The 72089-nt window shown below is 44.6% G+C and overlaps 1 protein-coding gene across 1 annotated transcript; it reads left to right on the top strand.

Moving 5' to 3' along the window:
• The first annotated feature begins 41533 nt into the window (after positions 1 to 41533).
• LOC147693427 (olfactory receptor 56A4-like) lies at positions 41534 to 42496 on the top strand. The gene has a single exon (XM_086935985.1). The coding sequence runs from the start codon at positions 41543 to 41545 to the stop codon at positions 42494 to 42496; it is 954 nt and encodes a 317-aa protein (XP_086792111.1). The 5' UTR covers positions 41534 to 41542.
• Positions 42497 to 72089: the final 29593 nt, after the last annotated feature.

Genomic DNA, 72089 nt, shown 5'->3' with positions numbered 1-72089 from the left:
ACAATAAAAAGCCATCATTCAACAATTATTGTGCAAAATTCAGTTACCATTAAAAAACTTAAGAGTTTATCCTATGTAATGTGAGGGGAGCTCTGATAAAAATCATGTAGATCCCAAATGCGAATTGTGCCTTGTTTTTCACTTTCATTAGGGGTACAAACTCGTAAAAAGGGGGCAACATTGTTATTTTTAAATTTAATAAGTACCAAATCCCCAGCAATGCATTTGGGCAGCGTCCCTAACCATCCCACCCTCCTGACACTCACGATACCCCCGTCTAGCCCTGGCGGCAACGGTCTATTCTTATTTAGCCAATAGGTGGCCTTATTTAACAAATCCTGCTGGGATTCGCGTGTTCCCTGAGTGAGGGCAGGGACCCCAGAGAGGACAGAGACATACGGGGCGACCTCAGGGGGCAGGTTGATATGTGGCATTCTTGCCAATGCGGGTCTAGCCACTGTGTGGGTTTTTGGTGCAGGTTTAACAGATACTTTGGGGCCTATTTGAATAGGTGTGCGTAATGACTGTATTTGGATGGCCCCATTGCCAGATTTATACGTTTCGGGGGCGGTGGTAGGGTTAGGACAGACGGATGTGGCCATAATGGTAGCTGGAAGCGGGAGCTTTCTTATTGCTGACTCAATATTGGTCAGCCTTTCCCCTAAATCATTCATTTTAGTGACCAAGGGAGAGATAGTAGCAACCAGCAATTGCTCAATTTTGGCCAATAAAGTCGTGTTGGGAGACAAAAGAGGATCCTCTGGTATGTCCGCGGCCGGGTCCTCAATAAATGCTATTGGATTAGCAAGTGATGGTATACCTGTGCTGTTCCCAAAGTTAGTTTCGATGGCATGCTTCCATCTATTGTAGGAACCCAGGGGCACGGCATTTACTTGGCTATGAGGTTTGTCAGCGAGGCTATTAGCATTAAGACAAAAAGAATCCACAGTTGGGGAGGTTATAAGATCAGGGGCGTACTTAGTACCGCAAAGGGCGTTGAGTTCCTCCCATATGGGCATCGTGTTGGTAATAGACTAAAGGAATGCCAGACAAAACACCGAATAATATTTAGGCACGATACCTCACTCTGTGATGGCAACAAGCGGGGTGGCCCGTCCCGGCCTCCACAGGCCTCGGAGGGCCACAGAGGGCCCGCCCTTTGCCCGGGCTTAGCCCGGCGTCCCGCTCGCGTCCCGCGAGGGAGGGCTGACGGTAATTTTATGCGCCTCCTGGCGCTGTATTGTTGTCACGTGGTTCCCGTGGGCTCCGTGGGCTGCTGGTAATTGCAGTCCCCTAACCTGCACTCTGCACGGCTGTCTGCGCTTCCCCAGGTGGTAGCGGGAGCGGACAGCGGGAGGCAGGCGGCGACCCCAGCTGATGAAAGAAAACGGGCTGCAACTCTTCACCCAAGCACCCCAGTGACAGCTTGGAAGTCCGGTGAAAGTTCCCCCCGCTCGGCAGGGCTGACGGTAATTTTATGCGCCTCCTGGCGCTGTATTGTTGTCACGTGGTTCCCGTGGGCTCCGTGGGCTGCTGGTAATTGCAGTCCCCTAACCTGCACTCTGCACGGCTGTCTGCGCTTCCCCAGGTGGAAGCGGGAGCGGACAGCGGGAGGCAGGCGGCGACCCCAGCTGATGAAAGAAAACGGGCTGCAACTCTCCACCCAAGCACCCCAGTGACAGCTTGAAAGTCCGGTGAAAGTTCCCCCCGCTCGGCAGGGCTGACGGTAATTTTATGCGCCTCCTGGCGCTGTATTGTTGTCACGTGGTTCCCGTGGGCTCCGTGGGCTGCTGGTAATTGCAGTCCCCTAACCTGCACTCTGCACGGCTGTCTGCGCTTCCCCAGGTGGAAGCGGGAGCGGACAGCGGGAGGCAGGCGGCGACCCCAGCTGATGAAAGAAAACGGGCTGCAACTCTCCACCCAAGCACCCCAGTGACAGCTTGGAAGTCCGGTGAAAGTTCCCCCCGCTCGGCAGGGCTGACGGTAATTTTATGCGCCTCCTGGCGCTGTATTGTTGTCACGTGGTTCCCGTGGGCTCCGTGGGCTGCTGGTAATTGCAGTCCCCTAACCTGCACTCTGCACGGCTGTCTGCGCTTCCCCAGGTGGAAGCGGGAGCGGACAGCGGGAGGCAGGCGGCGACCCCAGCTGATGAAAGAAAACGGGCTGCAACTCTCCACCCAAGCACCCCAGTGACAGCTTGGAAGTCCGGTGAAAGTTCCCCCCGCTCGGCAGGGCTGACGGTAATTTTATGCGCCTCCTGGCGCTGTATTGTTGTCACGTGGTTCCCGTGGGCTCCGTGGGCTGCTGGTAATTGCAGTCCCCTAACCTGCACTCTGCACGGCTGTCTGCGCTTCCCCAGGTGGAAGCGGGAGCGGACAGCGGGAGGCAGGCGGCGACCCCAGCTGATGAAAGAAAACGGGCTGCAACTCTCCACCCAAGCACCCCAGTGACAGCTTGGAAGTCCGGTGAAAGTTCCGACAAAGGTCTGACATACAAATTGAAGAGCAAGGGGCTCAAGATGGAACCCTGCGGAACACCGTACGCCGATGTATAGGTTTGGGAAGCAGATGAGGAAGAGAAAACTTGGAAGGTGCGGTCCGATAGAAAGCTAACAAACCAGTTGAGGGCTGTGCCGGTGATGCCAGATGATCCAAGGGCATTGATAAGAATGGGGTGGGAAACCGTATCAAATGCGGCACTCAAGTCAAGCAGAATGAGTGCCACGGTTTCCCCCCTATCTACTCGGCATCTAATGTTTTCAGAGACCCCCAGCAGAGTAGATTCTGTCGAGAAACCTGATCTAAAACCGGATTGGGATGGATGTAAAATTCCCCTCTATTCAACATGGGTTGAAAGTTGAGAGTTGATGTGTTTTTCCATGATTTTTGAAAAAACCGTATGAAGTGAAATTGGACGGAAGTTAGATGGAATGCTAGGGTCAGCGTTAGCCTTTTTTAGCAAAGGCACTATCATCGCATGTTTCCATGCAGAGGGTACTTTTGCTTCTGTAAGGGAGGAGTTTAGAAGGTCCATAATGAGTTCGAGGGAAGAAATGTCCAACATTTTTAATATTTGGGGGGGAAGAGGATCCAGTGGGGAGCCGGATTTAATTTTACTGATAATATCAGAAAGAGTATTGATGTTAAGCGGATCCCATGTGTCGATCAACTGTAAGGTGGGAGGACAGGTATTCCGTGGGAACCTTGAATCACAGGAGGTCGTAAGATTAGGTGGTGTGGGGGGGGTCTGCTGAGCAGGGGTAAGGGACCTATCCTCTAAGGTCACTCGATCAGAAGATGAGATTGGGGCTGGTAGGTAGGGCAGAGAAGGGGGGGGCAGGTTTCTCAAAATCAGAATAAATGGTGTCAATTTTGGCGATAACAAATTCAGCCAATGAGTTGCACTGTGCAGTATCTAGACATGGTGGTTTGGGTTGACAAAAAGCGCCTGAGAGCTTTTGTACTACCTCAAAAAGTGCTTTAGGACGATTTTGTGCCTCAGGGATAGTTAAGTTGACATGTTCAACTTTTGCAATTTTTCATAAGGAATGGTATTTTGTTAAGGCAGCTTTGTAGATTTGCTTGGAGCATAGATCATATTTTATGCGCCATTTGCCCTCAAGGTTTTTGCAGATGGTTTTTTCTTTTTTTAAGGCAGCTGTAAACTAGAGCGCAGGCGGGTGGTGAAGGTTGTGCTTTTGCGTGCGCTGAGGTAGGCATGCATCGGCAGCCTGTGCGAGCCAGACATTTACAGCATCCGCTGCTTCAATACTAGTGACTTCCGTGAGAGGTCTAGAATTCTCAAGACAGGAGTTGAGTTTCTTAAAGTCCAGTTTATTCCAGTTTCTGGATAGTCTAGATTCTGTAGAGTTAGAGGGGGTGATCGGTTGACAACCAATGGTAACAATGAAAGTCACCATATAGTGGTCAGACCATACAATAGGTGAAGGAGCCTCACAGACAATGGCTTCTAAGTTAGAAAAAATGGGGTCCAAAAGGTTCCCTGCTTTATGAGTAGGACCAGAATTATGTAAAGTAATATTTAAAGCAGCCAAGTCCTGTAAAAGATTGCTGCTGGTGGAGCAAGATGGATCATTCAGGTGCAAATTCAGATCACCAATAATAGAGAAGTTAGTAGGATTCTGAGTTAGTGGTGCTATGTACTCAGGAAAAGTGGCGGCCCAGGAACTCGCTGGGCCGGGGGGACGATAAATGAGCATCCCGGAAAGAGTGAAGTTGGGAGACAGCGAAAGTTTAAAAAGACCTGCCTAGCTGTTTGGTAGTACAAAGTCTTCCCATTTGCAGGAGTACAGTCTATTGTAAACTATGGCTATCCCTCCACCATCTTTCATTACTCTGTTTTTACCAACATAAGTGTAATTGTCAGGGAGATCAGCAGCAATATCCGGTCCAGAGTAGTCTTTTAGCCATGTCTCGGTGAGGAATAGGGCTGCGGGTTCCTCCGAGACGAGTAGATCAAGGATTTCTCTCTTATGTTTAACTAGTGATCTACAGTTTAAGCTGATCAGCGTCCGAGTCTGAGGCAGGTCTGTAGCTGTAGGTTTAGGGCGTGAAGGAGGAAAGTCAGATGAGGCTATGTTGGTTATGGAGGGAAAGAATGTAAAGGGGGAAAAAGCAAACTGGGCAGGTGAAGGGGACACAGTGAGGATTCATAGTAGTACAGTGAGCACTGTGAGGCTAAGGAGAACTTCCCTGGAGTAAGTATGAGGTAGACCAGAGAGTGTAAGGCCAGGGGTCGTAGCCCCTAGTCCCGGCCCGTCACGGACGGGCGCAGACGGGCTTGCCTTAGGCCTGCCTTCGGCGCGCAAACGGCGCGCCCGCTGCTCTCGTCCGCTGCGCTTCCTGAAGTTACACATTTATATATGTGACAGAGGAAGGTTAGGGGGGCGTGGCCTTGAAATGGGCGTGGCCAGCAGCCTCGCCGGTGATGGCGGCGGGATGATCTAGGTGGGCGCAAGGTCCAGTGGCTGCCCGGTGACAGAATACATCCAATCAGGTAGGTTTGTTATTTAAAATACAGCAACACAAGTAAAGATGGAGATCGCAAACTGTGCCTACTCCCGGCTTTCCGCCTCAGGAGAAATGGTTTTAGGGAGCGCTCGTAGTCAGCGCTGTTTAAATACCAGGGGGCGGAGGGGGCGTGACCTTAAAATGGGCGTGGCCAGCAGCCTCGCCGGTGATGGCGGCGGGATGATCTAGGTGGGCGCAAGGTCCCGTGGCTGCCCGGTGACAGAATACATCCAATCAGGTAGGTTTGTTATTTAAAATACAGCAACACAAGTAAAAATGGAGATCGCAAACTGTGCCTACTCCCGGCTTTCCACCTCAGGAGAAATGGTTTTAGCTGCAGCATTGAAAAACAATGATTTTAGCTGTATATAATGTTCACCTGCATATCTTCCCATAGGAGCAAGATAGAAAATTAAAGTCTGGTATCCCTGAACTCAGAATTTAATAACACATCTTTTTGGAAGGATGGTTTTTAAATCCTGTGTTTGAAAACAGCACTTTTAGAAAGTGGCTGTGTTTTTGTCTGACCTTTCTACGTGCCTTGGCCTGTTTGTGAATTGACTGTCTGGTTTGTGAGTGACAGGGCCTGGGGGGGCTCCCAGAGGCTGAGTAAGTCAGCCCTAGGCTGAAAAGCTTCATCTGCATCTTGAGTTGTGGGAGGGGATAGCACCTGGGCCTGAATAGTGCTGTGCCTGCCTTCCACTATGCTGGCTCCACCTCCTGCTTGACTGCTGACGACCCTGCCCCTCTCTCTCAAAGGAAAGAAGGAGTCAGGTAAACACAGTGCTTTAGGACTGACCAGACTAGGTCAAGGCATCTCTGCCTCCAAAGAACAAAGAGAATATTGGTATAAAAAGGAATACCCAGACCCCAGAACATTAGATCATCCTGGAATCAAGAAGGAACCTCTGCTAAGAAGAAAGCTGGAAGACTGAAGAGCAAGAACTGCCCTGCTGTTTGTTAGTGGGCTGAATTGCAGTTGCTTTGCTGCCAAGGAGAGGGGAAGGTCTTTGCTTTTTGCTTTGTCCCCTTGATTGAAGAGATCCCCAAGGGCCTGAGAAGAGCTGGCCTCTTGTTAAGAAGTCCAAGGCACAAAAGGACTTCACCCCAGCTTACCCCTGAACTCTGCTGAGTTAGTTCCGCCCTTCCTAGAGTGATTGATCCAATTGTGGGGCCTCTGGAAATTGTGCCTGCTGTTTGGGGAGCTGGACAAGAAGAAAAAAAGAAGATCAGCAATTTTCACGCAATGCTCGCTTGCAGAGCGCATCGTCGACAGTGCGAGAAAATTCCTGTCGCCGTGAAGATCGTCGCAGCGCCTGTTGCCGCTGCAAGAACAGACGCATCATTCGCTTGTGGAGTGCATCGCCCCGGTAAGGGAAGATTCCTGTCGCTGCGAGTATCGTCACAGAGCCTGTAGTCGCGGGGTGAGATCGTCGCACCGCTTGCTTGTGGACCGCATCATGTGGCTGCGAACATCTTCGCTGAGCCATCGCATCGAGGGGCCATGAGAGGAGAAGATCGACGCTGTGCCACGAATCGCCGCCGCACCTAAGATCGTCGTCATCCCGAAGATCATCGCATCGGGCCTGTGCGAGACGCTTCCTACCGAACCTGCGCACTGGAATCCATACAAGGTATCGCATTCCTCCCCATACAGACCGGATTTGTCGTAACACACCCACTGCGTGCAGCGGGGCTGTCGCATCGCCTCCCCAGGGTCTCTGAAGTGACGCATTGCTTGTTTTTCAATGCTGCAGCTTCCACTTGGAACTTTTGTTGCATCTACAGGTACTTTGGGCTAAACGTGACGCAACTGTGGATTATTCTGACGCAAACCCTAGAACTCTTTTAAAATCATATTTTGAACTGTGTATGTTGGATTTGTGTCGTTTTGGTCTTGTGTAGTTTAGATAAAGATACTTTATTTCTCTGAACCGGTGTGGAGTCCATTTGTGGTGTTTTCACTGTGTTACTGTGAGTTTTGGTACAAATTATTTACACATTGCCTTTGATAAGGCTGTCTGCTTGTTCCAAGCTACCAAGGGGGTGAGCAGGGGTTATCCAAAGAGTGTATCCCCCTTACCCTGAGTATAAGCAAGGGTCCCTATTTGGACATTGGTACCCACCTCTGCCAACTAGAGACCCCCAGATCTAACAGTGCTCATATCATACATTTTACAGTCCTTCTCTCAAATGTTCTGCAGTTCCAATTTGGTGATCACATGAAATCTCTTTTGAAAAGGGGGCTTATAACGTATTGCATTACAAATGGAAGAAGAAAAAATGATTTGAAATGTTGACGTTTGTCAAATTTCCAGGCAACACATGAAGTTAACTAGTTTTTTCAAAATCTTTTTTTTTCTATCGATCACAATATATCTTATCCAGCTGCATTAGAATTATATAGAACTCTTTTTCATTGAAATGTTTGTGTGCTTCCGTCTATCACAGAGGACATTGCAAATATATAAGGTATCTTAATAGCATGTCTTATTGGGTTTCTTCAAGAAAGGCCTTCCTAAATCAGATTCCTTGAATGCTGAATTCAAACACAGAAATGACTGCTGTTTCACGAGGATTCCAAGGTGTTTAGATGGCGCACTAAAGCTTGCAATCTCTGACTAAAACAAACAAGCTAAATATTGTTTTTTTACATCCTTCTTGTTCTTCCACTAGGCATAATTACAGATGAAGTTTTCAGGTGAATGGAATCATGGCTGGTAAATAGTATGCATGAAAGCAAAGAATAGAATTTGAACAGAGAATCGGTGCATGTACCAAGGTACTGAGTGATAAAATAGGATCTATTAATGATTGACATCCTGTATACTTAGGGGCATTTTTGTCAAAGAGTATGCTTCTAAGTCTAAGTGGTGAGGCTATCGAGTGGAACCTGACAGCGGAGGCTCGGCGTTACCGAATAATAGTGCGCGACGATTTAAGACGGACAGACGGGACCCTTGGGGCTCATTGTAAAAACAATCGGAAAAGAGGGAGACATCGAACTTTGGTTCTGATGCAGACTGTTTCTTAATGAACCACAATTGAAAGAACAAACGTTGTTACAATCAAAAAGAAAAATATAAGGGACTCAGATACATTGAGCACGTCCTCTCCTCCCTCCGAGAAGCGCCGGCCGGTGGACAAGGAGAAATTAACTTACAAGCACAGCAAAACACCCCCCGCGTCGACAATAATGAAGACACTTCCAGCCTAAAATATAAAGACAATTAATAAAGCCCTGATGAGGGTTCGAGAACTGGTTCCTCGAACCTGAAACGCGTCGGCATACCAACAAGAGTTAATCATATCATCGAGTGATATAAAAATAATTATACACTATTTTTCTCTTGTGATCAAATGTCGTTTGTCTTTAATAAGAAATTGATTTGTAAATATGTATGTAAAAGGTTTTTTGTATGGGTATTTGTAATGTACAATGTTTAGTGTTAAATTGGATGCACTGTGGGGTATTTGTAATGTACAATGTTTAGTGTTAAATTGGATGCACTGTGGATTTTTTTGATTATGTCGAGTTTTTGTTAAATGTTCAGTTTTGTATTGTTATATTTGTCTTAAATGTACCATCTTTTTCGCCTATGAAAACTAAGATAAAAAAAAAGGATATAAATAATAATATGAATAATTGGTATAAATAAAAGTACCTGACCAGGTCTAAGTAATTCGTATTTGGTCTAATTCAAATAATTGTCTTGTTAAAATATAAGGTTTGGGCACCCCCTCCTTTTGTGTTCTAAGTTTATAAAGGCATGGGGAGGCTTTTTCATTTCACTAGTTCATTTGTTCAAATAAACTGAACAGGGACCAAGAAAATACATTTATGTGGTTTGAGTACTTTATAAAACAAATGTAGAGCATAGCTTTACTTGTAGAATGTATTTGTTGTCAAATGCACAATTTCATATTTACCTAGAATATCCAAGCTAAGTGTTGTTTTGTTCACTCTTATTTAAGGCCAATATGATTCCAGAACTAAGAACAAATTACTTCAGAACTTTGCCAGAATGGAATTAGAAAACCAGTTTGTACAAGAGAAATTCAACATCCTTTAATCCATTAAGCAAGTAAGTGAAAGAATGGAACTCGTAATCTCCACCTTTATCGTGAGTGTGGTAGTGTCATTATGGCACCTGAATAAGGAACAGCAGAACTGTTGTGAATGGTGAGAGGACGTGCACAATAGAAGTGAAGTAATTCTTTTCAGCCAGTGATAAAAGTCTTAGGAGTCTGTATAAAATTGGAAATCAGTATGTGTAATTTTAGTCAGGTGTAGACTACAGCTGGCAATGGAGATATGAGTCATTTATTTATGATTATATTTGATGTCACTGCAGAATTTTGCAGCACATGTAACTTGTTGAAAATTGTTTGGAAGTTTGCCATCAAAAGGGCAAAGCCATAATCCATTTGGAAACATCAATGGCAAAAACGTTTTTCAATAATAAAAAAAAATGTAACTTAACAAAAGAGAATGTAACTTATGCAACTCTTTAAGATAAGATAGTAACTAGAAAACGGGATGGCCAGGTAGACTTGGCTATTGGGAGCTGTTATTTAAGATACACCCCAATAATGATTGTTGGCAGAAATACTGAGGGTCCTTTATAACTTGATGTGCTGTCTGACATTCCTCAAAGTCAGTGAATGCAGCCTCAGCTGCCTTCACAGAGAGACATCCCCGTTTAAAAAGCACTCAAAGCTGAAGTGTTTGTCAATCAGACTCCCTATTTTTTATGCATGCTCTGCACATGTTTTGTTTCTTAAGAATACTCTCTAAAAGCAGGAGTTGGGCCAGTGAGTGATTTCCTTGCCTCAGGCCACCATGCCAGAGCAGGCAAATCTATCAACGACTGTCTGTCACTAAAACCAGAGATACAGTCAGAGAGTGAATCTCGGTGGGGCTGCTGGGCTCTGAGAGAAGGACTGGACTCTTTTACCGTTTTACAATGTACTTTAGCCTGCTGTGTCCAAAGTTTACGGGTTGTCCGTATGTGCATGGGGTTTTTTCAGCAATAGAAGACTGTGGCATTCCTTTATTGTGGGTATGATGTTGTCATATTTATTTAAGCTTTTAAAGAGGGCTAATTCACTTTATGTGGGGCAGAATATAGTGTGGGAGGCTGTGGGCAGGGACTTGTGAGAGTACGAGAGCCTGAACAGCAGCTTTCAAGATTTATGGGATCAAAATGTTTCTTTTGATGCAGTAGATTCAGTAGCAGGCAGCTGGTACAGAGGCATCTTGGTTTCTTTGGTGATGTCCTCTATAATTAAAAGACCTGTGTCAGGACTAAACCCAAATGAGTTGATGTTGGTCGAAAGTTGGGTTTTGAATCCATCCATGTTCATTTTGTTGAGCTAATTATAAAAATAATTGCTGCTTGTTGTTGTGTTTTGCACATAGAAAGAGTCCAATTCTGGTGGGGTTAATTTTCAGTTAAGGGCGAACCCTCCGGTCCTTGACGAGGTGCAGGTACTAGTTCAGATGAGTTTTATTCCTGATTTTTCACTTCTGTTTGCTGGTGATTTTGATGTCTACTTTATTTCCAAAATGTCCTTCATATTTGATTCTCTTCTACTTCAGCACCTGTAATCTCAAATGCTGCCTCTGCTGCTGTTTTTATGACTGAATTTAGTCTGGCATTTGTTCCTGGCATCTCTCTTCACTCTCTTGATTCCCCTTATTCTGAGTCTGAGCTTCCATCCTCTACCTTGGGCAGAATGATCTATGTCCTCTTCTTCAGACACTCTTCTGTCTATACTGGTTTTGCCTGTCTTTTCTCTTTTGGTACCTTACTTAGATTCTCAAGTCAATTTCTCGTTATCCAATGTAACCTTCCCATCACTGTTTCAATCAATCAATCAGTATTTGTTCAGGGTGACTACTTACCCACGAGGGTCTCAAGGCACTGGTAGACATCCTAACTTAGGGCATCATTAGGATGTGCCCGCCATCCTCACAGTAAAAGGGACCGCCCTCCATAAGGGTGGGGGTCCCGCGGGGGCAATTAGGATGCGCCCGCCCCAGTGGAGGGCGCATCCTGCATTCCTGGCATTGTGGCAGGTGGTGCACTCAGTACCGCCCACCACAATGCCAGGAAGGCATGTTGTGCACCTTCATGCACAACATGGCAGGCACCGCGCGGTGCCTGCCATGTTGTGCATGGAACTCAAGTGCACCCCCCAGAGTCCCCGGGGGCCCGCAGTTGATTCCTGCATGTCTTTCCGTGGCGGCAATGCCACCACGGAAAGGCATCTTTCTGCACCCATGTTAATATGGCTGGTGGTGTCTACCAGACACCGCCACCATATTAAACCCTTTTCCGCCCGGTCAACTCATTGACCGGGGGAAAAGCGGCGGACGGTCTTTCCATCCGTCGCGGTCCCCCCCGCCATAGTAATATAGTGGTGGGAAATGGGTGGTGGGTGAGGTCGGATCACGGGCGGAACGCTACCGCCATGCGGGCGATGGCGATCCGCCCGTGATCCTAATGGGCCCCTATGTGTTCTCATTTAAAAAGAAACTCCACCGGACTCCAGTAATTTATATAATTTAAGCATCATTTGATAGTTTCTGTATGCCTCAAACAATCTTCAACATTTTGCCTGTTTTCAACTTTACATTAACACAATATCTTAATTTCTTTAAAGAGTGACTTTCTCCCTGGTCACACAGACTGCTTTGATTTCTTTTCATACTTTTCTTCTCACTCAAAATATACTGAAAATTGTTTTGTTCACACTCTTAGACCTTTCTGCTGTAAACATCGGAAACAACCCTACTCTTCATTATTCTCTCTCTTATCTGGGAATTATTGACTCTGATATTTCTCAGTTCTCCTCTTACCTTTCTGGACATTTTTTTCAGTATCCTTGAAAGACACTTTTTTTCAACAAGGAAAAATGTTATTCAAATTCTCTTTTTTATGCTATTCCCACCCCAACCTGTCCTTGTTGATTTCACCTATTGCGTTCTGTCGATCTGTGCTTGCGCTTGCCTGTTGCCCTTCTTCCTTGTATGATCCAACTTCATCTTTTAATCAAATCTGCCTCCTCAGTTTCCACATTTAAAATTCTTCTAAAAAAACATGTATTGACTACTTGTTATCTGAATTAGTCTCATTGTTTCTATAGTTTCCTGTTCATTGATATCATATTGTTTTGAATGTTCAGGAGTTTTGGGTAAAAGACTGTAATAAATCAAATAAATAAATATCTGGAGCAATTATGCATGATTTCATGTAAAATTGCTGCTGTTATCATGGAGTCCCAATCAATTTAAATAAAAGGTTAAAGAAGAGGTGATCAATTGGATCAATGGCGGATGGCACCTGTGACTAAGAGCTCCCGGAGGAACCTGTGCGGAAATAACTTGTGTTGAATGGATGGTATTGCCAGTGAATCACTTTTCAATCACTTTTCCATTCGCATTTCAATCCTTCAGGTTGTGAATGTGATTGGGTTAGCCAATAATGTTGAAAATAGATGATAGATTGTTGTGTGTCAGAGTGGAAACGAGCTATACATTGAGAAGAACTGTTACGCTGTGACTCATAAAGAACCTTCTTACAAGTGGTCCAGGGTATTATATAGGCTCAGAAGTAGTATTATGTTTTGTCACAAATAGCAGTCTCATTTTATGACCAGTCTTTTTATGTCTAGAACTTATTTTGTTACCAAACCCATGCACTACTAGGTCGGTTTGCAAAATCACAAATAGGCGTAGTTCTAAATATGTTCTACCACATATTGATATTTAGTGTGGTCAGCAATTAAAATTCGCTCGGATTTCCCTCAATTATAAGAATGGTGGTCTGCAGGGTAGTAGACCATAATCCTTTGAGTATAAAAAATTAAAACATGTTTTTAAAGCTGACAAATTCCTTAAAGAAAACAGTGCTGTTTTTTTAATTTTTTTAATTACATTTTAAAAATCAATATTTGGACTACTACAGACTCCCCTTGAAACATGTCCCCCAATTCACCAAGGAGAAGTTGTTCAAAGGGTACTCCTTCTCTTTTGAGAATAAGTGATCTCCAGCGGGTGGGTGACAATAACTTTTCAATAGATTGTCGCCAGAATTCCATCACAAACTGCTGTGGAAACTGGTATTAAAATGCGATTGTAGGAAGGTGGATATCTGACTATGGTTACCCCCAAACTTTTTGCCTGGTGTTTAGCTGGTTTTTGACTTAGTTGGCCTGGGATCCTGCTATTCAGGGCCCCAGGCTGATTGCTCTCTCCTTAAAATGGACTCCATGTACCTTAGGTGCATAACACAATTGGAATTGGTTCACCTTATAGGCCCCTGTAACAGTGTACCATAGGTACCCAGGGCATAGGTGTAGCCAAGGCCTGCCAGGGGCTGCAGCATGTATTGTGCCACCCCTGGCCTGGCCTCCATATTTGACACAACTGGCTGATCACTCAGCTGGGGTAAGTTGGTGTAGTCACCTCTTACTTAGGTACAGTATGTCTGTGCCTAACCCTAAACTGGACACATATGTTCCTATCAGCCACTCCTATGGAAGGCCTCATCAATCCTGGAGGCAGAGTGCTTGGAAATATGTGAGATGGTGCTCTAGCATGAGCTGAGCCTGTCTGCAGCTGTCGGGAACCACTCCCTAAGCTGTTCCGGGATATTGCCATACCATATACTCTTAAGTGCATTATAATCCTCGCGGTTAAATGCTATCTTTGGTTTGGCTTTATCAAAACATGTCGAGTAAGGTGTCATACGAATTGGAATACTATCCCCTCGCCAGTTCTGGCGACGGGGATAGCATTCCACCCTTCTAGAGGGACACGACATGTGTGTAGCCTTAACCCTGGTTAAAGTTAAACAGAGCCTCAGCATCACAAAATGGATGCTGCCACCACAGACACATGTCTGACCTCCTGCTGCTGGGAGTCCTTCCAGTGAGGAGGGCCTGGACAAAGGGTTTCCTGCCTGGGGAGGTGCGAGCACCACCCCAGACAGGGTTTTGTGTATTGGGTAGGACAGGGCTGAATAGATTGAGACATGCCTGGGGCACACAAGGTGTCCCTGTGCATAAGCCAGCCCAAACCGGTTCTGGGGCTTTCCAGCCCCAGTCCTGGCGAGGAGCTGGACAAAGGAGAGGGGGTGTAACCACCCCCCTTCCTGGTCCCACCCATAGGGGAGGGACCTAGCAGGAGATCCACCCCTCAGATGGGAATAAGAGGGGGAGCAGTGCCATTGCACAGCAGATCATCCTGAAATCGACTTGCAACAAAGAAGAAGACTGGACTTCGACATTCTGCTGCTCAGAAGACTGAAGAGAATCTCCCTTGTGGCCTAGGAGTGGCCACCCTGTGAACACAGGCACCAACCAGCAACTCGACGTCTGCTTTGCCGCCGCCTCCCGCCGGAGCCCGAGCCCAGAGCCCGACAAGAACCAGATTCCCAGACCTCTCCGAGCCCGATCCACAGTCCCTGCGAAGAAGGGACCCGTGGAGGCACCGAGTGACGTGGGACCGGACCTCTTGGAAGACACTCGAAAAGCTGACTGCGCAGCTTCTGAGGTATCCTCGACGTTGTGCTTTGGGGACTGAGAACCCCCACCATCGAGCAGCCCTTGCACCGAAGAAGAGCCCTCCAGCATCTCCACGATCTGCGTGGGGCCCTTTTGCACTGAGCCACTCGACGCGCCATCCCGGCCACTTTCCACGTGGTCAGCGGCCATCTTGGCGACGAACCCGAAGATTTACACAGCAGGTCTGGTTGCTCCAGACCTACCCAAGCTCCTGTGAAAAGGAGCACCCGCTCTGACCTTGCTGGTCCGAGTGAACAGCATCTTTCAACTTCTGCGTGGCTTGCATTTGCCAAGGCCTGTTTGCTCCGATCAGGTCGCCGACACCGCCAACAGCGAGAAGCCTACGTGGGACAGCTCGTGACCGACTCCTGGACGTCCTCGACCCCGGGTATCCACGTGGCTGCAGAAAGAAGCTACCCGACAACGCCTGATTGCACCCGACATCGCCTGGTTCCAATCTGGTTCCACGGTAGTCACTGGCTAGTGACTTTGAACACTGTCCCCTCTGCTTTCAGGTCTTCACATCTTCAGATCCACCCTTGGATCCACCGGAACCCTTCTCATCGAGCCGCCTGCAGCATCTTCAGCTCCAAGCACCATCGACCAGCGTGACGAAACCCGACACAACTTCGACCCTGTGCACCCGCTTCCTGTGGGTGAGGTAACTCAGCTCCGCCGGTGCTCCTGCACTGGTACACATCCCAAGGGCCTGTGTTTTAAGTTTCAGCTCCGTAGGTCACTCGGAAGGTTCCTAACTTTCTAACTTTGTGCTTTTTACGCACCATAGACTTTGCATTGAGAAGTGCGTGCACTTTGAACACTGCACCCGAGTCCCGTGGGCCTTTCCCGACTTAGTTAACTCCAGTCTCGAATAGCTCCAGCGATTCCCAAGGCCCTAGGCCTCTTCACTTTCCTATTGGTATCTCTTATACCACTTTCTTAGTATATGGTTTAGGTGGCCCCTAGGGCTCATCCATATTGTGCAACTTTTGTGTATTTTAAACTGTCTTGTGATTTAACGCTTGTGCTTCTGTGCTCATAAAGAGTCCAGGGGATTTTAATAGTTAATAAATCAATATATATTTTCAATATATATCTGTGTGGTGTCCCTTTCATTTGGTATTCAAGGGGGTTGTGTATGGTATAACAGCTGGCTTCACATGCCTTTCAGAGTTTAGCCTAAGACTGCTTTGTCCACGTTACCACTAGGATAACTGGTCTACAAGGTTGAATTACAACCATCATCATAAGGGTTGCTTGGCATGGTACAAAGTGATCACTAAGAATTAGTGAGCATTATATACCAGGCCAACTTCTCACATTGGTGAGCAGCGGATTGGGATCTGAGCTTGCTGTTGTTTTACCATTACAATCTTTGAGATTATCATTTGAAAGATCATACAGGTACCTGCTAGGTACATATAAAACAAGACTAGTATACTTAAGTTCTACTGAACTTAGTTGTTGTAGAGCAAAGGGAGTAGCACACCCTAGCTACAACTACTAGATAGGTTTAGTAGGTAAACACCAGTGTAGGTAGATTGCAACACATCCACCCACACTAGAGCAATGTCTGGAGCAGAGGGGTCCAGTGGACTTACTCCTGTTGAGAGTGACCCTCCAAGGGCACCATCCAAATTTGCTATTTTTTCCTTTAAGGAATTAAGACAGCTTTGTGTCTTAAGGGGTCTGAAGACAGGGCCTTCCCCTACTACAGACCACCTAAGAGAGCTCTTAGACCAGTCTGAGGCTCTAAAGCCCTCTAAAGCAAACCCCACAGGGGATGCTGAAGGAGGCCATCCTTCAGAGGATGACACTGTAGACCCCCCTGCCCCTATCATCCTGGTAGATGAGGAAGCCTCCAACACTGGAGCTCCTCAGACAGATGTAGAGGAAGAAGATGAGGAGGAGGAGGTGGAAAGCAGTGGGTCAGATGATGACAGAGATAGTCAGGTGCTGGTCAGTAGACTGAACCAGGCTAACTTAAGTCAACTTGGGAATGAATCAGGTAACAACCCATTCAGACCCCCAGGTGGACTTAACCAGGGCCATAGGAGGAGGAGGCATCACTCAGGTGAATCCAATACCTCCCATGTCTCTAGAGGCTCTCATGGTCACTCCAGAAAGGAGATGACTAGCCCTCAGAGAAGGGAACATGAGGCCAAGATGAGAGAGGCTGAGCTTAGGATCCAGAGGCAAGAGTTAGAGGTTGCCCTGGCCAAGGAGAAACTTGCTAGAGCAAGACAGCCTAGAGAGAGTGGATTAGGATCCACTGGTGGCAGCAATATCCAGAAGGATAAAGACAGGTCCTTTGATACAAGAAACCTGAGTAAGATTGTGCCCCCCTACAAAGCTGGGGATGATATCCACAAATGGATGACTGCACTTGAGAGAGCCTGCATGGTACAGCAGATCCCTCAGGAGCAGTGGGCAGCAATCTTGTGGCTCTCCTTTGAAGGTAGAGGCAGAGACAGACTCCTCACAGTTAGTGATGAGGATTCTAGAAACTACATGGTCCTGAAGAGTGCTCTGATTGATGGGTTAGGCTTAACCACTGAACAGTACAGGTTAATGTTCAGAGACACCCAGAAGACACAGACTCAGGACTGGTCTGAATTTGTTGAGTGTGCCACTAAGGCTCTGGAGGGCTGGTTGCTGGGAAGTAAGGTTACTGACTATACAGGATTGTATAATTTAATTATGAGAGAGCAAATCTTAAGTAATTGTCAAAATCAGCTTCTACATCAGCACCTGGTTGACTCTGATCTGACCTCCCCACAAGAATTGGGTAGGAGGGCAGACAAATGGGTCAGAACCAGGATCAGGCCTAAGAACCAAGGTGGTGACCAAAAGAAAGAGACTACCAAGCCTCAAGAGAAGGGTGGGGATAAAAGTAAGGAAAAGACTTCCCCAGGGCCCCAAAACTCCAAGAATGGGGGTGGGTCCCAAGACACTTCTACATCCCAGAAAAAGCCGTATTGTCATACCTGTAAACAGGTGGGGCATTACAAAACAGATAGCTGTTGTCCCAAGAATGGCAATAAGGAGAACATACCTCTAGGTAAGGCTCCAACACCTCCTGTCACTGTTAGCAGTGGTCCCCCAGGTGGTGGGAGCACCCCCAAGAATTTGGGTGGGTTTACTTTTGGAGGACAGGTGGACTCTGGCCTATCCAGGTCCCCTAACTCAGATACTCTTGTCTATGAGACTGGCATGGGGTTTGCCAATTTCACAGCTTGCCCAAACACTTTGAGCAAGTATAGACAGGAGCCCCTCATCAATGGCTTGAAAGTTGAGGCCTTCAGAGACACAGGGGCTAGCATCACCATGGTGGCTGAATGTCTAGTCCCCTCAAGGCAACTTTTACCTGATGCCAGATATCAGGTGACAAACATTGATGGCATAGAAACCAATCATCCCATGGCAGTAGTCAATCTTAGCTGGGGAGGTGTCACTGGCCCAAAGAGAGTGGCAGTGTCAGCAAACTTGCCTGTAGATTGCCTACTGGGTAATGATTTGGAAATCTCAGCCTGGGCTGAGGTTGAACAGCAAACCCATTCTAGAATGGTAAATCTCCATGGAAAGGTTAGTGGGGCTGTAATGGCTACAGCCCCAATTCAAGATGTCCTTCCTGAAAAGGTTGGGAGGGCTGAGCAAACCTCAGCCCCATCTTTAGATAACTTCCCTCCTGGAAAGAGTAGCAGGGCTGTACTAGTAACAGCCCATACCCAAACTGAGTCTCCTCCTGAAAAGGTTGGTGGGGCTGTGATGGCCACAGCCCAAACTCAAACTGATACATGGGTAGTGAAGCCTGAAATGATGGATCACTCCACCCAAACAGAGAGCATTGAGGAGGAAGAGAAATCTCCCTCCCACCAGACTTTAGGAAAGGATCAGCCTCCTCAGGGAACTGATCTTACCCCTGATGAAGGAACTGTCCCAGAGGTTGTTAGGCCTGGCCTAACAGAGCCTCTGATGGCAGTGGACCCTTCTCAGGTGGGACCCAGTCTGGAGCAGGTAACCTGCCCCTCTCTACCTTGCCTTACTCAGCCCAGGGCTGCAGAGGACAAGAAGGACAGTGAGACCCAAATGGCCCCCTGTCAAATAAAGCACCCCCATCAACAGATTAGGGGCACCGAAACTAGTAGCCCTAGTGAGGTGCAAACTTTAAAAACTCCTGAGGGATCCCCCTTAAAAGTAGTTAGGGACCTCCCCCAGATGGATATTGTTGGGCACAGCCAAACCTGGGACCCTAAGGGCCCAAACCTGACCTGTCCCTCCAGTAAGCCAAACAGAGGGACCCAGCCTCCAGCTTTAGGTAGCCAGAGGTTGACCCTGAGAGCACAGTGCAACTCAGTCAGAGAAAGAAAGGCACACATGGTGGAGAGTGATTGGAGGAAGCTGAGCCCTACAGAGGAAACTCACTTCAGTACTCCATCTCAACACCAGCCTTTGACTTTGCAAAGACACACCACAGGTAGAGATTCCCTATGGTGGAGACCCTCAGATACCCTTAGGGTGAGGGATTGCTTAGTGGACCATGAGACAGGGGGTTACCAAGCCAGAGCTGGTACTTCCTTATATGGCCACTTAGGCAATATAGGCTTACCTGGTCAAGGATAGCCTTATCTCCTTTCGTTTGGGGGGGGGTTATGTAGGAAGGTGGATATCTGACTATAGTTACCCCCAAACTTTTTGCCTGGTGTTTAGCTGGTTTTTGACTTAGTTGGCCTGGGATCCTGCTATTCAGGGCCCCAGGCTGATTGCTCTCTCCTTAAAATGGACTCCATGTACCTTAGGTGCATAACACAATTGGAATTGGTTCACCTTATAGGCCCCTGTAACAGTGTACCATAGGTACCCAGGGCATAGGTGTAGCCAAGGCCTGCCAGGGGCTGCAGCATGTATTGTGCCACCCCTGGCCTGGCCTCCATATTTGACACAACTGGCTGATCACTCAGCTGGGGTAAGTTGGTGTAGTCACCTCTTACTTAGGTACAGTATGTCTGTGCCTAACCCTAAACTGGACACATATGTTCCTATCAGCCACTCCTATGGAAGGCCTCATCAATCCTGGAGGCAGAGTGCTTGGAAATATGTGAGATGGTGCTCTAGCATGAGCTGAGCCTGTCTGCAGCTGTCGGGAACCACTCCCTAAGCTGTTCCGGGATATTGCCATACCATATACTCTTAAGTGCATTATAATCCTCGCGGTTAAATGCTATCTTTGGTTTGGCTTTATCAAAACATGTCGAGTAAGGTGTCATACGAATTGGAATACTATCCCCTCGCCAGTTCTGGCGACGGGGATAGCATTCCACCCTTCTAGAGGGACACGACATGTGTGTAGCCTTAACCCTGGTTAAAGTTAAACAGAGCCTCAGCATCACAAAATGGATGCTGCCACCACAGACACATGTCTGACCTCCTGCTGCTGGGAGTCCTTCCAGTGAGGAGGGCCTGGACAAAGGGTTTCCTGCCTGGGGAGGTGCGAGCACCACCCCAGACAGGGTTTTGTGTATTGGGTAGGACAGGGCTGAATAGATTGAGACATGCCTGGGGCACACAAGGTGTCCCTGTGCATAAGCCAGCCCAAACCGGTTCTGGGGCTTTCCAGCCCCAGTCCTGGCGAGGAGCTGGACAAAGGAGAGGGGGTGTAACCACCCCCCTTCCTGGTCCCACCCATAGGGGAGGGACCTAGCAGGAGATCCACCCCTCAGATGGGAATAAGAGGGGGAGCAGTGCCATTGCACAGCAGATCATCCTGAAATCGACTTGCAACAAAGAAGAAGACTGGACTTCGACATTCTGCTGCTCAGAAGACTGAAGAGAATCTCCCTTGTGGCCTAGGAGTGGCCACCCTGTGAACACAGGCACCAACCAGCAACTCGACGTCTGCTTTGCCGCCGCCTCCCGCCGGAGCCCGAGCCCAGAGCCCGACAAGAACCAGATTCCCAGACCTCTCCGAGCCCGATCCACAGTCCCTGCGAAGAAGGGACCCGTGGAGGCACCGAGTGACGTGGGACCGGACCTCTTGGAAGACACTCGAAAAGCTGACTGCGCAGCTTCTGAGGTATCCTCGACGTTGTGCTTTGGGGACTGAGAACCCCCACCATCGAGCAGCCCTTGCACCGAAGAAGAGCCCTCCAGCATCTCCACGATCTGCGTGGGGCCCTTTTGCACTGAGCCACTCGACGCGCCATCCCGGCCACTTTCCACGTGGTCAGCGGCCATCTTGGCGACGAACCCGAAGATTTACACAGCAGGTCTGGTTGCTCCAGACCTACCCAAGCTCCTGTGAAAAGGAGCACCCGCTCTGACCTTGCTGGTCCGAGTGAACAGCATCTTTCAACTTCTGCGTGGCTTGCATTTGCCAAGGCCTGTTTGCTCCGATCAGGTCGCCGACACCGCCAACAGCGAGAAGCCTACGTGGGACAGCTCGTGACCGACTCCTGGACGTCCTCGACCCCGGGTATCCACGTGGCTGCAGAAAGAAGCTACCCGACAACGCCTGATTGCACCCGACATCGCCTGGTTCCAATCTGGTTCCACGGTAGTCACTGGCTAGTGACTTTGAACACTGTCCCCTCTGCTTTCAGGTCTTCACATCTTCAGATCCACCCTTGGATCCACCGGAACCCTTCTCATCGAGCCGCCTGCAGCATCTTCAGCTCCAAGCACCATCGACCAGCGTGACGAAACCCGACACAACTTCGACCCTGTGCACCCGCTTCCTGTGGGTGAGGTAACTCAGCTCCGCCGGTGCTCCTGCACTGGTACACATCCCAAGGGCCTGTGTTTTAAGTTTCAGCTCCGTAGGTCACTCGGAAGGTTCCTAACTTTCTAACTTTGTGCTTTTTACGCACCATAGACTTTGCATTGAGAAGTGCGTGCACTTTGAACACTGCACCCGAGTCCCGTGGGCCTTTCCCGACTTAGTTAACTCCAGTCTCGAATAGCTCCAGCGATTCCCAAGGCCCTAGGCCTCTTCACTTTCCTATTGGTATCTCTTATACCACTTTCTTAGTATATGGTTTAGGTGGCCCCTAGGGCTCATCCATATTGTGCAACTTTTGTGTATTTTAAACTGTCTTGTGATTTAACGCTTGTGCTTCTGTGCTCATAAAGAGTCCAGGGGATTTTAATAGTTAATAAATCAATATATATTTTCAATATATATCTGTGTGGTGTCCCTTTCATTTGGTATTCAAGGGGGTTGTGTATGGTATAACAGCTGGCTTCACATGCCTTTCAGAGTTTAGCCTAAGACTGCTTTGTCCACGTTACCACTAGGATAACTGGTCTACAAGGTTGAATTACAACCATCATCATAAGGGTTGCTTGGCATGGTACAAAGTGATCACTAAGAATTAGTGAGCATTATATACCAGGCCAACTTCTCACAGCGATTTGGAAGGAACACTCACATCATGCTACTTCCAAATTGTGATTCGGTACCCATTTTAGTAGTCAGTAATACTTTACCAACTTCTAAAGATGGATTTGGAACATAGACAAAACTTTTCGTGCATTCACAAACTTCAAATCCATTTTGTACTTCTCGCCCTAGACTTAAGAATCCTACCTGACACCTTATTTGTGTTAAGCAAGGGAGAGTACACCAGCTTTTGTGTTACTGATTAGACTCAATATTCACCTTTGACATTAATGGGGTCCTGTGATGTGAGAGGTGTACCTTTTACTCACAGTATTAAATGTGAAACTTCACTTTCCTAGTTAAGAGTCAATGATAGATACTGAAAGATGAGGCAGCCGGTTGGAATGTTTGACAGTGTATGGGATGACAGTTCCACTAGAATGCCACTCATCAATGACAGCAGAGTTATACATAAGAGATTATTATTATAGTTGTCTCACAGTGAACATTAAGCTTCAGGGGGGGATTGCTTACAGTGTAGTATGTCCATTCAAAAACAGTTTCTAATTTGTCCTCCTGGACACCAGGGCCCTAATAAGGAAAGGGTGCACTGTTCAGGTGTGTGCCAAGGTGCATCTTTGAACAGGTGCATCGGGCACAAAGAGGGACACTGCACCCTATTACAATTAATGTGCTGCTTCCAGGCTAGACATGAACTATTTCTGCCCTGTGGCAGCACCTTCAGTGAAAAATGGAGCAGATGTTTCAAAGCTGCTCTGTGTTTCACAGTGCACGTGGCATGCAACTTGCACTTTGAAGAAGTGATAGAGATCCCTTGCTTGTGGAAGTAGTGACTGACTGCACCCACCTGTAGGTGAATGTCTGGGGGTCTATGGGACCCCATTTCCCTCCTTCTGGAGGGCGGGCTTCCTTTATGGAGGTACAAGGACAGTGCACAACCTTTTTTGTGGTGCACCGTGAGTTCTGCTTCTAAGGGCCTGTATGCATCTGCCTATGTGTCTATAATTTAGGTGTAGAGACAAAGACATTCCCATGTCCCAAAGCAAATAATGGACCGCCTCTTATGATAGCACTGGTGCTACATGTGCTCCAGAGCTATCAGTATTACAGAAAGGGGTCTACAATCATGTGCAGCTCCTTCTGCAATTCCATTGTGACTCATGGAGCACACAAAGCAGATGCACATCACACTGTGTGTCCCCAGAAAACAATGTGTAATGCAGCCCTAAATATGCAATTTTCCATAGTTAATGCTAATATTTAGGGTAGCCCCTAATCCAGTAAGAATGTACATTGCTACTGCTAAGAGACCATACAGTGTGTGTTGCATGGTATGAGTGAAGTTTAAACCAGACCACCAATACATCTACTTTGCTTGTGCTAATAGAAAATGTGCATATTCATAGGGTGGATCACAGTGTTATCTAGAGTACTCTCTATCATTCAGTTCATTGGACTGTTTTGACACATCATTTGTCTCTCTCACACAGCTGAAGTGATTTTCCTCTGTCGGCAAGCTCTGGGATATTAAGAGACATTGACACTAGAATATTTTAGAATATGATGCAAAAATGAGTCAGGTTCTCTGCTGGATTTGATATTGTCAGGAGCGCTCTTTAAGAGAATCAAAAACATGACGTCTGAAATCAGAGACACTGTGTATCTCTTCATGAAAATTGTAAATAAATAAAAATACCATATAGTCAAGTAATTATGCAGATGTAATATTTAAGGGCACATTGACACTGCAAGTTTTGGTGTCATATGTTGTAAGTATTTAATAATAATTTGAGTTGATTTATCCTTTGCAGTTCAAGAAAGTGAAGTCAGAAAGTGGACATCTAGCTTTGTAGAAGAATGGTTTGTTATAAAGCATGTAGAGTTCAGGTGAGCTAAGTACAAAGATAGGGTAGTAGAATATATGTCTGGATTGTCTATGCTTTATTAATGGTGGTATCAATTTGGAATTCATGAGATTTTTGGTGGGATTGAGGATGTTGGTGTGTAATACTCCAGTTTACTTTTTTAAGCAGTTGAGGAAAGGAGAGGAACATTTTTCTATGTTTTACTCTGCTTTCATCTGACATTAGGGAATCATTATTTTTAAATGTCTTCTAGTTCACAGCTGTTCCAGTAGGAAGAACAGATTGATGTTGCTATTTAAGAGAGATTACTGTTGTTATTTTTTAGTTTAATTGTTGCCAATATGTTGATAATGGTAATATAGATTGTGTAGATTAGGTCATATCTATTCAGGATGTTATGATCACTGTCCCAGATATGGTTTGGTGCTATTGTTACAGATGTGTGATCAAATGTGGTATAGGATCACATAATCTTCGGAGTAGTCCGTCTTATGTTGTCCAGGACTTGTATAAGGTCAGGTTTAAGGAGCAAAGGATGGAACCTTTATCATGTATGGGTGTAATGTAGTGTTCGATCAGAATGTTAGTCTAGAGAGAAAAAGACAGTTTGGTTGTGGAGGAATTACATTTGTTATTCCATCTACAGTTGAAATCTCTTGGAAATCATACAATCTCTCAGAAATATGTGTTCAGCTGCTATAACTTATAATTGTTGAGTTCCTGCTGAGGGGCTAATAAGTGGTGATGAATATCTGCTTATTTGATTCTGAAGGGTGGTCTGTCTCCCCGATGAGTATTTTGATGGATAGTGAGGGGTTACTCAGGGATGTTCTAGCAAGGTATGCTTGTGTTATGTATAGGGAAATCCTGCCTTTATTTCAATGTATGGCCTACTGACAGTTTTAGCTGTCAGTCTACTGTAATAAAGACATATAACAATACAGACAATTGCATATGTGAGAAATTGGGTTCTTGGTTGACTAGGCTATGAGTCCTGGTCAAGCAACAGCCACAATCCCCTGCAGGATGAACCACAAAAAGTTACTAAATTCACCTGTGCTTAACCCTGAGTAGCTGGGCACACAAGCATTCAGACGCCCTAATTTACAGTAAATGTGTAAGTAATGTATGGAGCACACAAACAGTAATGAAGTAAATACACAACACAAGTAAAAACGTCCCAAACAAATTTAGAAAAATATATAATATTTTAATAAATAATTTTACACAAAAATGATAAAATTCAAATAGGTGAAACCAGAGATATTGATTTTTAACAATTTAAGTGAAAATAGCCCAAAAAACACATTGCTCCAACAAGGGATATTTGGTTGTGCCGGACCAGGAAAAAGACAGACGTTCAGGCCAATCATGATGGAATGTGGGCCTGCTTGGGGAAGCAGACTTTGCCCATTGAGCAAATGTACCTTAGTTCAGGATGCATTGATGTCCCTGTTGATGATGAAGATGCGGGTGCAGACGAGGTGATGCATTGGCTACGATCCATGCTGCAGCAATGTGTCAGTTCTGATGAATGCAAGGGCTGTAATGCAGAGTTATCAGCATTGTCATTGAGGCTGTCATCGACAGAGATGTGAAGACCTGACTGGGAAGCAGTGTCACACAGTGGTGGTTCTGAAGGCAATGTTTTGACTCAGATCCACTTAGTGGTAGCAATGTGCCAGTTCTGATCCATGTTACAGCTGCGATGCATCGGTGCTGATGCATGTATTGGTGTTGATGCATTAGTTCCAATCCATGCAACAGCAGAGATGTGCTGGCTCGAAAGAAGATACATGGATTTTGTTTCAGCAAGTACCTTAAATCCAAGACTGGGTGAGCACCTCTTCACAGGGCAGACTCACCGATGGCAAAGTCCAGGTGCAAAAGCAGGTGAGTTGCAAGTCTTTTATGTCCCTGAGACTTTATATCAGGAGGTCAGTCAACTAGCCCTTGGAGTCACTATGGGTTTTGGGGCAAGTTTTATAGTTCCGGTGCTTCTCAGCAAGGCAAGGAGTGCAGCAGTCCTTCTAGAGCAGCAGTCCAGCAGAGTGATAATTCTTCAGTGGCACAGCAGTCCTTCTCCCTGGAAAAGGGTTAACTGACAAAATATTGATACTAAAAGCATCAAGGTAAAACATATTGAAAAAAATATATATAGTTTGCAAAAATATCGACTCCCAATACTTAAACAGGTAAGTACAAAAATATTGAATCAAAAATATCGGTTACAAATATAGGTGTAAAAACGATTGATTTGAAAATATAAATCAAATCAAATAATATATTACATATATAAAATATTAATATTATTGTTAACAAAATAAATTAATTTTAACATGAATGTTAACTAAATATAAAAAATAAATGTAATACATATACATATATTAATCCTTAAAATGATTTATTAACTATCATATTTATGTAATTGTTAAACTTTTAAATTATATAAAAATAAAATATTTACATAAATTAAATTAAAATAAAACAACATCCTATAGTTAATTAAACTCGTAAAAAAAAAATTAAAACCTACATTTCACAATTCAATAAATACAATACTATAAATGTTGGATAGTAGAATGGTTAAATTTACTATTCCAACTCCAGTGAGTGCAACAGAAGGGAAAGTGTAAAATAGCTGAGGGGTAAAAATTACTATTCCCACTCCAGTGAGTGCAACAGTAGGGAAAGTGTTGGATAGCAGAGGGGCAAAAATTACTATTGCCACTCCAAAGAGTGCAACTGTCGGGAAAGTGTTAGATAGCCGGGAGTAAAAATTACTATTTCCACCCCTGTGAGTGCAACAGTAGAGAAAGTATGGGATAGCCGAGGGATAAACATGACTATTCCCACTCCAGTGAGTGCAACAGTAGGGAAAGTGCTGGATAGTGGAGGGGTAAGCATTACTATTCCCACTCCAATGACATTAACAGTAGGGAAAGTGTTGGATAGTGGAAGGGTACACATTACTATTCTCACTCCATCGACAGCAACAGTAGGGAAAGTGTTGGATAGCGGAGGGATACAAATGACGATTCCCACTCCAAGAAGTGCAAAAATAGGGAACATGTTGGATAGCGGAGCGGTATAATTTACTATTCCGACTCCGGTGAGTGCAAAAGAAGGGTAAATGTTGGATAGCAGAATAATTACATTTACTATTCCAACTCCAGTGAGTGCAACAGTAGGGAAAATGTTGCATAGAGGAGGGGTAAAAATTACTATTCCAACTCCAGTGAGTACAAAAGTAGGGGCTGTGTTGGATAGCAGAGGGGCAAAAATTACTAATCCCATTCCAGTGAGTGAAACAGTAGGAAAAGTGCTGGATAGCAGAGGGGTAACATTTACTATTCCCACTCCAGTGTGTGCAAAATAAGGGTAAATGTTGGATAGCTGAAGAATTACATTTAATATTCCAACTCCAGTGAGTGCAACAGTAGGGAAAGTGTTAGTAAGGGGAGGGGTAAAAATTACTATTCTCACTCCAGTGAGTGCAACAGTAGGGAAAGTATGGGATAGCAGAGGGGTAAACATTACTATTCCCACTCCACTGAGTGCAACAGTAGGGAAAGTGTTGGATAGCAGAGGGGCAGGAATTACTATTGCCACTCCAGTGGGTGCAAAATTAAAATTCCCACTCCAATAAGTGCAACAATAGGGAAAGTATGGGATAGTTGAGGGGTAAACATTACTATTCCCACTCCAGTGAGTGTAACAGTAGGGAACGAGCTAGATAGGGGAGGGGTAACCATTACTATTCTCACTGCAGTTCGTGCAACAGTAGGAAAAGTGTTGGATAGTGGAAGGGTACAAATTAATATTCCCACTCCAGTGAGAGCAACAGTAGGGAAATTGGTGGATAGCGGAGGGGTAAACATTACTATTCCCACGCCAGTGAGTACAACAGTAGGGACCGTGTTGGATAGCAGAGGGGCAAAAATTACAAATCCCACTCCAAAGTGTGCAACAGTAGGGAAAGTGTTAGATAGGCGAGGGGTAAAAATTACTATTCCCACTTCAGTGATTGCAATAGTAGGGAATGTGCTGGATAGCAAATGGGTAAACATTACTATTCCCACTCCAAAGAGTGCAACAGGAAGCGAAAGTATTAGACAGGGGAGGGGTAAAAACTACTATTCCCACTCCAGTGAGTGAAACAGTAGGGAAAGTGCTGGATAGCAGAGGGGTAACATTTACTATTCCCACTCCAGTGGGTGCAAAATAAGGGTAAACATTGGATAGCTGAAGAATTACATTTATTATTCCAATCCCAGTGTGCAACAGTAGGGAAAGTGTTAGTTAGGGGAGGAGTAAAAATTACTATGCTCACTCCAGTGAGTGCAACAGTAGGGTAAGTGTTGGATAGCAGAGGGGCAGGAATTACTATTGCCACTCCAGTGGGTGCAAAATTAAAATTCCCACTCCAGTGAGTGCAACAATAGGGAAAGTATGGGTTAGCGGAGGGGTAAACATTACTATTCCCTCTCCACAGAGTGCAACAGTAGGGAAAGTGTTGGATAGCAGAGGGGCAGGAATTACTATTGCCACTCCAGTGGGTGCAAATTTTAAATTCCCACTCCAATTAGTGCAACAATAGGGAAAGAATGGGATAACGGAGGGGTAAACATTACTATTCCCACTCCAGTGAGTGCAACAGTAGGGAACGAGCTGGATAGGGGAGGGGTAAACATTACTATTCCCACTGCAGTGAGTGCAACAGTAGGGAAAGTGCTGGATAGCGGAGGGGTAAAAATTACTATTCCCGCTCCAATGACAGCAACAGAAGGGAAAGTGTTAGATAGTGGAAGTGTACAAATTACTATTCCCACTCCAGTGAGAGCAACATAAGGAATTTGTTGCATAGCAGAGGGGTACAAATGACTATTACCACTCCAAAGAGTGCAACAGTAGGGACATTATTAGACAGGGAAGGGGTAAAAATTACTATTCACCTTCCAGTGAGTGAAACAGTAGGGAAAGTGCTGGATAGCAGAGGAGTAAAATTAACTATTCCCACACCAGCGGGTGCAAAATTAGGGTAAATGTTGGATAGCTGAAGAATTCCATTTACTATTCCAACTCCAGAGAATGCATCAGTAGGGAAAATGTTGGATAGCAGAAGGGTAAACATTTCTATTACCACTCCAGTGAGTTCAAAAGTAGGGAAAGTGTTGGATAGTGGAGGGACAAAAATTACGAATTCCACTCCAATGTGTGCAACAGTAGGGAAAGTGTAGGGGGAGGGGTAAAAATTACTATTCTCACTACAGTGAATGCAACAGTAGGGAAAGTGTTGGATAGCGGAGGGGTAAACATTTCTATTCCCACTCCAGAGAAAGCAACAGTAGGGAAAGTGTTGGATAGCAAAGAAATATCAATTACTATTACATTACATTTTAACACTTGAAACAAATTAAATAATCTTAAAAATAAATAAACAACTATACAATGAAATACATTAAAACATATAAAAACAACACATGTTATAATATTAGTTACATATAACAAAGAGGTGCAAATATTATATACTTTTTTAATAAATACATGTATAAAAAATATTTATTTGAAAGCAGAAAATATTAACAAACAAACAAATTATTTAAAACATAAATGTATTTTTTTTATTACCTACCCTATAACACCACACCAATTCAAAAATACTTCAACAATTTGATTTTAAATGTATTTCCATATTTAACATAATTAATCATTAATTTTATTCATAAAAAATAATATTAGATATTCATTCAATAGACATTCTTTAATACTATATTATCCACAACACACACCCCAAATTGATTACACAATTAAAATAATTAATTAATGATTAATGTATTTGAATTAACAACTAATTAATAATTCATCAATAAATAAAACTTCCCACCATTTACACCTATAAACTCCACAACACACACCTAAAATTAGTTACACAATTATCTTAATTAATTACTAAATAATTAATTTCAATGAATTACCAACTAATTCATAATTGATCAATAAAACATTAATTACTTCCCACCCTTCCTACCATTTACACCTATAAACACCACAACACACACCTAAAATTAATTACACAATTACCACAATTAATTACTAAATAATTAATTACTATTAATTAACAACTCATTATTTCATTTAATTTACACTTTTAACACTAGAACATTTCAAATAAACAAATATGAATAAATAAAAATATTCAATACATTGTATATACTTAAATTACTTCTCAACCTATTCCCCTATATACACACATCCCGCTATGAAATAATAACTACTACATTTTAACACGTATAAGAAAAATACAAACAATTTTTATACAAAAAACATACATCACACATATAAAATATATACTAAAATACATAACATTAAAATCGATATTTGTAACAACTATATTTTTTCAAACGATATTAAACACTTCAATATTTTTAAAACCAATGTTACTTACCTAAAATCGATATTCTTGACCACAAGAATGTGTCTATCGATATCCCTGACCCACAATATTTTGGACCCAATATTTGTGCAATTCGAAATTTTCTACTCAATCTATGCACCCTGGAAGACTATCTACAGGGTTATATGTGAACTGAAGTTGTGGAGTCCGTGGTCCAGTTCCTACACTGAGAGGTACCTTTGAAGTGGGGAAGTCTTCAAAGAAGGGCCTTTGAAGTGCACTAAGCAGTCGTTGTGTGTGAATATGAGTCACAAGTAAACGTCCATTGTATGTGGCTGTATAGGGGGAATACACAAAGTCCAGCTGTCACCCTCTCCAGACATGTATCAGAGGCAGGCTTCAGGCACACAGGACTGAGAGCAGTGCTATTTTCAAACTTGTGATGCCAAATCCGAATTTGCCATTAAAGAGGATTTATCATTGCAAGTCCATATGTACAATACATGACAGATCCACCTCCTCTCAATTGGGAATTACAGCTTATTAAATGTAATAAGGAATCTCCAATGTTATTCTATCCGAGTGGCAGGCCTCACAGTAGTAAAAAACACATTTGGGAACTTTCACAACCCGGACATGTACAACTTAAAAGTACATGTCCTACAGCTAACTTATATAGCAACCTTCCCTATGAGCTACCGAGGGCCTACCTTAACCCCTTCGATGCTCATGACGAGCTCAGCTCGTCATGCAGTACACTGCGCGTGTGCTCATGACGAGCTCAGCTCATCATGAACAATGGAAAAGAGAGGCCTGCAGCACAGAGGGGGAATTGCTGCAGCAGTGATGGTGTTAAGGGAGACTTATATGTAATAAAAGCAGAATTTAAGGCATGTCAAGGGGTTTTAAATGCCATGTCGACATGGTAGTGTGACACTGCATTCAGGCTTCAATGGCCGGCCTGGTATAAGTTTTAGAGTGATACTTAGATGGGTGGCACAATAAGTGCTGCAGGCTCAATGCTAGTATTTAAATTTCCTGCCCTGGGTATGTGGCACATCAGTCTACAAGGGACTTACATGGTATTTAAATATGCCAATAAGGTATAAGCCAGTATAACCATGTGGAGTACTTTAGCACTGTTTAGCAATTGTAAAGCTCACAGAGTCCCAAGGCCAAAAAAACGAATTCAGCAAAAAGGAGAAGAGAAAGGAAAACAGTTTGGAAAGTGTAGAAAGAGCCATTTCCGTCAGTGTCTTTTTGCTATCTTTCCAAATTAGTTTGGGAACTTTATTGTGGTGTTTTCTAGACTGTCATGTCTATCGGAGGTTCAGTAGATGTTTACTGAGAATAATTTTGAGACCTAACAAGTTACATTTATTTAGTTGTTAAACAAGCTTTCCTGCACTTAGAGTGGAGCAAGACTGTAGGTGTACACTACATTTGAATTGTAAGTCTTAATTGGCTGTAGAAGACAGATGGAATGATAATTGAAAGTTTGGGTAAATGAGTGGCCTGCATCACACAGATCACACTGCCCGGTGTTTCTGCGGCCTGAGCGGGACTCTAACTACCTGTCCCAGACTCCAACGAGGCAGGTGCCGCCTACGTCCATTTCTATCATCTAGAGGCGCTTTAAGAAGCAGGGCGGGCTCCCGCAGCACAGGGATCCTGTCTACACTGCCCTGTGTTTCTGCGGCCTGAGGGGGAATCCAATTACCTGTCCCAGACTCCAACACGGCAGGCACTGCATATATCCATTTCTAGTGCCCAGAGGCGCTTTAAGAAGCAGCGCGGGGTCCCGCAGCATGGGAAGCCTGTCTACCCTGCCCGTAGTTTCTGCATCCTGAGGGGGACTCCAACTACCTGTGCCAGACTCCAATGCGGCAGGCTGCATACTTCCATTTCTAGCCCCCGGAGGCATTTTAAGAAGCAGCGCGGGGTCTCGCAGGGCAGGAAGTCTGTCTGCACTGTACGGTGTTTCTGTGGCCTGAGGTGGGCTCCAACTACCTGTCCTGGACTCCAACACAGCACGCGCCACATACGTCCTTTTCTTGCACCCGGAGGGGCTTTAAAAAGCACCGCAGGCTCCCGCTGCACGGGAAGCCTGTTTACACTGCCCGGTGTTTCTGCATCCTGAGGGGGGCTCCAACTACCTGTGCCAGACTCCAATGTGGCAGGCTCTGCATACTTCCATTTCTAGCTCCCGGAGGCGTTTTAAGAAGCAGCGCGGGGTCCCGCAGGGCAGGAAGCCCGTCTACACTGTCCAGTGTTTCTGCAGCCTGAGGGGGAATCCAAATACCTGTCCCAGACTCCAACACGGCAGGCGCCGCATACGTCCATTTGTAGTGCCCAGAGGCACTTTAGGAAGTAGAGCAGGCTCCTGCAGCATGGGAAGCCTATCTACCCTGCCCGGTGTTTCTGCATCCTGATGGGGACTCCAACTACCTGTGCCAGACTCCAACGCGCAGGCACCGCATACTTCCATCTCTAGCGCCCGGAGACGTTTTAAGAAGCAGCGCGGGCTCCCGCAGCGCGGGAAGCCCGTCTACACTGTCCAGTGTTTCTGCGGCCTGAGGGGGACTCCAACTACCTGTCCAGGACTCCAACGTGGCAGGCGCCGCATACGTCCATTCCTAGCGCCCGGAGGTGCTTTAAGAAGCAGCACGGGCTCCCGCAGCATGGGACGCACATGTCCACGCGAAGCCCAGGCCTAGAGCGGGCCCGTCTGTGCCCGTCAGCAGCCGTCCGAGCCCGGAAGAGGCTGGGTCCCCGCTCTAATACTGGACCATCGGCATCTGTGTGCACCGCTTAGTCTCAAGGTACTGTCAAAGCTGATTTCATCCCTGTTATTAACCCCTGTGTTTCATCCTCTCTAGTATAATTTGGTCCTTGGGGTATTGTTTGTTGAAAAGTGTGGACTAACGGACTAATTATAAACCAACGCAAAGGAGTAACCGGTACATTAGACGCCTTCATCGTCAGGGCAGAGTTGTTGCTGACTCATGAAATTGAGATGACCGAGCAGCCACTTTCCTTAGACTGTCTATCACTCCCAAGACGCTCATCTTTAAGTCCTTCAAATCAGGGAGGCTCTACATTAACGTGTCTGCCTATCTCACCCTGTAACACCCTTACAACCCCCCTCTTTCTGAACCCGGATACACTTTTTATAGTTGTTCCCAATGGGCCAGGGATAGCCACCAGAACATTGGTTTCCAAACCTCTGGATGAGGCAACAGCTAAAGAGCCATCTGCCAAACGAAAACGGGTTGTTGGCACTCAAAAAACTAAAAGCAATAAGGGAGCCAAAACTATGTCATGTAGCTAACCATGTAGTACTTTTAACCACTTCTGTTGGCACACTGACGGATGACGCTATTCCTCCACCAGCACAAACTAGGGACAGTAGAGGGGACTCAAATCTTGCTTCTGCTGTGGAGAACGCCTTGGAAACTGTACTAGTCCAGTTCAAAGAATTAATGGATTGGAAATGTACCCTGTTGTTTGAGAAACTGGAACGGACTGATATTGTGAAGTGTAATCAAAGTAATCAAAGTGACGAGAACATAACTGTACAATCTGGTTCTACTGTAGAGGAGGGTAAAACATTGAGGAGAACTGGCGCACAGAATAAAAGTGGCAGTAGTTCCACTTCATACCCAGATGCTATTGCAGAGGAGGATATATCAACTAGGGGTTCTGCCATTCGGAATTTAAGAGGTGGTGACATGAGAAGGCAACCTGACTGAGTTACGGGCATGAATAACCAACCCAAGAGTCAGGGGAGACCCATGGTAGTAGGGTAGACTGTAAAATATATAGCAAATTTAGACTCAATCTCCCACCTGAGGCCATCCCTTTAGTCGCAGTGCTCACAGGAGTACCACCACTTAAAATGAACGAGATAGAAACCACTGAGGATCTCTTACCTAAAACCAGGTTTTGGTGCAAACAACACTCAGCAAATGGGGCACAGGCCTCTGCTCACATTAATATGTTGGTGGGGTAGGACAGATGATAAAAGAAGGCAAAGGCGACTGTATTGTTGTTAATTTTGATAAAATAGGGTTGGCAGGATTGTTGTTTAATTAGGGTCATAATGTGGGCCCAGGGGGCATGAGTGCTCTACAGTTGTCTTTTTTATCCACACTCAAAGAGTGATCAGGCCTTGGTTAGGACCTTGGGTAGGACTCCGTTGGGGATTTCATCACAGATGAAAAGAAGGATGACTCATCGTCGGGGCGGGGTGCGGGGATGAACCGGATTGATAACTTGACCCAACATAGAGGGCCTGATATTATGACTCAAAAAAGAGGTCCATTTACCCCCAAATCACTGTCTAATCCTGTAAATGAGAACACAATGATGAATGGCCTAGTGTGCTCTAACGGGTTTTCCCCACTGAGCTGCTTGGATGAAAACGATTGACTGCAGCCCCTTGTCTCATTGGGGGGGGGGGGGTGGAGGGAGGAGAAGGACCCCCTATGGAGAGGGGGAAGGAGAATTTGAATTGTATGATTTTAACTTGGAATGTTGCTGGACTTAGAACCAAAAGCAGAGAACCCAGGCGGATTAATTTTCTTAAAGCCTATGACTATTGTGTCTCTACAAGAGACATGGGAAAGAGAAGATAATTTCTGGTTGTATGGTTATAAATCATAATTTGTGTCAGCGCGGCCCTTAGCCTCGGGGAGAGCAAACGGGGGACTTTTGACCCTAATATCACTAAAGGTGACAGGAAAACAATGTACTGTGTATATCGGTTTTACCAAGTGCTTGGCTGTAGAAATTAATAATGTTAATTCTATGAAATTGTTAATACTAAATTTCTTAAACTCACCAGAGGTTGGATTTTTAAATTAATATTTAAGTAGCCTAAAAGGTTTTTAAATTGATTATAGACTCAAACAAACCCCTTCTTATTCTATTCTTATCTTAGGAGATTTTAGTGTTCACCCCTGTCTGAAGGATTGTTTCGTGGGAGACTATTTAGGCCCAGAGGATCCCCTTAGTTGCCACTGTGAGCATAGTACACAAGGAGACTGCCTAGAGGATCTCCTGGTGGCAGTTGATCTTTGCCAGCCAAACACAAACATTAAAGGGAGGAGGAGCCCTACTTTTTGGTCAAGGGGACAGGATTCTATAATTGATTATATTTTTATTTCTCTGGTATTATCACCCCAAGCCATTAAGTATGGTGTTATCTGGTCTGACTATAGTGACCATAATCCCGTAACACATATGTTTTTATTGGTATTATTTAATAGTGGTATGTGGTATATTTTGAGGAACCCAGATTGTACAAATATGTTTTTTCAGCAGTTTTCTTTTTATGTATTGTTCTTTGTGGTGGGTGTACTTTTATGGCTTTGTTTAGCTGAATAAAGTGGTTTGACTATGACTATGAAACATATACCCTTCCTACATAATAACCAGTTTCTAACAAGGGGTTTCTGCCAGTGTCATTCATATTTTTCATCAGCCCATGTTACAGCCATTTGGTGTTGAAATGCAATTGATGGCATTTTACATGTTCAGTGCAGCTTATTATTTGATTGTGAAGATGTCAAATTCTTAGTTATTGGTTTTGCCTATTCTTGTATTTTAAATGCATGTATTCTACATAACAAAAAGCTTCTTCAATTTTAGATAGCAATATTTAATAATTGAAATAAAAATAAGGAGGTCACCATGGTAACTGCACAAAAACGCTTGCCTCAACTAATGTTTGCTATTCACCAATAATTTTAAAACATCATAAAGTTGAAGGATTAAAAAATATTTGCAAACAAAACAGGTGATGGACCGAATGTGGATCAATGTCACACATTCAACCCAGTCCAAAGATCTGGGCCCAAATCCATCGTTTTTTTGCACTCCACACCACCCTGGGTTAGACAATGGCGATATGCAAATCAGCTCTGACCCTGTGCCCCATGGGAACAGTCCAGTCCGAACTACAAAAGCCATTTTGGATTAAAAAATATACCTTCAAACACGTATATGTGTAAATAGAGTTTAGATATTCTGAAATTACAAAATAAATGTCCTTTTCTATCTCTTGGGAATCTGTGTTCAAAGTATGTCTACCTGCAGTTCATGAACCAGCCCCTCCAGATGTCCTTCTATCATTAAACAGGAACTTTGAGACACTTAGGTGCCTGGTGGAGCAAACTACACAATACACAAATCATAAACACATACACATACATATCTACACTTACTCCTATTTACTAAGTTCTTCTTATGCACTAATGCCTATGCTTTCTCACATTTATTGGAGCTTCTACTATAGCCTTATAATCCAATACCAAGGGCTATACTGGTTGTTACAGGCCCTGAGTTCTAGGTCCGAGCCACAGGTGATGGACTATAATGATGGAGAGGGCCTTTAATGACTGGTATACCCCGAGGCACAAGGGCTAGAATTCTGCAGCTCCAGGCTTATACCAGACATTATACGCCTGGAACTACTCCATTGCATTCAACTGAGCTCTCAAAATCCCAATGTTCTAATCTTTCTTACACTGACTTACTGATTATTTTTCTTCTCATTATATCGACTTCTACTTATGCACTTTCTTACTCTTTTTTTTTAATATTCCTAGTTATTCATACACATATTTATGCTGAGCATTATAATTACTCTTACCTCTGTCTACTCATACATCTACTTTCTTTTTCTGCCATTCATTTATATTTACTTCTAACAACAATACTCCTCCCTTATCCCTACCCAAGCCTACTCCCTCTATTGCTCTTAATCCTAGCATTACCCTTACCTTCACATATCCATACTCATATATAATCCCTCTTCTTAAACTTGTGCTTGACTATTATTCTACCCATAATTCTTCACTCACTTCTAGTCATTACTATGCACTTTCATTGACTCTACATACTCCTACTTTTCTACTTACTCCTACTCAATCTTGCATCTATTAGTATGCCTATTTTTACATCTAATCACTCATACTACCTCTTACATATACGCCTATTTACACCTGCCCCTGCTCCTACTCATACTTCTAATTATTTAAAGTACCATACCACAGCTACCAAAGGTTGTAAACATGACAGGGCATACTGGTCAGGAAACAAAAAACAATAATAGCAAACTCAAACAATCTTTTAGATCTAGCAGTAATGCCAGAGCACATTGTTTTATCATGCTTCCATTGAGAAAACAGCAAAATAACATAATCTACCATCAAAACAAACAAAAAAGGCAAGAAAAAACCACAGTGTCAAATACCTGTCCCCCATCCTATAACCACCATGGCTTCCATTTAAATAAATGGTGGAATATCCTTGGTTCAATTTACTGTATGTATGTTACTATTCCTCTGTGCGTCTGGTCAGCTGGGTTCAAATAGACATGTACCATTTTCCCATAACAGCTCTACCATCCTGTCTGATTCTATCAACCACTTTCAGGTCGAACGCCCTCAGGAAGCTCCAGCAGCACCTGTGTCATTGTGCCCCAAGCAAGCAGGGCATCTTACGCTTTCTTGTCCCTTCTCATTCTCCTCATATGTGCCTCCTCTGCCCAAGCCCAGTCAAGCCGATCTTTCTCCCAGGTCTCACATGTTGGGGGATGAGCATCAGCCAATATATTGTGATACCCCTTTTCGCCACAGTGAGCCCTAATATTGTGAATCGCCTGCTTAATTTCTTTTTCGTGTCATCAAGGAGAAGTCCCAGCACACACTTGTTAATCTTGTGTGGGACATCCCATCCCATCCCATTGCACGTTTAAGCTGGGATAATATCTCAAGCCAGTATGAGACAATAACTGTGCAATCCCATGCCACATGCGGGAAATGGCACCAGTGGCTTATCTGCGTGCAATGCATGGTATAAGTGTGTTATAATCCTATGTCCTCCTGCCATTGCCAACCTTGCCAGTACTGTGTGTGTGTTGTTTAGGGAGTCTCATGGAATGTCAGCAAAAGTTGGCACGCAATGGTTGCAATATTGGTGTATTGGAAGAACTGGCTTGTTCTCAGGTCAAATGTCTCCATTGCTTTCTGCAGGTTGACAAATTGTCCTGCTGGGTAAAAATCAGGCGACATTATGTACCCCACTTCTTGCCAGCTACCGACCATCATTGGTCGTGCTCTTTTCTCAAAGGGGACACTATCCATACAGCTAGGTTCGGGGCATACAGTACTCACTTCATCACTCACTGAACTGCCTGCTCCCAAAGCCTGCCCATCAGATGAATCAGGTGTGGGAAATCATGAGACAATTGCCCTCCACACATCAGCAGTGCTCCAAACTGGTGGCAATCATGGGTGCCCTCCAGCAGGGACTGCTCGCAGTTGGTCTCCCTATCTAGCTAGTGAATAGCGTGTTGTAAGTGGGTCATATGATAGTATAGTTCCAAGTATGGAACCTCCATCCCCCCATTGTCCCATTCCCTCTTAAGAGAGCCAATACCTTTTCTGCATCTGTTTCCATTCCAGAGTAGCTCGACTAACAGGCAGTCCTGCTCCCAGAACACCTCCTGGGGATTCTCATTATTAGTACCCTGCAGTACATATAAAAACATTGGTAAAATTACCATTTTTATGAACTCTATTTTCATCATCAGAGATAGTTTTAAAGTGCTACAAAATTGGATTGTGGGGCACAGATTGTTGAGCACTGCCTGTAATTATAGTTATAGAACTGCTGCTCGCCATGCGTGCTCAGGATACCTACGTATTTGACTGCGTCCACTACCTCCGGGGCAAGACCGATTTACGGAAGCTGGTCCATGGGCAGTCCCATCAACTGACCCAGCGAGAACAGAATAGGCTTGGTCTTGGTGATCCAGAGCCTCAAGACACATAACATTGAGCAGATTCAGGCCAGACATGTTCGGTCTAAGCAAATAAATCATGGTATCATCTGTATACAGAAAAACTCCTGTATGCTCCATCCACTGAGAGTCTGCCTAAGCAGGAAAGCCGGACAATCCATCGCAAAAGCAAATAGCAGTGAGGAAAGTGGACATCCAAGTCGGGTACCCCACTGCAGGACATCTTGACTGAAACATAACGTTCACCCGCAGGTTGTTATAGAACAATTTAACTGAATTATTAAGCTCTGTATGTGTAACAAAACATACAATTCTAATGCTTCTAAGGAAAACCCCAGAACTTTAATGTGAGTGTAATGCTTTAAAGTTGTAAATCTTCAACAGAATATGACAGCAATGGCCCAATATTCCATATTAGATATGTGACAATTAATATTTGGTAATCAGTTATTTCTAAACAACTATTGTTCCTCCTTGCCTGTTGCTTTTATAACAAAATGTATTATATGTGTTCGAACATCAGGCACACGCAATGTGGGGAACTTGAAGTAGCTGTATTCTAGGAGGCAAGGCAACTTAAAAACACTCAGCTGGTCACTGACCAGCCCGTCAACGGACATTCACACAATACACCCATAGAATCCTCCCACAATATTCCGTATCACTCACTTCCCATTCTAAGAAGTACACTATACACCCTCCCCTTTCTAACAAATACAATAAAAAACCATACCCTTCACTTTCATGGCTACTTCTTAACTCATGTACTTTTCTTCACTTCCACAGCTTGCCCTTTCTTCACTGTTAGATCATCAAATTGTTCACCATAGTTTCTTATAATGCTAGCTGACACAGTACTGTGCCTCTAGAGTGTCTTGCAACCACCAACGTCAATTACAATGATACCTGACACATTTAACCAATTGCTCATATTACTGAAACTACCAATACATTTACTATCAATGTTACACCTACTTCGTCCACCCTGCCTACACAGTGCCAACCTTTTCTCCATCACCTTCTTACCTTCATCATACATGCCAACATACGTGTTTCCTTCACTCATTCAGTAGACCACTTTCTTTTTACCATGCTGCCTTTACACACTGAAATACATAGACAATTCCTTATTTTCCACCTTCCACTCTCACAGCTTTACTATAAATGTCATACTACCCTGTTTTACATTAACTATGTCATCAATTCTCAACTTAGACCTCATTGAGAGACGTTTGAAACAGCAAAACGCACAAGATGATGGACGGAATGTTGCCCAATGGCAAAAACATTCACCCCCAGTCACAGATCTGGGTTTAATCCATCGTTATTTTGCTCACCAAGCCACCCCAGTTCTGACATGGCCATATGCAAATCAATCTTGACTCTGTGCCTCATGGGAACAGTCCAACCGGAACTGCCAAGCCGTGTCTTTCCTGGACCGGAATCAAGCATCCTAGGACCGGTTTCTCGCTATCAGCCGTCTTCAGCCAGGATAGCTTGACTCCTGTGGCCTAGTGAACACAGGACCCACGTCTGGGCATGCCCTTCCCACATTGGGTGAACAGCAAAACACACAAGATGATGGACGGAATGTTGCACAATGGCAAAAACATTCACCCCCAGTCACAGATCTGGGTTTAATCCATCGTTATTTTGCTCACCAAGCCACCCCAGTTCAGACATGGCCACATGCAAATCAGTCTTGACCCTGTGCCTCATGGGAACAGTCCAGCCCAAACTGCCAAGCCATGTCTTTCCTGGACCGGAATCAAGCATCCTAGGACCGGTTTCTGGCTATCAGGATAGCTTGACTCCAGTGGCCTAGTGAGCACGGGACCCACATCTGGGCATACCCTTCCCACATAGGGTGAACAGCAAAACACACAGCCGCCTTCCTCCTTTGATCCATATGATCCAGATCTTCGCCATTTCAAGGTGAAATATCATGCACACGCAATGTAGGTAATTAGAAGTATCTTTATTCTAGGAGGCAAGGCAGCTTAACAATCACCCAGCTGGTCACCGACCAGCCCGTCAACCGTCCTTTGCAGAATCCACCTATAGAATCCTCCCACAACATTCCTTATTACACACTCCCCGCTCTAAGAAGAACACTACAATGTTTGTCATTGTCAGCAGTGTGTGGTATACCCACCTTCTTTCAAAAGAATTAGCGAATGTGAAATGAAAAATAATTACATTTGAACTAGACTATAATATAGTATATATGGTGATTGTGTTTGTAAAGTTATATCTTCTACGTATGAATCAAGGATATTTACTCATCTTTAGGTTTACCCGTAAGGAAACCATTCAGCATATTCAGCACAAAACTCCTATTAATGGGAGTGATATTTACAGCTATCTGTAAGATTATTTACATGCCACATAACCTAATGGATGTCATAGGATTTACAGATAACAAGTTTTGTATTTTATTTCAGGTTATGAACAAAACAGATCTTCAACATGGCCACTACACACAACAGATCCTCAAGTGTCTCTGAATTTGTGCTAATTGGCTTCCCAGGGCTTGAGAGCTGGCAGCATTGGCTGTCTATCCCCATCACCATTCTTTTCCTTCTAGTTCTTACAGCCAACTCTATTCTAATAATAACCATCTACTCATCGCCGAGCCTGCATCAACCCATCTACCAGCTCCTCTGTGTGCTTGCGATGGTCGACATGCTGACGAGTTTCTCAGTTTCACCAAAAACCTTGTCCATCCTCTGGTTTCATACGAATACAATAAGTTTACCTGCTTGCTTTTGCCAAATGTTTATCCTGTATTTCTGCATGGGAATGGACATATTCATCTTTGTGTTCCTGGCCTATGATCGTTATGTTGCAATATGTAGCCCACTGCATCATGCTTACATCATCACTAACCGGAAAACTAGACACACAGTTATAGTGCTAATAGCAAGTAGTTTTTTTATTTTTCTGCCATATCCCTTGCTGGCTTCTCGACTACACTTTTGTGCAAATAATATTGTACCACACTGCCTTTGCGAGAATCTACCAATTGCAAAGCTTGCCTGTGACAACGCAACGGTAAATGACGTATTTCACTTGGTCATCATCACCTCATTCCTGATGCTTCTTTCACTAACTTTTATCTTCTCCTATGGCATGATTCTCCACGCTGTCTTAAGGCTGGGCTCCTCCAGAGCGGCCCTCAAGGCCTTTAGCACCTGCACCTCTCACCTGATTTTGGTGTGCTTACTTTGTTGTACTGTTACAATGATTGCCATTTCGAACAGGGTGCCAACCTTTATACCCCGTTATGTCCATGTTATGCTAAGGCTCTGTGAACAGCTCGTCCTCCCAGCTTTGAATCCATTAGTGTATGGTATTAGAACTAATGAACTTCGCCAGGAGATTATAAAGTTATTCAGAAAGATTCAACACATAGTCATATGATTAGCACATTAAGTGCAAATGCTACAAATTAGAAGAGTTGTAGATGTAAAGTAAGATGTGTAATGCCACACAATGCACTCAGCAGCATACCTGTTCAATGAAGAAGAATGCCAGTTACTGGAAGGGGGTTCCTAGGTGGTATTCCCCACTGGAATGTGAACTCCTGGGTACTGTGCCCCAGATGGAAGTGTTCTCCTAGGTGGAGAAAACACCACCCCAGTGGGTGGTGTTTTCTTATGGGGTATCGGAAGGTGGTATCTGGCATAGTAAAAGTGCAAACAGGCCACCATTGGTCGACAGGATTTTTCTTGAAGCTCAGGCTTTTCATCTTTACATAATAAGATTTTATGGGGTAACATATGAATCAAATATGTAAATAGAATCAACAGGAAATCAACGGTAAATGTGTGTAAAGTAGTTTGGCTTATTCTGGTGATGTAGCAGTTGTTGCAGTTTCCAGGAAAGTAAATAGCATAGGGAACTGAATTGTGTATAACTGCTGTAATAGGTAATACATACAATGGAAATATATGTGGTAGGCCAACATAGATCACATGCAAGTGTTGTAAACATGCCCAGCAACATGTCCTCCTCCAGCAGAATGCCCCTTTGTTCAATAACTTCCAGCCATGCTATTGTGAGAATGGCCTCGCTGCCTGTCATGGCCTCAGGCCGACTCTGGAGACTCGGGGCCTGTTTACGAGTTCTTAGTAATATTCTGACCCTTGTGCAAACCTCTTTTTATGTCAAGCCTAGTGTTGCATCTCTTGCGCTGCTCACTTTGCAAGGCATGCAGTATTCAGTATAGCTTGGAAGCTTTGTGGAAGCTCTGCCCACTCTCTGCCCATCTTTTTGATAGCTTGTGTTATAAATGCTGCCTTCTGATTTGTTGTAGGCTTGTCTCTCCTTACGACAGCCATGTCGTCATTTGTGTCCTTCCATGGCTACTGGCCCCCTTTTTGCAGACTACTTTCTTCCTGTGGCACCCCCCTTCCCTATCTCCTCTCCCGCTGTATGATGCCTTCTCCCTCCTGTTCCACGCCTTGTCGCCTGCATGCATTCCCGTTTGCAATGCAATAGGTCTCGCGTAAATGCGAGCCTTATTGTATTGACAATGCTTTTTATTTTACCGCTGGCTACACCCCACTGGAGGTGGTTTCCTTCCATTTGCGCACACTCAGGGCTCTCATCCATCAATGGCAGTCTGTTTTGGGGATTGAGGCACTTTTGTATACTGTTTTGAGAACAGCTATTCAGTCAACGTAAACAATAGAACGCAGCGTTAGTAGGGATGGGCTTATCTCTTTCAAACATCTTCGTGGCGCGCGGACTCTCGGCAGACTGGGGTGGTGCCAACAGACAGTACGGCCCTGTCTCCAAAAGCAGAGGCAGCAGCGGGCTCTAGGGCCTCCTCTCACCCCTTCCGGCCATGAATGGCCCTCCCCCAGCTTTTGTTTCCCCTTACCTTCAGTTTTGCGGGCTCCACCATCTTACGACATTGTCGGAGACACCGGTCCGGGGCAAGGGGCAGCGAGGCTTCCCTCCCCTGACCAGTAGTGGGCAGGAAGGGGCTGTCGAGGCTCCGGACTCTGAGGACCACTCGCGAGAGCCAACAATGCCTGGGAGAGCTCAGACAGAGCAGGCGGAGAAAGGGGCGCGTGTCCCCTCCTCCCCCAGTGAGCCCATCTATACGGTTGAGGCCTGCTACTCTTTCCCACCCGAGAGTGAGTCATATACCCAAGGCTCCATACAGTTGTTTAGAAAACCTAGAGTGCCAAGGCTTAGAGAGAGAAAAAACACAAATATATTGCTCAGTATTCACATTATTCTTTAAAGAAAAAAAAACACTGACAGTTTCCTATGGCACAGCGGCATGAACAGAAGCTGTCATACAGGCATGTGTATAAAGGAGACTTTACAACTTGTCCTAAGCCTTACATATCAGAAACATATTATTGTGATCTAAAAGTAATGTAAATAGGGCTACAGGTTTCTAGTGGTGCTCGCCTCAGCACATATCAAACTTCTATCGCGTACCTATAACGAAATCTATATCCAAAAGCAGCAACATTTTGAAGGCCTATTTAAAGAGATAAATTCCACCGCAGTTCTCAGCAACGTTAATTAAAGTATATCGTCAAAATGTTCAAAACTTTTCTGTAAACATCATATAAGAATTCCAGCGTATACTACCTAGGTTCAGATTCACTGAAGGAGCAATTTCCATGAGGCTGTAAAAAACATCTCAAAGTTTATTAATCGTGATTTAGTTAATTAAAACCATTACATGATATAATAACATGGTAGTTAGCCAGTACAAATCTGTTAACGAGGATAAGGACGTTCTAAAACTAAGGCCACGTAAGTAAATGTCCTGATTAATTCAAATATAAATGTTGTAACTTGCTAGTGCATAAGTTATTTGCTATGTAACCTTACCAGAGTGACCTCTGACCCTGCTTGCAGGCCAGGTCACCCCCCTGCTGCCGAACACTCCACCAGTTGTTTGCCTGCTCCTGTTCCTGTGAGCGTGTTCGAGCCATCTGTCTGACGCTGTCCACCACCATGACCGGGTCAGACCTGTGCTTTATTATTGTCTTCTATACCTCGCCGTGCGCTCTGTATTTGCTTTGTGCCTTTCTCAGCCCCTTTTTTGCTTATTTGTGCCTTCCTCTTTGCCCCTTGCTAGCTCTTGTCACCCCCCCTTTGACTCCTGTTAAATCCTGCTCTTTCCCCGCCGCTGCCCCTGAGGCCACGCCCCCTGACCCCCCGCTCACGCTTCCCAGCTGCTCCTTCCTCCCTCCTTGCCTTAAATGGCGGTTGCCGCTCGATAGCAGAAGTGACCTCTGACCCTGCTTGCAGGCCAGGTCACCCCCCTGCTGCCGAACAGCTTCACCAGTTGTTTGCCTGCTCCTGTTCCTGTGCGCGTGTTCACACCATCTGTCTGCCGCTGCTCACCGCTGTGACTGGGTCAGACCTGTGCTTTATTATTGTCTCCTATACCTCGCCGTGCGCTCTGTATCTGCTTTGTGCCTTTCTCAGCACCTTTCTGCTTATTTGTGCCTTCCTCTTAGCCCCTTGCTAGCTCTTGTTACCCCCACCCCCCCTTTGACTCCTGTTAAATCCTGCTCTTTCCCCGCTGCTGCCCCTGAGGCCACGCCCCCCACCACCCAGCTGCTCCTCCCTCCCTCACGCCTTAAATGGCAGCCACTGCCTGGATGCGCGCAGAGGGCTAGCGGTTTGCGAAGTAAAGGCAAGCCCGTTTGCGCCCGTCCCCGCCTGGACCGCGCCCAGTGTCAAAACCCCTGGACCTCCGCAGACGCCACAACGCCAGACTCCGGTACAACACCAATACCCTCCACGCCCTCAACACCACTACTTCCAGGCCGCCCCGAAGCGCACTCACGTACCCTTCTCCTGCCACATCTGCAACTTCACATGTGACAGAACCACCAAACCTCCAAGAACCGGACCTAATCACTTCCGCTGCATACTCCTCAACACCCGCTCCGCATGCAAACACGCCGTCGAGCTCTGGGACCTGCTCGACACCGCCACACCAGACGTTGCCTTCCTGACCGAGACCTGGTGGAACGAATCCTCGGCACCCGACATCGCCATGGCTATCCCGGACGGCTACAAAATCTTCTGCAGAGATCGCACCAATGGAACTGGAGGGGGAATAGCCAACGCCCACAAATCCACCCTCCAGGTTCACACCTTCATAGACGACTCCCTCAACTCCCCCCAACACCTTCACTTCCAGATCCACACCAACCCCAATACCACCCTCAGAGGAACACTCATCTACAGACCTCCTGGACCCCGGGCCGCATTCAGCGACTCCATCCCCGACCTTGCCTGCACCCACGCACTCACCTCCACGGACTACATCCTCCTCGGGGACCTAAACTTCCACCTTGAGAACATCGACGCAAACTCCGCCACCCTGATCGCCAACATCAGCCTCCGACAACTCGTCATCGAACCCACCCACGCGACCGGCCACACGCTCGACCCTGTCTTCTCAACAAGCGCCCACATCACTTTCAACCACACCACTGAACTCCACTGGACCAACCACCGATGCATCCAGTTCACCTTCAAGAAACCAACCACGCACCACCGCACCCAACTACTGCCTCGCAGTTGCTGGAGCAAAATCACCGAAGACCAGCTGACCTCCACCCTCGCCCAGAACCCACCCACCGACCCCACCGAGACAGACGCTGCTGACAGTGGATCGAAGACTGTGCCAACACCCTTGCCCAGATCAAGAAACCCCCAAGCACCTACCCCAGCAAGAAAGCCGGCTGGTCCACCAAAGAACTCCAGACCTCCAAACGCACCTGCCGGAAGCTGGAGAAGAAATGGCTTCACGACCGCACACCTGACAGCCACGCAGCCCACGAAGACGCCATCGGCAGACATCACCACCCCATCAGAACAGCCAAGAGATCGTCCTTCAAAGCCCAACTGGACAACTATGCACACAACAGCAAAACACTTTTCGACATTGTGAAGGAACTCTCCAACCACAGCGCCAGCACCAATGACATCCCGCACTCGCAGGATCTGTGCGACTTTCTGACCACCTTCTTCCATCGCAAGATCGCCAACATCCACGACAGCTTCAACTCCCCTCCCGCCCCAACCGCAAAAGACCCCACCACAAACGACACCTGCACCAACCAGCTGACCTCCTGGTCCAACGTCAACGACGAAGAGACACGCAAGGGCATGATCTTCATCCACTCAGGATCTCCGTCAGACCCCTGCCCACACCACATATTCAACAAAGCTGCCGCAACCATCGCACCCAACTACGGAAGGTCATCAACATCTCCTTCAACACAGCCACATTCCTGGAAAGCTGGAAGTACGCTGAATTAAACGCCCTTCTCAAGAAGCCCAAGGCAGGCCCCAAAGACCTCAAGAACGTCCGGCCCAGAGAAAATCGCCAACATGCTGCTGACCTGCCATCTCGAGGACAACAACATCCTAGACTCATCCCAATCCAGATTGAGACGCAACCACAGCACAGATATTGCCCTCATTGCAGCCACAGACGACATCAGGCGCCAGCTAGACAATGGCGAAACCTCAGCCCTCATCCTCCTGGACCTGACAGCCGCTTTTGACACGGTCTGCCACCGCACACTAAAAACACGCCTCCAAGAAGCCGGAATCCAGCAGAAGGCCCTGGACTCGATCACGTCCTTCCTCTCCGGCAGAACCCAGAGAGTCTGCCTCCCACCCTTCCGATCCGAAGCCTCTGACATCATCTGCGGCATCCCCCAGGGTTCATCCCTCAGCCCGACCCTGTTCAACATCTACATGGACCCCCTCGCACTAGTGACCCACCAGCATGACCTGAACATCATCTCATATGCCGACGACACCCATTTCATCCTCTCCCTCACCAAGTACCTGCACACCGCCAAAACCAACCTCCATGAGGGAATGAAGGCCGTCCCCGAGTGGATGAGGAGCAGCCGTCTGAAACTGAACTCGGACAAGACGGAGGTCCTCATCATAGGTCCCACCCCATCTGGGTGGGATGATTCCTGGTGGCCGACCTCACTGGGAGCAGCTCCAACACACACGGACCACGCACGCAAACAAGGATTCATCCTCGACTTCTCCCTCTCCATGTCAAAGCAGGTCTATGCCATCTCCTCCTCCTACTACAACACCCTCTGCATGCTTCACAGGATTTTCTAGTGGATCCCGACCGAAACAAGAAGAAGAGTGACCCAAGCTCTCTCAGCAGCAGACTAGACTACGGCAATGGACTCTACGCAGGATCCCGGCCAAACACCTGCGACGACTACAGCGCATCCAAAACGCCTTTCGCCCGACTGATCCTCAACGTCCCCCACCACAGCCACACCACTTCCCACCTAAGAGACCAGCACTGGCTCCCCGTCAACAAGAGGATCACATTGAAGCTCCTCACCCACGCACACAAAGCACTCCACAACACCGGACCAGCCTACCTGAACAACAGACTCAACTTCTACACCCCTGCCTACCAGCTCCGCTCCACCAGCCTCGCCCTTGCCGCCGTCCCGCTCATCCAACGTACAACCTCGAGCGGCAGATCCTTCTCCTTCATCGCCGCCAAGACCTGGAATACCCTTCCCACCCATCTGCGGCAAACCCAAGGCCTGCTCACCTTCAGGAGGCTCCTCAAGACCTGGCTCTTCGAGCAAGAGCAGCACCCCGCCCCCCCCCTTAGCAACTCGAGACCCTCACAGGTAAGTAGCGCGCTTTACAAATTCTTTTTTTGATTGATTGATTGATTAGTAGTGCACTTTAAAATTTCTTGTGTAGTTATTTTTGCATATTTCATTATGGGTACAACAGTCAAGGTCTAGGGTAACTAGATACCAGTAACATTATTTCTAAAAGAAATCTCGGAATTTACCCCAGACATCCAGGAAATGAAGTTAATTAGGGTAAAATCACTTAAAAAACTACGGGCTGAAACCAACAAGGATAACACTCAAGGGAGGGTAGTGAAAGTGCAATCGTCAAAGATACTGGGCTAAGATGTAAGTGATAGTTAGACAGTGTTATGTAAAAAACAGGCTTGCTGTTAACCGTGCCATAAGGCTAGTTGTTTCTGGGTTTCTTGGTGCAATTATCAGTTATTCGTTTTAGAGAATGCTTGGCATGATGAGAGTTAATAGATGAACATTGAAGGTGAACTCTGAGGTCTTTGATAAATTTCCCTCATTTTGATAAAGATCTTACATCTGACTGGGAAAAACATATCAAAGATGTCCCCAAGTAAGTGTGGGGCCCCTTTATCAGAAAGGTACCCACAAACCTGCCCCCATGCCGCTTGTGCCCTAAATAATGGCCTCTCCCTGTGAGTAAGTTCTCCCTTTTACTCTTATTGTCAGTTGTTGGAAGCCCATTTGCTTCCGGGGCCTCTCAAGGGAAGATGCAGTGACTGTATGTGTCTGTTTTACGCCAAGATGCTTTTTGGGGAAAATAAAGTAACTCTCTTCCTTTGTAATGGAAAGAGGGTGTTGTTAGCTGTCATGCCCTCACCGCTTGTGCCCAAAGAGGCAACTTTATAAGATACAAATAATATAAAGCTCAGCTGCCCGAACATAAGCTGTGCGCTTTACAAAATTCTCATTCATTCATTCATCCATGTATCATGTAAAGTGAGAATGCAGAATCGATGGCTTTTCTAACAAACAATTGCAATGCCACAGGTCTCTCATTTACATGAGTTTGAGCTATTGGCATTGTAAATGACAATGTATTTTATTTATGTTTTGGTTTTTGAAACATAAATAAAATGCATTGTCATTCGCAATGCCAATAGCTTAAACTCGCGTAAATGTCAAACCTATTGCATTGCAAATGCTTGTTATCCATGGTTCAGATTTATGAGTTTGAATTCATTTAACACATTCAATAATTAAATGATAAATTAAATATCCTAACCTTCGTTAAATTTCGGCAGGTCAAACCTATCAATATTTAACAAGGGGTAAGAATACAGTAGTTACTGTATCATTTGGATTTTGGTACGTTAAACACCAAAATCCACATTTTATTCACCATGAGCTGGTAATGGTATTGTTATTTATCTGAGGCAATAAATAATTCCTTAGCTCATAATAAGGCCCTAAACATATCTTTTTGAATAGTTGACTGCAGTCCATGCATAAAAGTGCAAGCCGAACTGCCTGCTGAATCTTGGTAAATTATAGAATTATGAACCGTGAATAATTCCACACATTGAAATAAATGTCAAGGTGGTTAGTAGTGGTATGGATCCCTTGCTGCTGTGATGGTATGATGAATTTTCCATTTATCAAAAGGATCAATGCAAATTTATATCGGCCAGAGAATATCAAATAGGGAATCATATTTTAATTTCCTATGTAAAATTTGATATCTTTACCATTTGAATTGCCTTGTGTTCTGGCCAACTTAATTCCATTAATGAGGCGTCTCAACTTTATGACAGAAAGATTTTACACCTTTTCACCCCTTGTAACCAGTCTGTCTCATTCACCCCACAGCCCACATCTTTAAATACAGCACACACAATTGCTGATCAAGTTGTCACTGACTTTCCAGAATGGCAGAGGATATTACATCTACTATCAAGGCAGATTGCCATCCATCAAATTTAGAGATGATATCAGCCCAACGGCCATCTCTGTACATTGAAAGGACCTGCTGTCATGTCAGTTCCTTTCAATGTACATATGTTTAAAGGTGCTGCTTTCAGCAGTTTTTATCAAAGTGTTTTTTTTTCAGAAACACCCACCCACCTTAGGAGTTTGTTTCTCAAAAACAAAAAAATTGTACAGGCTGTTATCTCATGTTTATGACAGAAACCTGCCTGAAAAACAATAAGGGCCTTATTATGAGTTTGGTGGTCTTCCTGTAGGACCGCCATCACGGTGGTCCCAGGAAGACTCCCAAGCCATTGGTGAACCTTCATCCTGGATTCTGAGTTGGATCCAGGGTAGGTGGTTCGGCTGTGGTGTCTCGGTGGTGAATATATTCATGCTAATAGTAGAACTTATTCAGCATACCACCACTGTGGCAGCACCTACGGCACATAATTTGCCCCCTGCACTCACACCTAAGGGCAGATGTGCCAGGAGGCTCTGTTGGGGGCCTGTTTCCATGACTTTCATGTCAGGATCCCAGCCATGAAATGCTTGGTAGAAAGGCAGGTCAGAATCTTCACTGTGGGGCCCGCATCAGCACTGCTATGATTCCCACCTGCTTTCCACACCGCCACTGCTGTGGAATCCTGGATACTGGTGGTGGTCTTGTGGTGGTCCCACTGCTACCATTGTAATACGGTGGTCGGACTACCACTGAGAATACAGCGGCCCACAACCACTGCACTCATAATCAGGTCCTAAATCAGGCCGTTTGAAACCATTGTTAAAATCATTAATTTTGTTTTATTTTTCAATAATAAATTATCCGTAGAGGTAATGTGTCGATGTTCTCCAAATAGTGGCAGAGATGTGTTGGTTCCAAGTGGTGCTTCTGAAGGTGATACACTGGTTTTGAGGGCGATTTGCCACTCCTGTTTCTGCAACAGTATCAATTTTGTCGTCACAGCAGAGGATGCATTGGTTTCACTGGAGTATGCATTTTAGGCCCACTTTGAAAAGTCCAGGTGCAGGAACAGGGTGGTTGAAAGTTGTAGATGTACCTTGGACTTCAGATCAGGAGAGCAGTCAGCTAGGCCTTGGAGTCATTCTGGGTCATGTAAGCCTAATCTATAGTAAAAGCCAAGATACATTCGCAGGCAGAAGGGCAACACAGCAATGCAGCAATTATTCAAGAGCAACAGTCCAGCAGAGTGGCAGTCATTCAGCAAGGCAGTTATTTTTCCTTGCAGAGTGGTTACAGGTACAGAAGTGTCATAGGTCCAGTATTTATAAGTGTCCATAAAGTGCACAGAGATCCTCCCCTGGCTCTACACTCCCTATGAGGGAGTATCCAGCCTATTGTAGTGGGACAGAACACAACCTACTCAGATCTAATTGTGTGGCTGTGCCCAGCTCCTCCCTCATATTCTCCCAGGATGGCTCATCAAGTCACATCTAAGCTCCCCTTGTGTGTGGTTGTCTAGTGGGAATACACGAAGTTCAGCTGAATCATCTACCCCAGAAAAGTAACGAGAAATAGGCAGCAGGCACCTAATGGCCTAGAGCAGAAAAATGGCTGACTTTCTAAAAGTTGCACTTTCAAAATAGCAACAATAAATCCGACTTTGCTATCAAAGAGAATTTATCACTACCATTACGTAGACACTAAATATGACAGATCTAGGAATGACAGCTTATTAACCACATGGCTGCTGGCCGTTTTCCCGTCCTGTGCTGGAAATTGCCATTTTGCTGTTTCCATGACGAGCTCAGCTCGTCATCAGCACACGACACCCGTGGGTGATGACGAGCTGAGCTCGTCATCAGCATCGAAAGGGTTAAATGTGGTAAGGAATCCCTAATGTAATCCTATGAGAGGGGTATGCCTTACAGTAGTGAAAAACAGGTTTGGGAGTTTTTCACTCCCAGGACATTTAGAATTTAAAACACATCCACTACTTTTTATTTACATGGCACCCTGCTGTATGGGCTACCTAGGTCCAACAAGGGGTTTTAAATGCCAAGTCAACTTGGCAGCGTAACACTGCACTCAGGCTGCAATGACAGGCCTGGGACAAGTTTTAAAGGGCTACTAGTTAGATGGCTCAATCAGTGCTGCAGGTCCACTGGTAGCATTCAATTGACAGGTCCTGGAATAACACCACCCTTGAAACCTACTAATGTATGAACCCTATTAATCCTCAATCACCCACACATGCTGCTTATTCCTGACCTTTAAATGACCCTCATCACCTTCAAACTCCACTTATCCATGAACCCTTAAAGCCCATTTCCATTCCTGAACGACACCCATCACTGACCCCTAAATAAAACTCATGACCACCAAATAACACTGGTCCTTGGACCCAAAAAACCCTCACTACCACAAACTTCCACTCACAATTCATGTAATTCGGGATTTTTCTTTAAACTAGATTTCTTTTAAATGTTAATTTCTCTGAGAAAATGTGTTGCATTACTTAGCTTTCCATCAGGAACCTTTGCTTTGCTTCTCCAAGTTCTTGTTTTTATTATTCTTCAAAATACTAACCTTCCCATTTTTTCTGCTTATACTGCAGTCTTCATTGTCATAAACTGACTCTCAGACCTGAACTAATGTGAGTTAAACTTATTTGCTTAAGTATAACTAATGTGTGACTCTCCAGCATGCTACTCTGTCTCCTTCAGTTCCCAACCAAGGAAAGCCATATGACTTTTGTCTCGATCTTCTTTCACGTGTGCCCCGGTTTCCCTGGTGTCCTCTGCTCTAGTACTGTATCTGGTCAGTTCTAGGCACTTGGATACATGGGAGGCTGGGGATCAGCAGCTGCTCCTGTCGATACATACTTTAAACTGGTACCTGAAATTGAGGCACCCACAAGGCATGTCGTGTAATGTTTAAAACTGAAAGAGAACATTGTTCAGACATGTTTGTCCACCTTCGACAAAGCATGGATAAATAGAGCAGTAGATCATGGCCCACTCTGCAGGATCATGCCTAAATGTTTTGTCATTTTCCCTCTGTGTTTTACTGAAATTGATTTTGTTGTCATTAGGAATCTATGCACTTTACCACTGCTAACCTGTGGAAAAGTGCTTGTGCTCACTCCCCTAAACATGATTTGATTGGCACACACTCAATTGGCATATTTAATTTACTTATCAGTTTCTTGTAGAGTGGTATGCCATATACCCAGTGACTGTAAAGTAAATGCTACCAGTGGGTCTGTGGTACTTAATGCACCACCACTAATGAAGCCTTTTAACACACGTCTCAGGCCTGCCATTGTAGCCTCAGTGCAGTAGTAACCTGCCAATTTGACTTGGCAACATAATCCCCTTTCCAAGCCCTAAACTCCCTTTTCTTTGCATATAAGGCAACCGTTAGGAAGGTCCACGTAGCTATAAGAGGAGGGCATAAAGTATGGCTCCTGTGAGCTCCAATCTCTGTTACTCATTTAGCTTCACATCCATTATAAAAATATTGAGAGAGTGAATGTGGTGATAGATAATGTGTCAATTATTTAATATTTAACACCTCTGTATCAGACTACGAACGACGAGGAGCTGTTTAGTAGCAGTTCTTCGAGGAAGAGGTGTGCAAACACTGCAGCTAATCTTCTCATTTATAAAACATGGACTCCTCTTTGTTTGTGGAGCTGTGTGAGGTCTAGCGGCAGACTCTGAGTTTGTTTGCCAAACTCCGTACTCCTAGCGAAGTGCCAAGTTGTAAAAACTCTGCAAACTCTTCTGGCAGAGCAGAGTTCACTGCCCACCCCTATTTATGTGGTGGCATAGCCACCTGCTCCTAATTGGAAATTACAGCGTATTAACAGTAATGAGGAATTCCCAACATTATTCTATAGAAAGGAGTAAGCCGCATATTAGTAAAAATGAATTTATGATTTTTTCATTACCAGTGCATGCTAATCTTAAAATTACATGACCACCATTATAATTATGCAGCACCCTGCTCTATTGGCTTCTTGGGACCTACCTTAGGGTTGAATTGTATGTAATGAAATCGGAGTTTAAGGTGTGACCAGATATCCCTTGCTGGTGCTTTTTTCTTTGTGGGGCTATTTTCACTAAAACATTTGAAAATACATACACTCGTTTTAGATGTTGGATTTTTGTTGTTTTGGTGTAGAAAATGCATTACATTTACTCTAATCTATTTGTGCATAGCGTTTTGGTATTTTTCTTGTTCTGTGTTTACAATTTATGTCTGTTTGTGTGCTGCATACATACTTTACACATTTCCTTTAAGCCTGGCTGTTTTTTGTGCCAAGCTGCTCAGGGTTAACCCCTTCCATGCACCCATCAGCCAACGGCCGTCGCGAACACTAACTCCGTAGTGCTGCGCACGTCCGTTGGCCGACGCAGCCCCACTCACTAAGTAAAACCGCCGCACCGCGGCTGAATTGCTGCTGCGGTTAAGCGGTTAAACAGAAGTTAATTTTGGGATCTTTTGTGGTTCACCCTGCTAGGGGTCATGTCTGTTGCTTACCAAGGCTCACACCCTAGTCAACCAACAACCTAATTTCTAACAAAAGTTAATCAACCTTTAAATTAAAAGACAGCATGCCAACAAGGGAGACGTCAGGCAGCTAAACAAATATCACACACACACACATATCTCCTACAAAATTAGGGTCCGATTCCGATTCGGGAAAACCCGCTCCGAATAGCCGTTCCGAGCGTTTTTCCCATACGAATCGTACCCTGCAACGTCACCCGTACGTACGGCGAAGTACGATTCGTACCAGGAGCCGTACTCCGTCGAGTCGTACAGAGACCGTATGACTCTAATCTCCGTATGATTCTCCCTCGGAACCCGCTGTATGCGACATCTGTACGGTTCGCGGCTGGTTTTTACGACCCAGAAAGTACGATACGTGTCGGGAACGCACCACACGACCCTTTTTCTACGGCAGCTGAAAACAGCCGTAAAAGCAGAGTTCGCGCCAAAACAGGAAAGGAACGGCCCTCCCGGGTGCGGTGTGTACCCACCATGATCGCAGGTGTGCGCACCATATCCCTGCGATCATGGGGTGCACGAGCCGTACCCCATGTACGATGGGTGTACGAGCCGTACCCCATGTACGATGGGTGTATGAGCCGTACCCCATGTACGATGGATGTACGAGCCGTACCCCATGTACGATGGGTGTACGAGCCGTACCCCATGTACGATGGGTGTACGAGCCGTACCCCATGTACGATGGGTTTACCCATCGTAAATGGGGTACAGCTCATACACCCTTCGTACATGGGGTACGGCTCATACACCCATCGTACATGGATTGGATTGGATTGGATTGAATTGGATATGTAAATGTAAATGTGTGTGTCTTGTAAAGCGCACTGCTACCCGGAAGTGTCCTGGCGCTATGGACCGCTGGGGAACCCGTCCTGGCTTTCCCTGTGAGATTTTCCCTTCCTGGGTATCTCCAAGGTGAAGCCAGGCATCCCCGGCGTTTGTGGGGAGCCGTTGTGGAGATGAGGCAAGCTAATGCCCAGAGTTGCCGAGTGTGATCCCTGGTTGGAGTAGGCACCGAGGTGAGAATTATCGAGTCCGCTGACTCTGGTTCATGACCCTGCCGCGTCGGGGATTGAACCCTGGTCCTCTGCTTCTGGGTCTGCCGCCTCTAACCAGTGAGCCACACCACTCCACTGGTATGGTTTTTATATAGCACGATAGCTACCCGCAGGCATCCTAGCGCTTAGCCAAATACAGGTGTGTGGAGCGGGTCAATTTTATCTGCTGAAGAGAAAGGTTTTTAGTTTTTTTCGAAAGTGCAGAAGGTTGGGTTCTTAACGAATAGAGATTGGAAGGGAGTTCCAGAGCCTTGCCGCGTTTTTTAAGAACATTCTTCCTCCACTCCTTTCTCTTTTGAACCTGGTCTGATGACTTGAAAGGTATGAGTCGACCTAAGCTGTCTGTTGGGGTGGTAGGGGGTAATCAAGGTGTGGTTCAGGATTGCTCCTTTCCTCCAGTAGGCACGGTGGGCAATGCACATGCTTTTGAAATTGATCCCGTCTTTTACTGGCAGCCATTGGAGGGCTTTTAGTTCAGATTTCACTGATTGGCGGCGGGGAATGCGCAGAAGTGTGCGGGCAGCGCAGTTTTGAATCACTTGGAGTTTTTTCAAGGTTGATTCGGGGGCACCTAGATAAAGGGCGTTTCCGAAATCCAGCCGGGAGAGGATTAGGCCCTGGACCATGATCTGTCTGGCCTTGTAAGGGAGAAGCAGTAGGATTTTTCGGATGAGTCTTATAATGCCCATGCAGGTGGCAGATAATTTGGTTGCCTAGTGTCCGAAGGATAATGTCCTGTCTAGCCATATTCCTAAGCTTTTGATGGTGTTCCTGGCTGGGGGTGCTGGGCCTAGATCTGGTGGCCACAGAGACTCAATGGATTTTTGAGGGGAGTTACCCAGTACCATTAGCTCTGTTAGTCGCCGTTTAGTTTCAGGTAAGACTGGCTCATCCAGGTACTTACTGCTTCCATGCAAGATCATTAGGACATGAAGAGGGATGATTTAGGGTAACCACCAGTTGCGTGTCATCTGTGTAGGACACGACTTGGATGCCAAAAGGGTGAATTATTTCTGCGAGGGGGTGCATGTATATGTTAAACAGTGTGGGGCTCAGGGACGAACCCTGGGGAACCCCACAACTGAGTGGTTTACTGGGCGAGGTGGTATCGCCTTCGCAGACTCGGAATGAGCGCTCTGAAAGAAATGATCGTAGCCAGGCCGCCGCTGTAGATGTTATGCCTAGTTCTGAGATTCTGTGAAGCAAGATGTCATAATTCACAGTGTCGAAGGCGGCACTGAGGTCCAATAAGATAATGGCCGCAGTGCCGCCCTGATCCACGCTCATTCTTGCTTCTTCTGTTACAGCTAGTAAAGCGGTTTCTGTTCCGTGCATGGGGCGGAACCCAGTTTGAGATGAGTCCAGTAATTTATTTGCTTCAAGAAATTTTGTGAGGGATTGGTTAACGTGCTTTTGCGCGATTTTGGATATCCAAGGTAGCAGGGAGATTGGGCGGTAATTTCCCGGGTTCATCTGATCTAAATTGGGTTTTTTCAGGAGGGCCCTGACTGTTGCCTGCTTCCATTTTGGGGGACGAGTCCTGAGGAGAGTGAATTGTTAATTAAGTTCAGAATGGTGGGCAGGATGGTACAGGTGAGTGTTCTGAGAAACTGAGCTGGGGCTGGGTCACTGGGAGATCCGGACTTTACCTGGAGTATTATGGTTTCCAAGCTGGTAGACTCCAGTGGTGGAAAGTTTTCAAGGGTGGTAAGTGGGGGTGGACTGATGTCTTTCTGTTCTATTTTGGGGTGAGAGGGTAGGGGGAAGGATGAGTAGATTGTGGCTATTTTGTTGAAGAAGTAGTCTGCCTGTTCATTGCAGCGAGTTTGAGCAGTTAGAGGATCTGGTGGCTTATCGGGAAGTTTGAGCAGGCTCTTTGCGATTTGATATATTTCCTTCAGTTTAGATGCTGCTTCGTTTATTTTGCTTTCGGAGAAGGTAGCTTGAGCTTTTTTTATGTCATTCTTATAGATTTTTATGGCGGCCCGATATTCATTTTTTCTGGTTTGTGAATAATTGATGCGCCATTTCCGTTGCATACTTTTGAATTCTTTTTAAAGAGTGCGCAGGTCCTGTGAGTACCAAGGAGCATTTTTTGGTCTCTGTTTGGGTTTGATGTCCTTAAATGGGATAGTAAGATCTAAGGAGGTGGTGATCCAGTTGTTGAAGTTGTCATTATTGATAATCGGATCGGGGTTGTTTACTGGGACAGAGGCTTCCAGAGTGGTTGTCCACAGATTGGTGTTAAGTTGTGGCCATTTGCGGTTCCTGCAAGAGGCGGTGGAAGATTTGGGACTTGATCCGGATGGCGCCCAGATAAATGGGATCAAAAAATGGTCCGTCCATGGGAGGGGAATGGATGGACTAACTGTGAAATGGGTACAGTTAGTAAAGATTGGGTCCAGGAGGTGACCTTTATTGTGGGTGGGTTGCAGCACTCGCTGGGAGAGTTCTAGTGCCTCCAGATTGTTGCGTAGTTCGGTGGCAGCCGAGTCTAGGGGGTCGTCTAGGTGCACATTCAGGTCGCCTAATAGGGTGTAATTAGGTAAGGAGCAGACACAATTGGCTACCTCTGGTGCGAGTTGGTTTATAAAGTTAGTCGGAGTGCCCAGTGGCCGATTGATAAGAGTCCCTGAGAATGTGCATGTGGGGGAGAAGTCCAGCGAGAAAGTAAGGTGTTCACAGCTGGATAGGATGGTTGGAGAAGAGCGGCAGGTGTAGCAATTCTTGTAGATGATGGCTGTACGGCTCGTACACCCCATGATCGCAGGGGTACGCACCGTAGCCCTGCGATCATGGGGTGTACGGACCGTACGGTGTGTATGTGTTTGCGTGCTTTTCAGTACGACTCCCCCAATCCTGACGTGGACCGTACGAATCGCGTCCTCATACCCCGGTCCAGATCGTACTCGTCGGGTCTGACGGCATGTGTACGAGTCGTACGGCATATGTACAAGTCGTACGGTTCACAGTTTTAGCCTTGCAATACGTACGGATTGCGACGATTCGGACGGATTCACGGAATACGGAACGTACTACGCGACTCGGACAGACAGGTATGATTCGTACGGAGAGGGCTCCAGATTCAAATCGTACGGACGTTTTTTTTCCCGAATCGGAATCCACGCCCTTAGTGTTATTCCCTACAGTATTTACGGTGGCACCAGATCCAAGGATCCAAGATAATAATTTTCCAAATATAGATTTCATTTAAAAACTTATTTAAGGAAGTTCAAAATAGCAGAATTTTTACTATTTACTATTCAATATATATATATATATATATATATATATATATATATATATATATATATATATATATATATATATATATATATATATGTCCAGAAAAATGCTTTCAAAAGCAAAAACACGCACTCGGAAAGGTGCAGCAAACAAAGGGTTTATTCACGAGGTATCCGCCATGATCCTCTGGATCTATTTGCACTCTTTTACCATGATTGTACCTTTGGTTTACTTACGAGATTGACCCTTATGGAAGGACAGACATCTCAGAGACTCTATACTCAGCCTTTAATTAATCCCCCTCGGGCACTAGACCGAGTGAATATTTGTTTGTATATATGACCTCACAGGGGTATAACTCTGCTGCTTAAGACAGGACAATTCTACCTCATGGGCACCCTCGTGTAAGATATGCATTAAGCTATGCAATGACTGTATTGTTTACAAATTGTCCATGAAGGTATTACTAGCCATTGGGCTATCAGATCCGGACATGACATGCAATTTTAAGGTTGGGTCTTATGTTTAACAGTTCTACTCTAATTATGTGATATTAACATATATTAGTAATATAATTCATATATGAGTGAAGCATTTGTATGCCTTTCGAGAGATGACCTTTTACTGGTACTTTCCAGCTATCTTGTACATCAGAGCCTCGTAATGCAACTACTTTCTTTTCATTTTCAATCTAACAATACAGTAGGACATTGAAATTTGTGTTATAATTTCCCTCATTATTTCCCCGATATTATGGGAAAAAGATACGATTTTTAGAGGCACAGATTACCCCTGAATACATCTGTCATATACTATACAGGCACTATAGAATTCTTAATGCTTAAGTATAATGAGTTTATGTCTCCGTCTCACGATTCAGGTTGAAAGTCATTATTTCATGTTTATAACTCTATGATGCAATAGACATACAACGTGAAATGACTAGTTAATAATGGCCGACGCGACTCATGTATTGAATGTGTCCTTTTTCTATGTTTACCAAACATTTCGGTCATTCTTGTTTGTACATAATCTGGTCATGATTGGTTAAGGTCAAACGTGTGATCAAGGCACCCTTGTGCTGAAACGCGTAGCGTTACCTCGTGAATAAACCCTTTGTTTGCTGCAAAAAAAAAAAAAAAGCGTTACCTCGTGAATAAACCCTTTGTTTGCTGCACCTTTCCGAGTGCGTGTTTTTGCTTTTGAAAGCATTTTTCTGGACATGGTTAATACTCGGCGATGGGATTAGCCGAGCGTGACACGCCACCTGACTAAGGGATATGGATCCCGGTAAATAATCCTTTGCTCCTTGTTGAATATATATATATATATATATATATATATATATATATATATATATATATATATATATATATATATATATTACCTACTGGCGGTCGCCAGTAGGTATATATAGTTAGGATTTTTTCCCTATGGGATTTTTGAAAATTCTATGTCTAATAACTTTGGCGTTTGTGGACGGAATCGGCTGAAATTTTCAGGAAAATGGCACATTTTGTTTCTGAGCAGCTCCTGGAAATTTAGGGGGGGTTCGTCAAGGGGGGGCCGAGAAAAAAGGGGGGTCCCAAAACGCGTTTTTCCCATGTTAATTTCCATAGGGCGGTTGGCCTCACTTTTAGCCCGAACGGCTGAATGGATTTGCATGAAACTTGGCAAAATTGTAGGGACTGTTAGCCCGATGTGCCTTTGCTAGGTCTCAATATATGTGCTCCAGTGGATTTTGAGAAATTAACGTTTAAAACAAGATATATATCTGTAACAGCGCTCCGGGTAGCGCTCCGGTTCGCGAACTTTTCGCGTATCGGAACTTTGCGAAGCGAAGCTGAATGGCTCTCCGGTGTCTGTCAACATTCTAAACAGTCCAGAGCGGCCGCCATCTTGTCTCTCGGTAGGATCGAGAGACAAGAGGAGGCCAAAACAAAGGGGGAAATGTAGGAAAGGGGGCAAGGTAGACCTCTTCTGACCCCCTAGGATTGATGAGGGGGATATTATAGAGCCACGCGGGGCAAAAAAAAAAAAAAAAAAAAATCGATTTTTTCGCCGTAGAGACGCGTCTTGGTACGCGAATCGGGCAGCTAACCGGGCAGCTAACCGGGCAGCTAACCGGCAGCTAACCGGGCAGCTAACCGGGCAGCTAACCGGCAGCGTAACGGGAGTCTGAGGAGAAGCTGATTGGCTGTCAACATTGTAAACAGTCCGGAGCGGCCGCCATCTTGTCTTTCGGTAGGATTGAGAGACAAGAGGTGGAAAAAAAAGTGTAAATGAAGGAAAGGGGGTAAGGTAGACCCCTCCTGACCACCTAGGATTGATGAGGGGGCTATTAAAGTGCCCCGCGGGTCAAAAAATAAAAAATAAAAATTTCGCGATTTTTCGCGGTAGAGGCGCTTCCCGGTACGCGAACCGGGCAGCTAACCGGCAGCGTAACGGGAGTCCGCCATCTTGTGTTTTTGGAGCGTCCGGTTTGCGTACCGGGTAGCGTCCCGGTAAGCGTAACAAGGGGAAAACCGAGAGAAACAGTAAAAAGAAAATTAAGGGAATAGATTTCCAGCAAACTTGGCAAAATTGTAGGGATTGTTTGTTTGATGTGCCTTTGCAAGGCCTCAAGATATGTGCATGTGTGGATTTTGTCTAATTAAGGTTAAAAAATATATATATATCTGTAAGCGTGCTCCGGCGCGCTTACGTTACGGGTTTGGTTTGCGCTGCAGAGGCGACGCATCATGAGGCGTCTCACGTGGCTACGTGATACGTCACGTAATAAAGAATATATTTTACAGCTACAGATATTAGCTTTTAAAAAACCAATGAAATTCACTGAAAAAACCACAGGTTATAGACTATATATAGTTAGGAATTAGCATTTACAAAACCTTGAAAATTCACTGAAAAAACCATAGGTTATAGACCATATATAGTTAGGAATTAGCATTTACAAAACCTCATTTTACTCACACAAAACCATTGAAATTCCATATATAGTTAGTTGCACTAACTATATATCGCGCACCCGCAATCCACTGCTGATGATGTCACATATTAAATCATTCATGACATGGTCAGTGACATCACTGATGACATCACTGATGACAACTCAAATGACATCACTGACAACATCACTAATGACAAATAAAATGACATCACTGATGACATCATCCAGTGACTGTATGTTTCTGTAAAGGTAAAATATGTCTTCCATATTGAAGAATGAGTGGATGTATAAGTGTCTGGATGAAGGATTTAGTAGATGCATGACAGACTGTATGAGAGAGTGATTAAATGTGTCTCACTGAGTGCATGGGTTAGTGACTAAACTGTCTTAATTTGTGCATCATTATGTCTGTTGTTCTGTAAACTGCTGCATGTGTTGATCAGAAGCTATATGAGTAACTATATGGGTCATTGATTGGTTGCCCAAGTATTTGTATGGGAGAGTGAGTGTGTGTGTGTTGGTGGCTGGGAGGTGTGTGACTCTGTGCATAGATGTGTGAACAGTTGATTCACTAAATGTATGGCTTCAAAACTGCATGTGGAAACAGCTGTATGGGTGGTTGACTATGTGCATGAGTGTATTGGTGAGTAAATGATATCTCAGTGCTATATGTCAAAGTAAGTCCATATGTAAAACACAGTACATGTGAGAGTTGACATATATAAATTACTGTGTATAATAGCTAGTGAATGTGTAAGTGGCTGCATGGATCATTGAAAACTTGTATCAGTGATTGTATAAGAGAGTAAATATGTGTTAGAATAAGTTTCAATAAGTAAGATGTGTATAACTGTATAGTTGAGGAAATGGAGGTGTGATTGATTCTTTGCATGACTGACTAGGTGTATGAGTAACTCTATGGATGAGTGACAATCTGTTTACACTGAGTGTATCTAAGGTTATATTAGAGTCTGAACAGATTCATTGTATTATCACATGAATGACGTCATCAGTGATGTTGTCAGTGATGTCATTTGAGTTGTCATCAGTGATGTCATCAGTGATGTCACTGACCATGTCATGAATGATGTAATATGTGACATCATCAGCAGTGGATTGCGGGTCCGCGATATATAGTTAGTGCAACTAACTATATATGGAATTTCAATGGTTTTGTGTGAGTAAAATAAGGTTTTGTAAATGCTAATTCCTAACTATATATGGTCTATAACCTATGGTTTTTTCAGTGAATATATATATATGTATATATATATATATATATATATATTCACTAAAAAAAACATAGGTTTCACACCAGTTATAGTTAGGAATTAGCATATAAAAAACCTATTAAATTCACTGAAAAAAACCATAGGTTTCACACCAGTTATAGTTAGCTGGAAATTTTACTGACATAAAACCATTGAAATTCCACGTTATAGTTAGTTGGACTCACTATAACTTGCGCGTGCAATGCACTGCTGAGGACGTCACATATTACATCACTCATGACATGGTCAGTGACATCACTCATGACATCACTGATGGCACCATCCAGTGAATGTGTGTCCTTTAAAAAAAAATATGTGTTATTTATGTATATGTACAAGTTGATGGAAGAATAAATGTTTAAATAAGTGTTTACATGGATGCTTTTTAAAAAAAAAATTGATTGGTTAACTGGTTTATTGAGTGTTTTTTAGTGAATACATATATTAGAGAGTAATGTTTAAATATTTAAAAATATGTGTTAGTGTTTCACTTTGTGTATAAGTGGCTGCATGGGTTGGTGAGTAGCTACATGTGTAGGTATATGGGTTATTAGATGTTTTTCTTAGTATCAGTATGAGTGTTTATATGGTTTGGTGGGGGTATTACTTAGCACATAGATGCATGAATGACTGACTCTCTCTTTGTATGTGTTTTGAAGACTGCATATGTGCAGGACTGTATGGTTGAATAGTGTGTATATGTGTATGTTAGTGAGTGAATGACTCTCACTAGTGTCTTTAATAGTAACTACATATGTTTTAATGTAATATATGTGAATATTGATGTATATAAGTGAGTATATGTGAGACTAAGGGATTGTAAGAGTTCCTGTTTAAATAATTATGTGTTTCTATAAGTGATTGTTTAAGAGAGTAAGTATGTGTAAGGTTCCTTAGAAGTAAGGTGGTAGTGTGTGTATAGCTGTATATGCAAATAAATGGATGTTCAATAGTTTATTTGCATGTGTGAGTATGTGTGAGAGTATCTTTTGGATGACTGTCAGTGTGTAACAGGATATATATGTGTATCATTATATTTGATGAGTGAGTATACGTATGAGTGATTATGTAGAACTGTTGGTGAATGAGTGGATGTGTATATAGATGGTGGAATTATTGAATTGGTTGTTGTAACTGGTATGGGTATCTCCATTTTTTTGAAAATTTTAGTTTCTATTTTTGAATATGTGTTTTAAGGGTTACATTACAGTGAAAGGAGGTCTGTCACTGTATCACAAGGATGGTGTCATCAGTGATGTCATGAGTGATGTCACTGACCATGTCATGAGTGATGTAATATGTGACGTCATCAGCAGTGCATTGCACGCGCAAGTTATAGTGACTCCAACTACTATAACGTGGAATTTCAATGGTTTTATGTCAGTAAAATTTCCAGTTAACTATAACTGGTGTGAAACCTATGGTTTTTTCAGTGAATTTAATAGGTTTTTTATATGCTAATTCCTAACTATAACTGGTGTGAAACCTATCGTTTTTCAGTGAATTACATAGGTTTTTTAAATGCTAATTCCTAACTATATATAAGGCCCCAAACCTATGTTTTTTTTCTTTGAAGTTCAAAATGTGGTTAATAGCAAATGTCTATAGCTATGAAATGTAATATTTTTGAAAATGAATGAATCCTATATTTTATTTGTATTTTAAACAATTTTTATTATTTATTTATTTTTTTTTTTTTACCCTGGAGCGCTCCCGGGGCGCGCCCTGGTGAGCGCCCCGGAGAGCGTAGTCGTTTGAAGCGCCCCGGTGCGCGAACCGGGAAGCGTCCCGTTAGCGCCAATGTCGCGAACGAAAACATGATTGTGACGTATTGCGTAGCCGCATCCGCGTGATACGCACGGCGTAAGCGCACCCGGAAGCACTCGAGCGAATACGAACGTGCAACGTAAACTTCCGACGCGCTTACGCGACGCAACGCGACTGGGGGCGCGTACCTGGGCGCGCCCGTGGGCGCGTCGCGTAAACGCGTCGGTCATGTGACCTGAAAATAACACTTTTAATTGGTGCAGAACAGTTTTACTTTCATAATGATGAAATCCCTGGTCTTGTGACCTGAAAATAACACTTCTTATTGGTTCAGGCCTTTTTTTTCCAAATGATGAAAGACTTATTCTGACTTTGTCCTTTGACCGAGGAAGACCTGTTTGTACCTCTCTGTTCCTTTTTGATCTCTATAATGGCTTCAGTAGCAGCAGCAGCTGGTGCATCTGCACCACCACCACCACCACAACCACCAAGAGGACCACCACAAGATTTCATTGGTGGTCAACAAGAGGAGGAAGAGGAGGAGGAGGAGGAGGAGGAGGAGGAGGAGGAGGAGGAGGAGGGGAGGAGAAGATGGCTTGAAGAACACAATACCCCATACCAGCCAAGACCACACATTATCTGGGAGTTTTTTTCAATGCCAGAGGGGAAGAAAAAAGTAAATGCAGCCAAGGTGACTTGCCTAATCTGTGGCATGGAACTTTCTAGGGGGAACTCTAATAAAAAATATTCATTTGGAAACAACACAATGATACGCCACATGCAGCGCAAGCATCCAATAATCTATTCTGCTGCAGAGATGAGGGAACTGGCCAGAAACCCTCCCCAAAGTACAAGCACCACCTCTAAAAGAAAGCAACGCACTCCGTCGAGACAAGAGGCAAGAGAGACGATGCCTTCCATTCAGCCATGGTTTGCAGATTTCCGTATAAACTGCAGACATTGTGGGAAGACCATCTCCTACCGAGAACAGAGCGTAAAGCTCATCGTCCTTGCTGGGGACAACCACAAATGCCCCAATAAACCCTAATTATTTATTTTCTTTTTTTTTTTTGCTCCAGTTGAGCCATTTTCAATTCCCTGTTTTTTCATTTCTCCCCATGAAAAATACAAAAAAATATAAAACTCTTAAGAAAACCCCAAAAAAGTAAAACATTTTCAAAAAACAATAAAAAAATATAAAACAACAAAAAGAAGAAAAAAAACAGTTCTTTTTAGAACTACCTCCAATTTATGAAAAAAGGCTTCATTTTTGAAAACTCTGTCATTCTTTTTTCCCCATGGTCCACTCCCCAGTCCGCTCCCCGGTCTTTGTACCGGCGCTCCCCCCGCGCAAATCAAAAAAAAAATTATATTTGCCCCGCGGGGCCCTTTTATGGCCCGCACATCAAACCTAGGGTTTCAGGAGGGGTCTATCCCTGGCCCCTTATGGTCATTTCCCCCTTTTTTTTCCACCTCTTGTCTCTCTTTCCTACGAGACACAAGATGGCGGACGGTCCGGACTGTTTCGAATGTTTACAGACACCCGAGAGCCAATCAGCTTTCCGTGCGCACCTCGCGTGTCGCGCCCGGACCGCTTCCTGGTGCACCTACCGGGGCGCTGCCATAGATATATATAGTTTTTTGAACCTAAATTACTCAAAATCCACTGGAGCACATATCTTGAGACATAGCAAAAGCACATCAGGCTACCAGTCCCTACAATTTTGCCAAGTTTGGTGGAAATCCATTCAGCCGTTCGGGCTAAAAGTGAAGTCGACCGCCCTATGGAAATTAACATGGGGAAAACACGTTTTGGGACCCCCTTTTATCTTTCCCCCCGCTTGACGAATCCCCCCAATCTTTCAGGGAAGGAGCGGAGCGGGCCATTTTCTTGGAGAAATTTGCGAAGATTCGTCCACCGGCGCCAAAGTTATTCCCAATAGAATGTTGCGGATTTCCTATGGAAAGCAGATCCTAACTATAACTACCTACTGGCGACCGCCAGTAGGTAATATAAACATTTACATACATATATAGATAGATATATATAGATATAGATTGTGTATTTTAGCAATATTTATATATATATATATCTGGATAGCTAGACATGGGGAAAAATGGCCATAGGAAACCTGTGTTATGACCTTAAAGAAGAATGCATACATTTAAAAAGATGACTCATAGACATAACATTTGTAGAAGATGACACACTAGACATCTGAAAAGCTCTCCTGATGGATGATGGATGATTATTTATTTAGTTTATTTAGTTTGTTTTGTATAGTGCACGGCTACCCCAACGGGGTGTCCCGGCGCTTCTGAGAGTGCAAATGAATCTTACTCCTGAGGGAATCAGCAGAAGAGGAGAGTTTTTAGCGCCTTACGGAAGGGAAGCTCGTCAGGAATCATCCTGATTGAAAGAGGAAGTTTATTCCAAAGAGAGGCGGCACAGACCTGGAAGGTTTTCCCTCCAGAGCGAGTTTTGTTGAATCTAGGAGAGATCAGAAGGTTTTTGGTATCAGAGCGGAGAGATCTCACATTTTTGTAGGGGCGCAGACAGGATGACAAGTAAGCAGAGCCCTGTGAGCCAATGTGAGGGCCTTGAATTCAACTCTCTTCTGTATTGGCAACCAATGAAGCGAGCGCCGGTGAAAGGAAATACGCTCTCTTAGGGAAATGCCACAAACTAATTGGACAGCTGCGTTTTGAACTGTCTGTAGTCGATGGCATAGCCCTGCAGACAAACCGGTGTACAGACCATTGGCATAGTCCAAATGAGAGGTAATCAGCGCTTGGACTATAGCTCTCCTGGTGTTATTGATTAATTTTTTTACCGTCCTAATTTTGGAGAAGCAAGCCGCTGATACGGTCTGTACTTGGTTATGAAAAGAGAGGTTGGAGTCCCATCTGACACCCAGGTTTTTTACAGATTCCTTAGGAGAAGGGGGGAACTCAAATTGAGCGGCCACCAAAGGTTGGGGTCCAGGGGGGAAGGTTGATGGAAAAAAAGGACCTCGGTTTTCCCGGCGTTAAGTCGGAGGCAGTTGTTGTCCATCCAGAGTGATATTTTTCGCAGGCAGTCTTTTAAAGAATCGAAGGTGGAATGGGACAGTTTATCATAGGCGAACAGAAGTTGGATATCGTCCGCATATGAGGTGGTTTTGATTCCGGACTGGGCGATCATCTCGGCAAGCGTGGAAAAATAAACATTAAAAAGAAGGGGGCTTAAGGAGGAGCCCTGTGGGACTTAAGCGGCCGGCTGTTGGACGTAAACGGGGAGGTGAAGACCGCCTGAGTCCTGTTAGACAAAAAGTAAGATAGCCACCTCAAGGCCTGGCCTTGAATACCCTTGGAGTGGAGCTGATCCATCAGGACAGAGTGAGAGACGGTGTTGAATGCTGCCGACAAGTCCAGCAGCACCAACACCGCCTTTGAACCTCCATCGAGTTTCTAGCGAACAGCATCGGCCATCTCTATCAGAGCTGATTCCGTGCTGTAGCCATGTCTGAATCCATGTTGTGAGTCATGGAAGGACTCGTTGGATTCCAGGAAATTTGCAAGTTGTTTTTGTACTAGTTTTTCCAATACCTTGGCTGGAGCCGGTAACAGAGATATAGGTCTATAGTTCGCCGGCTCATTGGGATCAGCATTAGCCTTTTTCAGGATTGGAATTAGTCGTGCATGCTTCCACAAGTCTGGAAAGATGCCAGTCTGGAGAGAATCATTCCAAATGCTGTTCTAGATAGGATTGAGGAGGGGAGCCAAGGCTTTATATTGTTTCGCCGGCCATGGGTCGGTCGGCGAACTCGATCTGCATTTGGATAATTCTGCCAGAGAAAGATCTAGGGAGATTTCTTCAAAGTTGGTAAGGATCTTGGAAGGTGCTAAGTCGGGGGTGGTAATCAATGTGGACTTATGGGAGGGATCAAGGTGATTTTTACTGGGGAGTCATAGATGGTGACAATTTTATCCTCAAAGTAGTCGGGTAAACGATTACAAAGGGATTGAGAGGCAGGGGACTGGAGTTTGAGGGCCAGAGGATCGGTGAATGATCTCACCGTCTGGCAAATCTCCCTTGCGGAACCATGAGCATTATTAATTTTCTCCTCAAGGTGTGTTCTTTTATGTCCTATGATCTTTTTCCTGTACCTTTTGAGTACTAGTTTATATTCTATTTTTCTATCGGGAGAATATGAGAGTCTCCAACGCCTTTCCAAAAGTTTACAGGCCGACTTACATTTACGTAGTTCTTCAGAGAACCACGGTGCGGAGGGGGCAGAACGAAATGTTTTAATTGGCCTGATGGGAGCAATTGAATCAATCGCAGAGGAAATTCAACTATTAAAATTGTTTAGCCTAAATTCTAGATCAATGGCCTCCCATTGATCTAGACTCTAGATGATGCCCTGTGCTAATGTGCTAATGAGTAATTACGGTTGAAATATACAATTGTTGTGCCCTAAATAGGGGCAGGATACCTGAAATGTAGATGGTGGTACTAAATAGTTATGTTCAGATGCTCGATAATAAATTAAATGTTTGAATATTGCCTTTTGGCATCCAATCTGAATTCAGTTATGACAATTTAGTAGGTTTAATTTATTTTTACCTACAATATCTCCAAGGCTGATGAATCTAGTGAGCTGCATAAGAGAGTCTCACATTTTAATGTAAACAGAATAATAATTATCCTAAAAGTGTTAGTTTAAAAGTGTTCACAATAACAGAATCAACATTATAGTGGAAAGCATAATTTAAGGGCAAAAGTCAAATATATCACCAATGATACTAATAATAAACACAAAATTAGCTGTGTCTGTAAGCCTTAAGCATCATCTGGGACATTAAATGAAATGGTATGGACCAGCCACAGTGGACTGGTACACACCATTTACACTGACCAACATATGTTTACCTCTCAGTAGATGCAGTGATCTAGACTGACTGCATCAGGTAGTAGAACATAATTCTTGCTCTACTACAGCAAAAATATCAATGATCTGATTAATCAAGTATCAGACTCAATTAACTGTTTGCTACTTAAGAATCTGATGTTAGCAACATGTAAAATTGGGGGTATTGAAAATAAACTGAATGATGAATCATGGATTGAATTATTAAGGAATTGTTAAATCATTTGCTTGCAAGAAACTTGGTATACTGAAACTTTCCATAACAATGGATTTACCACAGTTGCTACCTCAGTGACTCCTTCTCGGAATGAAAGGGCTTAAGGAGGATTAGCTGTTTTAGATTCTGTTACATGCTCTTTACCTCTTAAGATGGTTTATATTGATTCACACTGTTTTCAATTCCTGTGGTTTTTAACAATTGCTAATCAGTGTTTTGTAATAAATACCTTTTACAACAAAGTTTTTGATAATACTACAAATCAGGTCATGGTCAAGGGCGGGCAGAGACCTCCGCTCCGCCAGCGGAGTGTGTGGAGATTTGCCTGCTCTGCCCTCCGCTGAGAACACGGAGTATAGGGAAAATCTCCGGCTCCGCAGCGGAGCGGAATTAGCCAACCCCTGGCTAAATAGGGTCCCTGCCGCCACCCCCAATAGAAAATATTTTGAAATAAATTTTAAAAGAAAGAAACACACTTACCTGTACTACGGCATCTCTTGGCTGCCCTCCTCCTTGCCGTTTCTCTCCTGCAAGCCCACTATGTCGGATGTAAATCTTGCGAGAACTGCGCATGCCACTACCAGTTTCAGTGTTATGTTATGTTATGCAGGGGTTTTGTATAGCGTGCGGCTACTCAGAAGAGTGTCCCACTAATCTCATAACACAACAGGGAAAATAAAATAAGAAACAGAGATAAGAGAAACCTAATAGGGACCCCATGTTACATTGAGTGTAACATGGGGAATGAGGCAGAGATGCGTACTTGTTCAACTTCTGTTTTCTCTTTACATATATGGAGTAGATGAAGGTTTACAAAAGTTAAACCCTGATGCCCCTGGAGTTGGTAAGTGTGCCATCCCCACCTTGCTTTATGCGGAGTATGTAGGCCTTTTATGCAGAACTCCTACTGGGTTTCACTGTCCAATTGAGAAATGTGCAGACTATATGCAGGAAAAGGACCTGATACTTAATTTGAAAAAAACATTTACGATGGTCTGTGGTAAACAGAAAGCAAAGATTAGGGCCACCACGCTATCACGGAAATGCATACGTTTTCATATTTAGGACTTCTATTCACAGCAAATGGTTATTGGAGTCCCCATATTGATTATTGTAAACTAAAATTTACACAGATCACAGAGGCAATTTTTAGATTTTCAAAGCAAGTGGGGAATAAACGCATTAGGGAAATGTTTACCTTTTATAGGAGCCTTATTAGAACTTGGTATGGCGCTGCGCTCTGGGGACCAACTAACCATGCTATCCTTCAGACCCAAGAAAACATTTTTCAAAGAAGATTGCTAACCATCCCCAACTCTACCCCCATATATAATGTGCACAAAGAGCTTGCTGCCTCCTATATTATTGATTTTATCAGTATAGCAGGTCTCAGTGTTTGGTATGGGATATGGAGTAAGGAGGGTACAAATTTTACCCAAGAAATTATAAAGGATTGCCTCACACTTGATCATAGTAAA

Source organism: Lissotriton vulgaris, chromosome 8 (assembly GCF_964263255.1).
Source record: "Lissotriton vulgaris chromosome 8, aLisVul1.2, whole genome shotgun sequence".
NCBI classification, from domain to species: Eukaryota; Metazoa; Chordata; class Amphibia; order Caudata; family Salamandridae; genus Lissotriton; species Lissotriton vulgaris.
This window is presented reverse-complemented; position numbering and strand designations above follow the sequence as displayed.

Bases quoted from the DNA above. Each gene is read 5' to 3' on its own strand.
- LOC147693427 (XM_086935985.1), top strand. From the start codon at position 41,543: ATGGCCACTACACACAACAGATCCTCAAGTGTCTCTGAATTTGTGCTA.